Raw genomic sequence first — 72089 nt, forward strand, 5'->3', positions numbered from 1 at the left:
AATGACAGATTTCCACCGGTCTAATGTTCATTGCTTGTGTTTCTTGGCCCAAGCAAGTCTCTTCTTATTATTGGTGTCCTTTAGCAGTGGTTTCTTTGCAGCAATTTGACCATGAATGCCTGATTCACGCAGTCTCCTCTGAACAGTTGATGTTGAGATGTGTCTGTTACTTGAACTCCATGAAGCATTTATTTGGCCTGCAATCTGAGGTGCAGTTAACTCTAATGAACTCATCCTCTGCAGCAGAGGTAACTCTGGGTCTTCCTTTCCTGTGGCGGAACTCATGAGAGCCAGTTTCATCATAGTGCTTGATGGTTTTTGCGACTGCACTTAAAGAAAGTTCTTGAAATTTTCCGGGTTTGACTGACCATTTCCTGTATACCACCGCTAACTTATCACAACACAACTGATTGGCATTAAGAAGGAAAGAAAACCCACAAATGTACTTTTCACAAGGCACACCTGTTAATTGAAATGCATTCCAGGTGACTACATGATCAAGTTGATTGAGAGAATGCCAAGAGTGTGCAAAACTGTCATCAAGGCAAAGAGTGGCTACTTTGAAAAATCTCAAATATAAAACACTTTTTTGGTTACTACATGATTCCATGTAGTAGTGATTCCATGTAGTAGTTTTTTCATAGTTTTGATGTCTTCACTATTATTCTACAATGTAAAAAAATTAAGAAAAACCCTGGAATGAGTAGGTGTGTKCAAACATTTGACTGATACTGTATATAGCAATAGAGTATTAGATCACATTATGATTAGTATTAGATCACATTAGATCACATTATGATGTGATAATGTGGACACATGTGGAAGTTGGTCACCGGATATTCATTGGAAAATGTGCCTTTTCATACAGCACCTTGTCCCGACATGTCTAACAGCACAGATGTAATTTGTTCCCTACTTGGAGAAAGAAGTGAAGGTCTTGAGATGTATTGGAAGTCCCTAACAGGCATAATTACCGGTCCTTAAGAGCAAAASTGCACCGAATTACAGCTCCACTCTGAGGGGACTTAAATACCCTGATTCAATTATTTACAACTGAAGAATGCTGGTGTGTTATCACACTCTGCACACACACACACAGCATATAGATACACACACACGGGGGCCCAGGCTGGTGAATAGAAGACGCGTGACAGGAATGGCTGAGGGTTTACTGACCATCTCCCCCTCGTCATGTGTGTCCAATTACCATGGTAAGAAGTCACCATAACAACGCAGTGTCAGTCCACACACACACACTGCACAGCGATATAGGTAGCCTAATAACTGACCTTTGATAGTAACTGACATTGGGATTGATGAATCAATGTGGGATGAAGTGACTGTTGGAAGGCGAAAAGAGATAAAACAATCAAAGGCTCAACTCCGCAATTTGTCAACCTCAGATGTTGATTATATTGATAAAGAGAGATTTGCAGGCTTTCGCTATATTCTGCTGACTAAAGTCCATAATCGTGCCTAAGGTTCAGGAGGGCAGGAGGGGATTTCCTTCTCTGATGACCATGCAGAGTCCTCTCCTAAAAGACTGGACCCACTCCTTCACATAGTTGTGCATGAGAGCCTTTGGCTGTCCTGATGGTGTGTTGATGAGGATGGTGTGTTTATCTCGGGATTTTGGCAATGAAGCTCTTTATCTACAGTACCAGTCAAAAGTTTGGACACACCTACTCATTACAGGGTTTTTCTTACTTTTTTACTATTTTCTACATTGTGGAATAATAGTGAAAACATAAAAAATATGAAATAACACATGGAATCATGTAGTAACTAGAAAAATGTTCAAAATATATTTTATATTTGAGATTCTTCAAAGTAACCACCCTTTGCCTTGATGACAGCTCTGCACACTCTTGGTCTTCTTTCAACCAGCTTCATGAGGTAGTTACCTGGAATGCATTTCAATTAACAGGTGTGCCTTGTTAAAAGTTCATTTGTGGAATTTCTTTCCTTCTCTATGCGTTTGAGCCAATCGGTTGGGTTGTGACAAGGTAGGGGTGGAATACAGAAGATAGCCCTATTTGGTAAAAGACCAAGTCCATATTATGGCAAGAACAGCTCAAATAAGTAAATAGAAACGACAGTCCATCATTATTTCAAGACATGGAGGTCAGTCAATCCGGAAAATTTCTAGAGTTTCTTCAAGTGCAGTCGTAAAAACCATCAAACGCCATGACGATCGCCACAGGAAAGGAAGACCCAGAGTTACCTCTGCTGCAGACGATAAGTTCATTAGAGTTACCAGCCTCGGAAATTGCAGCCCAAATAAATGCTTCACAGAGTTCAAGTAACAGACACATCTCAAGAACCACTGTTCAGAGGAGACTGCATGAATCAGGCCTTCATGGTCAAATTGCTGCAAGAAACCACTACTAAAGGACACCACTAAGAAGAAGAGACTTGCTTGGGCCAAGAAACACGAAATCTGTACTTTGGTCTGATGAATTCAAATTTGAGATTTTTGGTTCCAACTGCTGTGTCTTTGTGAGACGCAGAGTAGGTGAACGGATGATCTCCACATGTGTGGTTCCCCCCCGTGAAGTATGGAGGAGGAGGAGGTGTGATGGTGTGTGGGTGCTTTGCCGGTGACACTGTTGGTAATTTATTTTGAATTCAAGGCACACTTAACCAGCATGGCTACCACAGCATTCTGTAGCAATACACCATCCAACCAGGTTGCGCTTAGTGGGACTATCATTTGTTTTTCAACAGGACAATGACCTAACACACCTCCAGGCTGTGTAAGGGCTGTTTGACAAAGATGGAAAATGATGGAATGTTGCATCAGATGACCTGGCGTCCACAATCACCCGACCTCAACCGAATTGAGATTGTTTGGGATGAGTTGGACCGCAGAGTGAAGGAAAAGCAGCCAACAAGTGCTCAGTATATGTGGGAACTCCTTCAAGACTGTTGGAAAAGCATTCCAGGTWAAGATGGTTGAGAGAATGCCAAGAGTGTGCAAAGCTGTCAAAGGCAAAGGGTGGCTACTAATGATTCCATATGTGTTATTTCATAGTTTTGATGTCTTCACTATTTTTCTACAATGTAAAAAATTGTAACTTGAATGAATAGGTGTGTCCAAACTTTTGACTGGTACTGTACTTCCCCAGATTCAGATGAACTTGTGGATACCAATTTTAGGTGTCTGTCCCGTATGAAGAAAGGTATAGGTAGAGCCAATGCCAACTAGCCTTAGTGCAATGACTGGAAGTCCATGGTATCTACTCGCATGCTAGCAGTTAGACTTCCAGTCATTGCTTTAACTTCCAGTCATTGCGTTTATGTCAGAGACATAAAAAGGGTTTCTACGAGTTCATCTGAATCTGGGGAAGTAGATAAATGGCTTCATTGCCAAAATCCTGAAGTATCCCTTTAATACAGGGTGACAGTAAYCCCTCTGTTTGGTATTAACGCCATCTGTTACACCTCCATGCACACTGGGCATCCCCCCACCACCAGCCCTCACTGCTTTAACTCTCACCCAGTTTCAGATTAGAACCTGGGACAAACAGTACTGGACCCACGTCTCATTCCAGCTACTTACCTACATACCAACGTGAGCAATTATGAGGTGTTGCAGTCAAGATCATAGCAGGTAAGACTTGGACCTCACCTCAGCTCAACCCCAAACATCAGCCTAAGGTTAGTGCCAACCCAGGCCTCATCCTCAACCCTGGCCCTTGCCCTGTCTTCCATCCACAGCCTTGCTTTAACTCTCACTTTAATCCAGGCTTTAACCTGCATCTCAGTAGGTATTAGTCTACTAGGTTGGACAATAATAAAAGGGGTTATCAGCCATCATGTCATGTATAATATATACTGAGTGTACAAAACATTAAGAACACCTGCTCTTTCCATGACATAGACTGACCAGGTGAAAGCTATGATCCCTTACTGATGTCACTTGTTAAAACTACTTCAATCAGTGTAGATGAAGGGGAGGAAACAGGTTAAATAATGATTTTTTAACCTTGAGACAATTGAGATATGGATTGTGTATGTGTACCATTCAGATGGTGAATGGACAAGACAAAAAAWTGTAAGTGCCTTTGAACAGGGTATGGTAGTAGGAGCCAGGCGCACCGGTTTGTCTCAAGAACTGCAATGCTGCTGGGTTCCACCACCAGAAGGACATCCAATGAACTTGACACAACAGTGGGAAGCATTGGAGTCAACACGGACCAGCATCCCTGTGGAACGCTTTCAACACCGTTGTCCATGCCCTGACAAACTGACACTGTTCTGAGGGAAGGTGTTCCTAATGTTTGGTATACTCAGTGTATATTTACAGCTCTACATCAGTAATATAATCATTCTGCGATCCTGGTTAAATTTGCATGCAGCATATATGGGGCTCATAATTGGACCAGCGTCGTCCGGGTTAGGGTTTGGCATGGGTAGGCCGTCATTGTAAATAAGAATTTGTTCTTTACTGACTTGCCTAGTTAAATAAATATTTAACAATGTCTTGTTTCCTGATCTGCCACATCCACAGTGAAACTGTGCCAGCTTGGGGGTGGGTAGTAATCCACAGATCAAACGACTGGGAAGCATCTCATGGTAATGTGGAGTGGCACACCGGGTACCTTTATCCAGCAGTGCCAGAGGGTTCCGTCTGGTTCATGATGTCACGTCACCAGGCCCTCTGGCAGTGACTCATTAACGGATCCAGGTCCCATCTGTGTGCCACCTGTACTAAATCACCACAACTACATCATATTATTCTCCATCGCTCACACACTCCTCGCTTTCTCTCTACCCCCCTCTCTCTCTTTCTATCTCTCGTTCTCCCTCTATCCCTCCCCCTCTCTATTGATGGGTGGACCACTTTAGTCCTCAGATGTAAATGAGGCAGAGAGTGTCTGTGATGTTCTTCCAGGACATAATTTTCTTTATTCACCACCAGGCTGGCACTCATTACTCAGAGTGGTTCGTACAGGGTTGCCATTACGTTGTTTGGTCCCATCCTAGTTTGTGCTTTTAAATAGTCTTTAAACTGTCACTGAACAATTCAAACAAGTTTGAGGTACTATATATCAGTGTGGCCAGGAATCTATATGAAAGGTTGCAGTCACGTACATCTAAACTAGGTCATTTTACGGAACTACCATGAATATGCCTTGCAGGTTTTGTTTGCAATATTGTTCCTGAGCGCTCAACATGGTGGAGTAGGGATAAGAGTAAAGAGTAAATACATTCTCAGAGACATACAGTATTGTTGTATTGTGACGCATTGAGAAGCAGTATCAGTCAACCAAACCTATTTTTATCACTAATGCCATCAGAGAAGATGTTAATATGTTAGTATGAATGTATTACAGTGCCACGGCATGGTTCAGTAATGTCCTCCTTACCTACTGTAGAAGATTCAACTCTGTGCTATCATGCCTTGAATCAAGTTGTTTTCACAATGCAGAGAAACTCTGCCATCTGTCGAGAATATGATGTCACTACAGCACTAGAAAGTTGTTATATCTTTTTATATTTTACTACAGCACTAGAGATAATAAACCAATATTGTCTATCCCTCACACTTACATATGCCAAAATTGAGCGTTCATCTTCCCAAGATCAATCTACTATTATTGACAGTTTAGTTTACAGTTTAGATATAGCACATTGCATGTGTCATGGAAACTGTTTGGTCTAAGTCTAACCCTTTATTTGGCACAAATGCTCAGACTGAAATACCTGCTATATGTGTCCATGATATTTACCCCAGTGTCAGCATTTTCCATTAAACAGTAAAAGCAGCCCATATGCCAGGCAGTGACCAGGCAGGCAGGTCTATGGGGAAAGACGGTTAGGCGTCACTATGGTAGCTCTAATTAATCCTCTAGTTAATCCCCTCTAGAGACAATGCAAACAGAGGGACGCCGATACACCATCTCACCCCAGCCAAGATAATGTCAATCATTTCCCATCCCCGAACGGGAGCTGTGCACCCAGCACGTTTAACTGCTAATGAAGACCCTGTGCCCAGCAGCAGCTGGCAGCCAGTGATAAGGGGAGCCCCTCAAAGAGCCAACAGCTCAAGGACCGTACTGGAAAAGCCAACCCTCAAAGACCCAGCCACATCATTATGGACAAAGAGCCAGCTAAGAGGCTGAGGGAGTCCCTCGCGTTGGCCATGGGTATCGGTTAAGTCTACAGGGTTCTTACTAATGAGTCTGCAAGAAATCAGACTTGGGGTGGATTTTATGTGGTGCATGTGTGTGTGTATATGATAAATTGAGAGAGAAAGACAGTGCATATTTGTCTTAGAAATGTCCTACTATGAACCTCAGGAAAACAGAAGAACATTAGACCATATGGCTTTCTGTGACGTCATATAACAAAAGTTGGAAATAACAAGTAATTGAACCACTATTTGAAAAGGGATTTTGAAAGAAATCAGAATAAACAGCATTTTATTATATTCAATCGGTCCATAAAACTCATTCAGGTATATAACACTTTTACATATTATTATTGAATATGGTATATGGCTTATGAATGCAAAGTGTATAAATATATAGGATGGACAATACTAAAATACAAACTAAACAACTCAGACAGAGTATAATACATCTCAGTTCTTTTGCTTCCAACAGTTTTCCTAACTTTGTCTCCAGGGTCTTGTCATGTGAGAGGGGTTTTACACACAGCGTGGTGTTTATAAACTCCCTGAGATCTCCAGGAGGGTTTTCCCCTTGGTCTCCAGTTGGTAGAAGAAGACATAGAGTGACGCCAACAGACACATGCAGGTGAACAGCACGAAGCTGAACGACTTGAGCAGCTCCTGTGGTTAAGAGAAGAGGCAGGTGAGTTCCTAGCGCTACAATAGCCAGGGGAACAACTTGGAGGGTTGGCTGAGAGCCTGTGATTAAATAGTCCTGGCCTATTGTTCTACTCGTGGCTATGTGAAGCCTTTCAATTTTTATATAATTCCACTGGTACCTAAATTAGAGCTCAGCTTTTTACACAGACTGTCTGAACAAAAGTAATACTGAGATGATAGAAAAGGGTTTTAATATGATGTTCAAAGTATGGAATTACTGTATGCCTGGTATCTCTGGGGTATCAAACTTTCATAGTGCAGAACAATGTGAACTGTGTTCAGGAAATCTTATTGTATCTCAATTGGTAACTTTGAAAGCATTATAAAAAAGTGTTATATAACAATACTTCATTCCAAAGTGTTCCGCTGTCCTACATGTATTGAATACATATAGAGGTGCAGTATATTGATGATGGGCTATAGACTTACAATAAGAAAGGGGAAGACTAGTCCCAGCACAGGATTCCAGTGAAGACAAACGCTGCAGGCTGGCATGATTGGATAAATATCTTGTGTGAGAGATGGCAACACTCGAGCTAGGAATACCACAGGCAACAGGGAAGGATGCATCTGACCAATCACCTATTGATGATCACAGCAATGTAATGTTGGTATTTCGAGCAAAACTATCTCTTCCACGTATCATCCCCTAGGTCCTCTTACTGTAAGTTTGTCACAGTGCAGGAGAGTTGAAAGGTCAAGACCTCACCTTCAGTTTGAGAGTGATGGTGATTAATATCATGATGGGAGACACGGCCCCAAAGCCCCCCAGAGTAGTGCTCTCCTCCCACATGCATTATCAGCAGGCCCTGGGGATGATTGCACACAACAGAACTTGTCCGGAACCTTCCCCATCCATCACTCCCTCCCTCCCTCCACCTAGGGGATGGCAAAGCCAGAGAAGCTCACACATGATTTATTGTTTAGGACTTCAGGAGTGGCATTCACATCTTAGTGACAAACATGTTCCACCTAGCGGAGCTCCTTTACGGTATGCACAGGGGCAGGATTCCTGCACTGGGACAGTGTTTCATTCCCTAGGGTCACTCTCCTGTACTGTTCACTGATTACTTTAACTTATTAGTCCTTATCATGGTTGTCTAATGACCACTTAACCAGTGACATTTTCAAGTTAATTAAGAAGTACACTACTTTGAACCTTTTTAGCCAGGGCACATGCTTTGTAGAAGTTACAGAGGGACCCTCTCAATATGTGATCTCGAGACTGGACTGATTACTACAACACTGCAGAGGGGTATCGTAGTATACCCCCTGTAGTGTAGGCCATGTTCCCCAGCGACACACCCAGATGATGGAGGTGGGGACCTCAGATAAAACACCTAAAATTACACAGCAGATCTTATTCAGGGGGATGCCTGCCTCCTTGAAGCTGTCAAAGGAGAACACACTGATCTGAGGGTAGAGGGTGGAAAGAAGAAGAGGATGTACTCTAGGTATAGCAGGGGTGGGGTGGGCAAACTACGGCCCGTGGGCAGCATCTGGCCTGACAGACGATTAAATGGAGTCCGTGAGGGATTTGTAAAGAATAATAATAATAATGTTTTTGTGGGAAATTATTATAAAAAACACTCCTGGCCACACTTGAACGTCTAAAACTAGATAGAAAGTATGCAGAAATAACAGACATTTTTCTGGCCCGCAAAAATCTGTGCGGAACTCAGTTGAATTTCGAAATCCCGATATGACCCTCAAGCCAAAAAGTTTGCCCACGCCTGAGATATGGGATAAAAGACAGAAGGTGGTGTTTGCTGTGCTTACTGCAGTGATGCCAGAGAACTGGATGCGGCTGTACACCACCACCATGGTGATGAGCTGCCATCGGAAGCTTCTGTCTCTCAGCAGCTCCAGTAGACTCTTAGAGGCCTAGCCCTTTATGGCAGCCTACTCCAACACCATCTCCTCCATCTCCAGCTTGTACTCACCCCTACCCCACAGACTCTGCAGAGCTGGGAAACCACACACATAACACAGGACAGAGGAACATATATTGTTTTTGAGTAAGATACAATAGGTGAGTAATGTCTCCTTAGCTGTACTTACTTTTCATTCAGCTATACACGCATGGTGCCATCTGTAAGCTATGTTTAATAATACCAATGTATGTATATAGATACAGTGCTGACAATGACTATTACATGAATTATACTTATTTTCCTTCATACATTTATATCTACATATAATACACCCAAAAGCAAGTTGAACAGGAATGACTGCAAATACTGTAATTCCAATTTGTACATTTGCACAGACATTACTCAATGTTCTGAGTATGAAGCCCTTTGGACAGCCTCAGTGACTATGAAGAAACAACCTAACTTCTTTGCAAGCCTCTGCATTGCCCTTTTCTATCAATGAGTATCTTGGGGCTTCTGGAAAGAAGGGCATTTGTCAGCAGCTGTACCACAGAGAAACATGTTGGAACACACAGTAGGATGTTCCAGCTATTTTCACAGCCAAGAATCTCTCTGAGAAAGTTGAGACAAAGCCTCAAGTCAGAGCATATTCAGGATATCCGATTTGGCACAAATTGATAGCTACACGTTTAGTGTGATGCTTGATGCTTATTTTTTTCAGTGAAATGTTGAAATTCAAAAATAGCACCTTACCTTAGTCCAACAAATTGTCATGACAGTTTACCAATGGAGTCAAAGGTAGCTGACGTTAGTGTTACAATGCCGTTATCTTTTAGGGTGAACTCTCACCCAGGTATAGTGCGTGGATATTTGCTCCTAAACCTGAGGTTCACAAACAAGACTAAAACATATATTGGTATTATCGCTGTAAAACACAAGGTCATTCTGGGATTCTATTTTACCATGGCATAATGATCCTTCGATTAAACTAATCTGCATGAAATTGAAGGTGCAATATCACATAGGCCTACCTGCAGTGAATCCATACAGAAACTGATCTATCAGGTACGGCAGGTAGCCTAGCGGTTAAGAGTGTTGGGACAGTAACCAAAAGGTTGCTTGTTCAAATCCCTGAGCTGACTAGGTGAAAAATCTGCCGATGTGCCCTTGAGCAAGGCACTCTGGATGTACTGCAAGCAGACAGACATGGTTAAGGCAACAGACACTTCACCAGTAGTATGTCTACACGCCTGGTGAAGTAGGTTAGGTGTTAATTTGAGCACAAGTGAATTTGCAGAAGGAGACTAGAGCATTACCATGGGTCTGACCTCTCTATTGCATTGTTATGACCCTTTCATACAGCAATTAATTAATATAGCTATAAATGTGTTTTGTAAATTTCTTAATATATATACAGTACCAGTCAAAGGTTTGGACACATCTACTCATTCAAGAGTTTTTCTTTATTTTGACTATTTTCTACATTGTAGAATAATAGTGAAGACATCAAAACTATGAAATAACACATATGGTATCATCTAGTAACCAAAAAAGTGTTAATAAAATCAAAATATATTTTAGATTTTATATTCTTCAAAATAGCCACCCTTAGCCGTGGTATATTGGCCATATACCACAAACCCCCGAGACGCCTTATTGCGATTATAAACTGGTTACCAACGTAATTAGAGTAGTAAAAATAACTGTTTTGTCATACCCGTGGTATTTATTTTTTATTTATTTTTTATTTCACCTTTATTTAACCAGGTAGGCTAGTTGAGAACAAGTTCTCATTTGCAACTGCGACCTGGCCAAGATAAAGCATAGCAGTGTGAACAGACAACACAGAGATATACCACGGCTGTCAGCCAATCAGCATTCAGGGCTCGAACCACCCAGTTTATAAATATGTTTAAATCATGGTTTCAACAGTTTAATTCTTTCTCATATTAACTAATAATTATATATAGTAATACAGATATGAAAAAGCATGTCCTTTTTTAAATAATCATAATTGTGCCTACCAGGTCTCAGCAAAGTCTCCATTCTGTGTATCTTGAGAGTTTCATGTAACACACTTATTTATGTCTGCATGTCCACCAGACAATTGCTTTGTTAGATATTTTTAGGAATAGATTKATATTTTACATCTCAGAGGGAGCTTACCTTTCAACCCCTGAGTCGCTATCTCTGACACAGTACTCATCGCTGTATATGTTTTAGAAAGTAAGAAAACTATCTGGCAAAATATATATATTTTTTGAGTGATAAATTGTTACAGACCTGCTTTATAATGAGATAATTTGCTATTCTTTGTGTGCTCGGTGGACATTCCTTTATTAGCCAGACGAGGGCAGAACGTTCTCACCGTGCCACCTCTGACGTTCTCTTCTCAACTCGTCGGCGGCGTACAGCGGAAGTGGCAGACCAGTGTTTTCCGTAGTCATTGTTAGCAAACTAGCAGAAGATACCTCTGACATTGTTGTCACAAACAGAAAATATCTGCGCTCATTACTTTTATACTAGACAAAATGCCGTTGGAAAACCTGGAAGAAGAGGGTCTGCCTAAAAACCCTGATCTTAGGATAGCACAGCTGAAATTTCTGCTCACGATGGACGGTCACCGACAAGATGATAAAGTGAAAACTGAGCTCATGGACTCGATCAAAGAGAACAGTGAGTTTTGGCTTCTGCCTCGTAAATAAACCAACAACAATAACGTCAGCTAGCTAGATAACAAGGTAGTTCTGGTCTACAAACTAYCATGGGTAACCAACGTCGCTAGCTTGCGTCACTGTCAGACATAAATCAAACTGCTAACATTACCTAGCTACGGGTCAGTTAGCTATTCAATACAAGATATTATAACTAGCTAAATTCGCTACTCAAACAGATAACGGTAATATACTGGTTAAATAAAAAATGTCTAACGTTAGAATGTTGCCAAAGACAGTTACAACCGTCAAGTTGTAGCTAGCTAGCCACTATAGCTGATGATGAATTGTCTCTTGTTACAGATATGGCACCTTACTATGAAAGCCTGTGTAAAGAGCTGAAGTGGCAGCTTGACACAGAACTGTTGAATAAGATGAAGAAGGCCAACGAGGACGAGCTGAAACGCCTGGACGACGTCCTGGAAGACGCAGAGAAGAACCTCGGGGAGAGTGAAATCCGAGATGCAATGATGGCTAGAGCTGAATATCTCATCCGAATCGGGAATAAGGTGTTTTGCATTAATCAGCTACTACATTCAGAGCAGATTGTATACTTATAAAGCAATAATTTGCCTCTGTAATCCCCTGGACTCTTCAGTCCAACCTAGCCATGCATGTACATCATTAGCTCAATCAAACAAGCTACTAACTTTAATTCCACAGGAGGATGCTTTGACTGCCTTCAGGAAGACCTTTGATAAGACTGTGGCCCTGGGACATCGACTAGACATTGTGTTCTACCTGCTAAGGATTGGACTGTTCTATATGGACAGTGACCTCATCACACGCAACACTGAGAAAGCTAAAAGGTAGTTTGCCTAAAAGCGGCTACTTCTCTCTGCATTCACTACTTTATGATGACATGCCATTAGGGGTCCTCACTCACTATCTATTCTAAGAATTATATTTGCAGTAACTGGCACTGTTTAGGCCTGTTTAGGTGTTTTTCATAGCATTTTGCCTGCCATTCCATTGTGTTGACTCTCATGTGTTGTAAGCCATTGTTTTCTATATCCTCGTATTTTGTAAGCATTGTCATTTCATTGTGTCTGCACAGCCTTATTGAGGAGGGGGGTGACTGGGACAGGAGGAACCGTCTCAAGGTGTACCAGGGCCTGTACTGTGTGGCCATCCGTGACTTTAAACAGGCTGCTGAGCTCTTCCTGGACACAGTGTCCACCTTCACCTCCTACGAGCTCATGGATTACAAGACCTTCGTCACGTACACCGTCTACGTCTGCATGATTGCCCTGAAGAGGCCCGACCTCAGAGAAAAGGTTGGTAGCAGGAGCCACGGTGGTGGTGTCATCAACAGTGCATCCATGTGCCTACGTCATTCAAGAGTTGGTCGTTTTAAGACGTGTGCTTGCAGAAAACAATACTTTCCACATGTCAGAACGTGAACATTCAAACTTGTTTTTAATAAGTGAAGACACTTATTTTTTTATATAGCTGGTAGATTTCCAGTTCTGGCATAAATATAGCATCTCCTGTGGACTAATGTGTTGTTCTCCCTCTCCCCCAGGTGATAAAGGGAGCAGAGATCCTGGAGGTGCTGCACAGTCTCCCTGCTGTCCGCCAGTACCTCTTCTCCCTCTACGAGTGTCGCTACTCTGTCTTCTTCCAGTCACTGGGTGAGACACCCATCGTTTAGGCTTACAAAAAGTAAAGCCGAAGCGCGCTGATGTCTGCAGACAGTGAGTGGACATGCATGTTTCACTTCGCCTCATTCCTTAGTTGTTAACCTGTTTGTCTCTGTCCCCTCTGCAGCCACGGTGGAGCAGGATATGAAGAAGGACTGGTTGTTTGCCCCTCACTACCGTTACTATGTGAGGGAGATGCGTATCCATGCTTACAGCCAGCTCCTGGAGTCCTACCGCTCACTCACCCTGGGCTACATGGCTGAGGCCTTTGGAGTCAGTACAGAGTTCATTGACCAGTGAGTCTCACATCTACCTCTTGTCCCATACCCACAATACCTATCCTCTGCAAAAAAAGAAACGTCCACTCACTGTCAACTGCGTTTATTTTCAGCAAACTTAACATGTGTAAATATTTGAATGAACATAACAAGATTCAACAACTGAGACATAAACTGAACAAGTTCCACAGACATGTGAGTAACAGAAATTGAATAATGTGTCCCTGAACAAAGGGGGGGGTCAAAATGAAAAGTAACAGTCAGTATCTGGTGTGGCCACCAGCTGCATTAAGTACTGCAGTGCATCTCCTCCTCATGGACTGCACCAGATTTGCCTGTTCTTGCTGTGAGATGTTACCCCACTCTTCCACCAAGGCACCTGCAAGTTCCCGGGACATTTCTGGGGGGAATGGCCCTAGCCCTCATCCTCCGATCCAACGTCCCAGATGTGCTCAATGGGATTGAGATATGGGATCTTCGCTGGCCATGGCAGAACACTGACATTCCTGTCTTATAGGAAATCACACACAGAACAAGCAGTATGGCTGGTGGCATTGTCATGCTGGAGGGTCTTGTCAGGATGAGGCTGCAGGAAGGGTACCACATGAGGGAGGAGGATGTCTTCCCTGTAACGCACAGCATTGAGATTACCTGCAATGACAACAAGCTCAGTCCGATGACGCTGTGACCCTCCACCTCCAAATCGATCCCGCTCCAGAGTACAGGCCTCGGTATAACGCTCATTCCTTTGATGATAAACGCGAATCCGACCATCACCTCCGGTGAGACAAAACCGCGACTTGTCAGTGAAGAGCACTTTTTGCCAGTCCTGTCTGGTCTAGCGACGGTGGATTTGTGCACATAGGCGATGTTGTTGCCAGTGATGTCTGGTGAGGACCTGCCTTACAACAGGCCTACAAGCCCAGCCTCTTGCTGACAGTCTGAGCACTGAGCACTCGGGCAGTTGTTGTTGCCATCCTGTACCTGTCCCGCAGGTGTGATGTTCGGATGTACCGATCCTGAGCAGGTGTTGTTACACGTGGTCTGCCACTGCGAGGACGATCAGCTGTCCGTCCTGTCTCCCTGTAGCGCTGTCTTAGGCGTCTCACAGTACGGACATTGCAATTTATTGCCCATGCCACATCTGCAGTCCTCATGCACGGACCCTGGGCATCTTTCTTTTGGTGTTTTTCAGTCAGTAGAAAGGCCTCTTTAGTGTCCTAAGTTTTCAAAKCTGTGACCTTAATTGACTACCGTCTGTAAGCTGTTAGTGTCTTAACGACCATTCCGCAGGTGCATGTTCATTGAACAAGCATGGGAAACAGTTTAAACCCTTTACAATGGAGGGTTTTTGATTTTTACAAATTCTTTGAAAGTCAGGGTCCTGAAAAAGTTACGTTTCTTCTTTTGCTGAGGTTATTAATGCTGATCCTGGAGGTTGTCTTAAATCAGCGACTACGCCGTTGGTTGATGACTTCGAGTCGCATAGGAATGATGCTGCCTGTCAGAAGACAATGATTATTGGTCTTGATTACACTGGTAGAGAAACTTAATTTGTTTTTCCTTCGCTCTCAGGGAACTATCCCGATTCATAGCTGCTGGTCGCCTCCATTGCAAAATCGACAAAGTAAACGAGATCGTGGAAACCAACAGGTAAGAATATCATTTTCACATGCATGTAAAACATTGGTTTCTATATTAAAAGTGGCAGAGCTCAGTGTTGTATTTTCTTTCCTTCAGACCTGATAGCAAGAATTGGCAGTACCAGGAGACAATCAAGAAAGGGGACCTACTGCTCAACCGTGTCCAGAAGCTGTCCCGAGTTATTAACATGTAACAGAGTGCAGTGTTACCTTTGGGAGGGAGATCTGGCTTTTCTCTGTTGTATCAGTATCCACACCAGTAGTTTATCTGAAGAAGTGACCCTTATTGTGTATATAAAAAATTCTTTTTGGTGACTTCTTTTCCTTTGATACAGACATGGATGAAAGTGATTTCTGAAATAAAACCATTTCAGTAAAGAAACAAAGACCTTTTTTTTCTGTATAAATAGCTGTATAAATTATTTATTTACAGAAACATGTTACAAAACAAAGACTATACAATCTTAAATATTAAGTAAATCTAACCTACCATGTTTGTTCATGAATTACATAGCAGCCAATACACAAGTCCAGCTGATCAAATGATTGATGTTCTAAAAAAAAATACTATACACGCTCTTACATAGGAGTTATCTACTGAAAATATGTTCCTCCCGCAAGCAGTGTTCTGTCTCACTTTCACATTCCAAGGCTGTGGTACTTGATAAAAACAGCTTTGCAAAGTTTCCATCATATGGAAACAAGGTCAGCGTTGTGAGGTTGAGGGTAAACAAAAACACTTTACTGAACCTGTTAAACAATTCATAACCGACCAGGGAGCTTCAACACCCCCTGGTCTGCACCAAGATCTCAGACGTCTCTTAACTGGAAAACGTTGATAAAAAAAAAAAGTTAACACTACGGGCTCTATTCAATGTGGATCGCTGAAGCGTTACTGATAGGCAATAGAAAGGTCATTTCCGATTGACGACTCAAACTGAATTATTTCATTCGCTACATACTTCAGTATGAGACTACCATCATTGAAGTCATTTGGTGGTGGTGTTGTACAAAAAGTCSTCAGCGATTGGATCATCTCTAGCCAATTAGAGTATCAAAGCCAATGCTGAATTTCCAAATGTTGCATTACCCACATGTTCTGGCTCTGGGCCAGAACGGTTAGAACAGCGTTTCCCATCCTCGGCACACCAAGGTGTGCAAGTTTCCTTTTTTGTTTACTTTCTAGAAATCGTCAGGGAGGTACTCTGATCCAGACTCACTGCGGAGAAGAAACAAACATCCGTGGGTGTGGCATAGCAGTTACCTGGAGCAAGGAGTTTGGGTAGCCAGGCAAACATCTGCAGCGTTTACCGTGAATGCAGTCTCCGCTAATGCGGGAACATTGCTTTTAAATTTCAATCACGATGTAACACTGAACTTCTGCGATACGGATTGAATAGAGCCCGAAGTACTTCATACCAGCTAGCTGACAAGCTATCAGGTTTTTACCACATTTAGGGTTCATAGGCATATTTTAAAAGCAAGCTCCTAAAACACTTTGAACATTCAAGTAAGGTAAAACTAAAATGAAAAAAGCTCTGTCCTCAAACAGTCAGTGTGAAACAAATGCAGGCACTTTCTTATTTCAGCATTTCTAAAAGCTGCAAACTAAGAATTTCCTTAAAACGCTGTGCTTCAAATTATGTTTGGCAACAATGATGCAAGCAGTTTCACTGTTTGAATGGTTCATCTTCCTTGCTTTAATGATTGCTTAAGTCCCTTCAGCTTTAAGGGAAAGTGTTTCAAATTATGAAATGTTACAAGGTCTTCGTCGATGAAGGTAAATTATTGAATCCATGGAAATCGCTTAGACAACGGGCACAGCTTTCAGCCTGCGGGACATTTCAGAATCACAGGCTATTTGGGTCAAATAAAATGATAATTTCTTTGTTGATTCAGAGGCAACTTGAAAATAGTAAAAAGCACAGGCGAGACCTTGGAGAGTTAAAAACAAAGTATTGTCTGTCACACAAACACATGCTAGTGGCAACACTACCTTTTAAAGCAGGGGTGTCAAACATATGGAGGGGGGTCCAATCCACCCTGTAGGTGATTTGAGTAAAACAAAAAATTAACTCAATATACTTTAAAACAAGGATCATTAACTAGATTCAGCCGTGGGACGATTTTTTCTTGAGCGGATGGTCAAGGGGCCGGAACATAATTACATAAAAATAATCATTTCTATATTGCTAATTGACCGCAAGAAGCCCAAACATATCATGTTTGACTAAAACATGATGCTTTCAAACCGTGCTTATATTTGTATAGGATCAGGTGTCTCTAAGTATGGGAATACTTGGGAGCAGATTTCCGAAATTAAAATCACTTGGAGCTGATTTCACTATCTTTTATGTCCAACAATGAAAATAGAATGTAAAAAGCTTGAGGGGCCAAATAAAACCACCCCCGGGCCGAATTTGGGTAACACTGGACTAAAACCAAATTGAAACTGTGTAGAAATGATAATAATTCACCTCGTTGAAGACCGAATGCGGTTTGACACCCCTGTTTTAAAAGGATCCCAGTACATGATTCATGAGATGCTTCAACCTCTAGTTATAGGCCTATTGCATTATAGACTTGGCAGTGAACCACTTCAAATAAGTTAAGTTCTTAAACTTGTTCTTTCATTTACTAAATAAATAATGATCTCAATTGTACCCCAAAAAATTGTATAAGAAAATGCCTGTGCAAAAATACATATTTCAATATGTACAATTCYTTAATAAAATATGTATTCTGAAATAGGGATACTTCGATATTTGTTCAATTCATACAAGAAAAAGCAAAAGTAAGATAGAAAATAGTTGGCTCCTCAGCTAAGCTCGCTGCCTGACATCAGTGGAGTTTACGAAATTTACAGGAGTTACAAAAAGTAGTAACCTACTCTGAAGCCATCTCCATGAATCTCGCACCCCCCAAAAAAAACATGATCCCAAGGAGCATCATCTCAGAGACAGATGGAGCATCATCTCATCTCAGAGACAGATGGAGCATCATCTCATCTCAGAGAGACAGATGGAGCATCATCTCATCTCAGAGAGACAGACGGGGAAGTATTGCCAGTTTAAGACTCAGTGCTTTGATGAAGGACAAGTGTGATGCGAGTCATGACAAACCCCTCTACTCACAATCTACAACACTGTATTGTGACATAACTGAAGGTACCGGAATGGAAATCCTAATAGCCAATAGCCAAAGCTGGCATAGTGGTTACAGATTAGGGTGGGAGAAACGGATGGCTGCCTTTGGCTAGCTTTTGGGGCAAATAAGCCCGACTTAAAATGTCCTAAAGCAAGTAGTGGGTCTGTGTTTGTTTAGTGCTGTTCACAGTTAGGGCTAGGTCTACTGTAGCTGTTCATTTGTAAGATAAAAATATTGTAGGAATTAACACTTGTCCTCAAGACAAGTAGTCCCTCTTTCACAACCGTTCAATCAAATTGTCYTATCAGGCATCCTTTTTTCACATATGCATGCACAATTTACTTTCTTCCCCATCTCCACACAGATATTTGTAGTTAAATTCAGTGAAAAACATAAGAAACATAAAAAAGTAACACTTGCATAATTGTTTGGGTCATGTATGGAACTCATATATAGAATTGACTGAATCTGCTCCTCATGTGGTTCATCTCTGGCTACTATACATAACCTGACGTTATGTACACGTCACACTGATTAAAACCAACCGACAAAATGTAGTGGAAGGATTAAAAAACAACAATGTGATTGTGTTCGAAGTGTTGCAATTGACAGTTTTTCCTTATCCTGCCCTCTCCTTCCAAGGCTTCTGAGTTCAGGCGTGGAGGTGTACATTTGAATTTCCAGTAGATCTAAAGTGACACACACACACAACCCCACACAACACACATCCACCACACACACACACACACACACACACACACACACACACGGAAGAGATCATCGGAAACCAACAGATTGCGGCTTGAGGGCTCTCCAGTCAATCCCTGTGGCTCTGCGTCATGACGGTTGGGTGGGCAGTGCCACGGCTGTTGTGCCAGCACTTTTCCCTTCCTCCATACCTCTGGAATTTCAACAATAGGTCAAAGGGCAGGCAGGCTCCTACTCCCTCCTTTTCTCTCCTGTCTTCCCCATAGGAAGATCTACCTCGGTACACTGACTGACAGGGGCCAAGTGTGACCCACCCCGGGTGTTAACGCCTGCCACCTCCACAAGGCGCTCCTACATGGCTTTGGGAGGAATAGTTACACTATAGACGATAACAGTGACGTCACTGGGCTGTCCAGACCATCTCCACCCTGAGGATCTTGGGAAGCTGAGAGTAACGTATTAGAAGGCCTTGTGCAGTCCAGAGCAGCGCACAGGTTGCCTCCTCTTTATCCGCCCCTCGGTTCCATACATAGAACCCAGCCATCGCTGTCAGGGGCGGGCCTTTGGCTGAGAGAGAGAGAGACAGAGAGAAAGGCAGGGAAGTTAGATGATAAATTACAACATTCATTCATTGGTGATTTTTTTGTTTAATGTTTTGTCTAAAGTCTATATGTGGTCACATGTACATATGTTGAAGATATACAAGTCCTGACTGCACAGTGAATTTCCCAACAGATAAAGAGATTGACTAGTTGATGACAGGCATTAGCAGCCAGTGTGTGAGGTGTCCAACCCACCTGATGGATGAGGGAGTTGTTGGGGAGCCCCGTGGCTCCTGGGATTGTGCGTCCATGTTTGCTGTGGATGTTGTTGATGGCTGGAGACTTGGCCACTTTGGGCCTGCCCGGCCCCCCGCCACCGCCCCCTCCACTGTTGATGGAGCTGACAGCGGGGGAGCCCTTGCGTTTCTTCCCCTCCAGGCGGCCGTCAGTGTGGGCATGGCTGAAGCTGCTGTGGTGCTCTGAGGCKTGGTGGACAAAGGGCCCCAGGGAGAGGGTGGAGTCACTGCTGTTCATCACTACACTCATCCTCTTGATAGACTCGGCCGGGCTGCCCGAGGGGGGGCCTCTGACCCCGGGCCCCGACAACCCCGCTGGCCCCGACGGCTCTGCCTTCAGACTGAGGGAGTTGGTCCGGGCGTTGGGGCCACAGTTGAGTCCCACACTGTGGACGCCGCTGTGAGAAGAGGAGGAGGAGGAGGGGACTAGCGAGGCATGGTGGTACGTGCTCCCTGAGCTGCCACTGTGAACTGTGCAGTTCTTTTTGAAGGAGGAAGAGGTGGTGTTGGAGGAGGAAGAGGACTCTGAGGTGTAGGTGGTAGCGTGAGACGATGTAGGGAGGGAGCTGTTCTTCCTCTTCTTACCCGAGCTGAGGCTGCTGCTGCTGCTTCCTCCACTGCTGCCCCCACTGGTGGAGTTGGTTATGGCAGCTGTGGAGGAGGACTCCCGGGGTCTGAAGGACTTGCCGCTGGATCTGGACTTYAGCGGTCGTCCTGAGGACAGGGAGGGGACCGAGGAGTGGGCTGAAGGCATCTGGGGCGACGAAGACACTTGTCTGGCCTGTGCTGCGCTGTAGGCAGGGTGGTCGGCCGTGCCCTGGGAGGCACGAGCGTTTAAGGTGGTCCCGTACGAGAGCACAGACTTGCTGTCGTAGGACTGAGTGTAGGGGGGTGGAAGGGGTGCAGAGGAGGGGCTGAGGAAGCCCGAAGCAGGGGCGCTACCGTGTGATGAGGACAAGGAGTTTGTGGTTATCCTGTGGGCCGGCGCAGAGGAAGAAGAAGAGGAGGAGTTCTCCAAGGCGAAAGGGATTTTTCTATAACACAAACAGACCACTGTGATCATCCCCATCAGTAACATTTACACATTTACACTGAGGGGTCAGCACAGCACAGTCCTGGACAGACATTGGAACCGTTAGCTTATAGTGTCCCATACAGCACTAGATCTCCCTTCACCACCCTGCAACACTTTGGCTCCCTGTCTAGGGCTGTGGCGGTCACGAAATTTCGCCAGCCGGTGATTGTCAAGCAGATAACTGGTCAGTCTCACGGTAATTGACCGTTAATTAACATAAAGACATTTAGCATCTCCTGGCTTCCACACATAGCCTGCAAGACCATTTAAAAAGTATAATAAATCCATGTAATATAGCCTGCACCTTCACAATAAATCCATTATTTATTTTAAAACAGGTCTATTTTCATTTTAAAACAGGTCTAAAGAAGCATGATATGAAGAAAATGTAGTCAGAAGAAAAGAATAGTATACTCTGAGTTGTCCTTATGTTAGATCCTGATGTGGCTATGCCAAATGCCTGTGGGATACACTAGTTTATTTAGCAGACAAGATGTGATTATAATTCCGTGGCATTATTTTATGAAGAATACAACTGAASAAAATATAAATATTTTCTAAAAACCTTTTGAGGGAGTACGCACACTATTCTGTGTTGAGCGGTTAACAAAGAAATAGGTACTCCTATATGCTTAATTTATAGTTATTAATGTAACTTTAGTCGTTCGAAAAACATTGGGCTATATGTTTTGATTTTTAATACATTGTAAGGCTGTTTTGAAAAAAGTCGCTTGAAAAGGCATGAGCTCTACTTTGTTTTTTGTGCAGGCTGCACACACTCRGATAGTCTCTCAATCACAATTTGACAAGCACTTGATAATGCCTCGAATTTCACAGCGGCATCCCCTTTGTGGCCGTAATGCACCCTAAAAAAATCCATGCCTTTTGCGGCCCGGAGTGCTGCGTTGTGCCCTTCTCRCTGAGTGTGCTGCGCAATCTGAAGCGTCTCTCACTCACACGGCTCTCCGTCACGTGACCGGGTCTTTCTCACAGGCTACAAGTGAAGACAGACACATCAGGGATGCAACTGTGCGCGTCCTTATCCAATTCCGAGGCGCATATTGAAGATATTAGAAGAACTGTCCACATTTACTTTTTGTCAGCCAACAAGATGCAAAAGCACAAGCCTATGTCAATATTCTATCCCCCATAGTACAAAAGTCGACCTATTCTATTCTGTGCAAAAAATAAATATTCCAAACATAGTCTGGGACAGTTGTGGGATGCGATAGAACCCTAATTAACACAACCTCTAGCATCAAAAAAATTATTTTATGCAATGTGGCTGACGCAACAGATCAGAACATTTAGCTTAAAATGTTMATAGGCTATTTCTTCAAATGATAAATGCCGCAATGCGCACATGGCAGTAGGCTATAAGTGTGAATGTTCCATTAGCGGGAAAACACCATTCTCAAAAGTGACCACAAATGTGATTATGCATGTTATGCTTTTATTATGAAGGTGRATTTTTATGCTGAAAATGATCTTCCCCAAACTTGAAACTCATGTATGCCAGTTACGCTCTACACACCTTGTAAAGCAGATTCYTGTGCTTCATTTTAAGAAGTTATTTGGCCACTTTAGATGTGATACAAACCTTATCAAAACATATGAGGTGGGCGACTATGATTAGAAAAAMTTGRYAAAAAAAGGCTTTGTATCTTATGCTGGGCATCATTCACAAGTGATAATATATAATTCACAAGTGATAGGCTAATATTGTCACCCATCATGCACCTGTCTCGAAACAGGGGCGTCTTCTATGCACTTAAATAGCGAATGGAGGACACGGTTCCAATGGTTCATTTTCATACCAGCCAGGTAGGCTATACTCCTGTAGTAAAGAAGCAATGTGCTTAATATTAGGAAAGTTGAGAAATAAATATAGCATGCCTAGCCTATAGAAAGCGAGGGGATCCTCCTTTTTMTAAGAGGCCATCACTCAGCAATTACATAGCAATTACATAGCCTATAGAAACGTRGCGTAACATGAGCTCATGGGCTCTCATGTTTGATTCGATTTTCAAATCCATTTGCATTGATGTCAGAGTGACTAGAGGGACAATAGAGTGCTGAGTACCAGGCAGTTAGCAAGTTTGGTAGGCTACTAATGACCATCAGCAGCATCAGAGCTTGGAGAAGCCTAATTACGTGACTAAACGGTCATGTGGAATTTGACTGCCTTCATGACCGCCAGTGTGGCGATAAAACGGTCACCGCAACAGCCCTATCCCTGCCTCTGTGATTTCGCAATAGGGTTGTGAATTAGGTAGGTATTATGGAAGGAATTCTGGTCTAATGAATGTACACAGACTTACTTCCACATCTGAGTGTTGACGTGCTTGTCCATCATGGCAGTAAGAGCACATCGCATTCGATCCCAGCGCCGGTCAAACGAGTAGCAGCTTCTCCCAAACAGTTGACTTCCAAAGGTACAAAACTGAGCAGCAGGGAGAGAAATAGTTAACACAAATACGCACTAACAAACCAATCACACACATACTGCTGCTTCCCATACACGGTGCAAGCTGCCACTCAATGGGAGGACTGATTTCACACACATCTGGCTATGTAGTTGTTTCATTGTTGCTGTGTTGTGAGCATATCCCTGTAATATAAAATTAATTTGTGGTGGACTTACAGCTGCCGGCCGTGGGTGGTAACCTGAATAGTGACAGTCCAGTTTGTCTGTGCCCTCCTCCCGCTCATCGTTCTCCCCCTCGTCACTGGACAGGCGGGAGCCCCCGTCAGGAGCGGACGTAGCGTGGTGGGGGTCTCCGGGGGTACCACCACCTCCATCAGAGATAATGCAGTTCAGTCTAAGAGCAGAGGAAACAGTGATTTAGGAACACACATCAGGGATGCAGGTACTGGCTGTACACACTGCAAAAAGTAGTTGTTGGATGGTGAGAACCCAGGAAGAGCACATGAAGTGACTCACCGTGGAAGACCAAGATTGTGAGGTTTGGGCTTGCCAAACGCCAAAGGCTTGGTGGCGTCGGTGGCTCCGTTGCCATGAGCGACCTGGTGGGCGTCGTGGTGGGGGGCGAGCCGTGAGGGGGAGGGGGGGGTTCCTGAGAGGGGTGTCTGCAGGGGTGGGGTGCTGCAGTTCCCGTTCCCGGGCTTTGCTTTTGTGCTCGGCCAACAGTGTGTCGAAGCGTTTCCTCCGGCCCAGCACTGCCTCCGCTGGCTTAGGGAATGTGTCTGAGGGAAGGAGAAGGCCAAAAGGTATGTTAGGTCAGGGTGCACTGCACTCTGAGAATCTGAAGGTGCCTAAATACCTAGGAATGTGACAAGGAATATTTCCTAACCACACAAAACAGAGAAGAGAGGGGCAGAAGAGAGGGCTTGGTACCTTGCATGTTAGGGATCGTGTGCATGGCTTCCAGCTGTCATATCCAGGACCCCACAGTGGATATCTGGATTAAACTCACGTTCTGATGGGAGAGAGAAAAACAGGAGAAGGAGTAAGGAAGAGAAGAAAACAGGAGAGAGAGAGAGAGAGGAGAGAAAGGAGAGAGAGAGAGAGAGAGAGAGAGAAAACAGGAGAGAGGAGAGAGAGAGAGAGAGAGAGAGGAGAGAGAGAGAGAGAGAGAGAGAGAGAGAGAAAAGGAGAGAGAGAGGAGAGAGAAGAAAAAGGAGAGAGAGGAGAGAGAGAGAGAGAGAGAGAGAGAAGGAGAGAGAGAAGAAGAGAGAGAGAGAGAGACAGAAGAAGGAGTAAGGAAGAGAGAGAGAGAAAGAGAGAACAGAAGAAGGAGTAAAGAAGAGGAGAGAGAAAGAGAGAACAGAAGAAGGAGTAAGGAACAGTAGTTTTCCCCTCCCCCCTCAGACCACTCCCAGACAGTCCTAGCTAAATTCTTGCATGAGAAATTGCTCTTTAATTGAAGATAACTACAGTGAGGCACTTAATTGTTACACAGAAATCATTTGATATTGAGATAAAAATGGCTGCATTGTACCTTTAAAACAAAACGTCCTACAGACATAAACCCCTATCATCTCCTCTCACCTGACAGTCTCTTGTAGAGGTGTTGTCTGCTACTGGTGCTGTTGTCCTGCTTCTTTTCCAAGGCAGAGAGGGAGAGGTGGCCCTTGCCGTTGGGGATCTGGCCGGGGGCAAGCAGGGGAGCCTTTGGTATGGAGGGACAGTTAAGGCCTGGCTTCAGGGGTGACGAGGAGCTCACAGTGCTGCTGGAGGAGGACGATAAGTGGACCGAGGGAACCTGCACCAGCTTGGCTGACGAATCCACCTTCAGACGCATCTTCTCCACTTTGACTGCAGGGGTCAGGCTGGAAGAGAGAGATGGACAGAGGAGGAGAAAGCGAGGGAGTTCATTTATCTATAGCAACATTAAATACTTCAGAAAAATAGTTTAATTTTAACAGAACAGAGTTTGAAATGTGTTCAAATCCCCAGGCAGAAAGCCAACATGTTTTGAGTGGTTGCAAATGGAGTTCGATAAAGGATCTCTTTTTAAAACMAACTCTTTAGGGGGCTTATTTAGACGGAGGGTAGCACAGGGAGACTTCAGACAGAGCTAGACTTCAGAGGAGCAGGGAGAGGACCTAAGATGAAGAGATAAGATATAACTCAGAGGATCAAATCAAACGTGAAGCAGGGCTTTAAGAGGCAGGGGACTGAACTAGGGCTGGCCAACATATCGAATTCAATTAAATTCCAAATGGCTTTATCGCAAGAATCAAGGTTTTTTGTTCTTATGAGCGTTTATGTCCGKRMGTTCTCATGTTGTCTTTTTGGTCTCGTCTCTTTCTGTCTTGAGTGCACCTTCTCACTCATAAACACACCAAGRCCCTCCCCTGCCACTCACAACTGAGTTTCCACTAGTTACTATAGAAACAAAGTCAAAATTGACTATATTGTGAAAAACTATGAAAACCAAAATGTGCTTTTTGGTCTTAATTTAAAGGTTAGGTTTAGGCATACGGTAGTAGTGTGGTTAAGGTTAAAGGTAGACTCAGCGAAATGACGTTGCCACAAGCAGCACTGCAGATAATGAGATGAGCGAGATGCAAGACTTCGCTCTCAACGGGTTCACGCTATGCTGTTTACTCTCCGTACCTACGTCATATCGCTGAGTTTACCTTTAAAGGTTAAGGTCAGGATTAAATAAACATTTTAAAGGTCGACTTTGGGCGCGAAAACTGTCCAACTCTGCCCCTTTCATTAGATGATTGCTGAAAACACTACTGTATCGTGAATTGCCCATACGTTTGAAAAAAATCTAGTGATTTTATAGGGTCCATATCGCCCAGCCCTAAGCTGAAGTTCAACATGACAATACGTTTTACTGAAGTTCAGCATGGTTCACCAGCATGGCTAGGCTAGGCATTACTTACATCTTGTCGTTGAGCACCCTGAAGGGAGGGAAGTGAGGTCTCTGCTGGATGCCTGGTAGCTTCTCTTTGGCTGGTTTGAGGATTTTGGAGTTGGACGAGGTGCTGGTCCCACTGGAAGAGCGGCCCATGGCCCCCCCACTGACACCCCCACCACCCGTCCCACTGCTCCTGCTCCGAGACAGAGCGGACAGGGAGGAGGCTGAGGAGGGGGCTAAGGTGGAGGTGGGCTTACTGGACGAGCTGTGTCTTCTCTCTAGATAGGGGTCAGGGGGAAAGCAGGTTAGGGGTAACCTYATGTACAGTCCACACAGACACATGACCTATAGTGCTTTCAGAAAGTATTCACACCCCTTTTTCCACATTGTTGTGTTACAGCCTGAATTTAAAATGGATTACATTGAGATTTAGATTTTTCACTGGCCTACACACACACAATACCCCATAATGTCAAAGTGGAATTATGATTTTAGAAATGTTTACAAAGCTGAAATGTCTCAAGTCAATAAGTATTCAACCCCTTTGTTATTGCAAGCCTACATAAGTTCAGGAGTAACAAGTCACATAAGTTGCATGGAGTAACTCTGTTCCCCACACATACAATTATCTGTAAGGACCCTCAGTCAAGCAGTGGATTTGAAACACAGACTCAACCACAAAGACCAGGGAGGTTTTCCAATGCCTCACAAAGAAGGGCACCTATTACTAGATGGATAAAAATGTAAAATGCAACGTTGAATATCCTTTTGAGCATGGTGAAGTTATTTATTACACTTGGTGATGGTGATGAATACACCCAGTCACTACAAAAATACAGGCCTCCTTCCTAACTCAGTTGCCAGACAGGAAGGAAACCGCTTCGGGATTTATCTATGGCATGACTTGAAAATGGCTGTCTAGCAATGATCAACAACCAACTTGACAGAGCTTGAAGAATGTTTAAATAATACAAATATTGTTCAATCTAGGTGTGCAAAGCTCAGAGACTTACCCAGAAACACTCACAGCTGTAATTCTCTGCCAAAGGTGATTCCAACATGTATTGACTCAGGGGTGTGAATACTTAAATGACATATTTCTGTATTTCATTTTCAATAAATTTGCTAACATTTCAAAAAACATGTTTTCACTTTGTCATTATGGGGTATTGTGCGTAGATGGGTGAGACAAACACATATATAGTCCATTTTGAAGTCAAAGGGTATGAATACTTTCTGAAGGCACTGTACAAGCAATCTGAGACGTGGACACACAACTCATAAGTTGGTAGTAGTGTTATTTTTTCCTGAAACAACCGGCCTTTGGACAGTAATAGTTTTGCGATAAATGTGCAGGGAATCATGGGTAAACATTTCCTAAACAAAGTCAAAAGCAGGCAGCTTCAAAAGCAAAGACTAGAAAGCCTTGCTGATCCAGGCCAATTCATCCTGAACTAGAAACACTATAACTGCTAAGACAATACTGACACRAGAGAATAAAATAATTAAACTAAGACAAAAAATCAGCAGCTGCTGAACAGGACAGGGGGCTCTGTGCAATCCAAACCGTACTGCAGTATTTAGCCTGGACAGTTATTTCTAATGTTACGCAGCTCACACACACACGAAGAGAACGTGAAAGTAAAACAGAAAGCGAGAAAACGAAAGTTATACAGTAAGAGAGGAAGAAAGAACGCATGTGAGAGAGACAGCTCTTTAGATAAGAGCAGAGTACTGCAATGAAAGTGAGCTGAAGACTAACTGAAAACTCCCATCTGGTGTTGAATTGTGGCCAGTCCTGAGAGGGTTAATCTGACTATTTTACAGCCAGATAACTACACTGACTACGCTACCTCCTCCCAACCAGCACAACAAAACCGGTTTCATCTTCTAGTCATGAAGAAAAGCATGTGTGTGTGTGAGAATGTGTGTGTGAGAGRGAGAGAGAAATATACATACAATCAGTGAATAAGAGGAAACTGTGAGAGAGTAGAGAAATAAGAGAATGGAGAGAAAGCACAAGAGAGAGATAGATAGATATAGACAGACATATATACAAAACTCCAACTAACCTTATGCTGACTCCATGCAGGTCTGGGCTGCATGCCAAGGCTGTCTCAGTGGGTGAGCAGCAACAGAGCAGGGCAGAATGCACAGCTGCCACTCCCAGCCCCACACCCACAATTTTACACTACAGCAGCTAACAGAGCAACAACCCCAGGGCTTCCCCCTCCCTCCTCACACACACACTAAACCAGCCCAGCCTATCTGCTGTGACAAAGCCCCTCCAGGAGTCAAGATGGAGTTTCACCCCAGGCCTCTCCCTCTTCTACCCTCCCGCCCATGACACACTGCCTTCCTGGTAACAGGCTAGCACTCGGCCTCTCCACCCCCTCAACCCTTCGCTGCTGCTCAATCCAGCTCAGACGTCGCTGAATAACCCACACGCAAGCGCGAGCAGGCTTCCCCAGCGTGACGTTCCCACAATGCCTGCCAAAAGCTGAGAGAGCCAGCCAGCCACAGAGGTCCTGGCAGACCAGTAGGACAGGAAAACAGTGATGAAGAGGTGCAGCGTTATGGTCTATTATCACACTATCTTCTCTCTAGAGGGCCGTGGAATCCCTGGCTACTGAGGAGACAGGTTGGCTGGCCGGGGAACATTTTGGATAGTGYGCCCCGGTGCACAGCATAGGCCTACACACTGTACACTCAGGGTAGACTACACATAAAACAGCAAGGCCCAATCAAAAGGAATAGGCCTTAAAATATACTCTTATGACCCGACAACACTATCGTAGAAGTCACTTAATAATGAAAATCAGATCTGCTTTAGAGCAACCAGTTGGTGGATTGCATTATCATAGGGTGTGGATGGTGTTTTTGAATAGTCCTGTCCACAGTGCAGGCCTGTTCTCCTCAGAGCGTATAGCTCTGCATGCAGCGCCACTGTCAAAACGCAACAGGCGGCCTGCTAAAACCTCCCCGCGAGATCCAACAATCTGAATCTAGTTGCCTACCCCTGCCATACAACATATGGATGGGCTTCAAGCAATAGAGGAGAATGAGGTGAAACAGTCTAGAATGGTGTTAAGCTCAGCGGACCTGCCCTCAGAGAGAAGAATCACAGCATATAGAATCACAGTGCACTGACCTTTAGCGGACTCTCTCAGCCTTTCCTACCAGCAGCAACACAACAAAGCAACACAGTGGCTTCATGGAATGAAAGTCATTTAAACAACACAGACTACAAACAGGCCAGAAAATGAAGGTTTGTCTTTGGTGCCTTGCAGAGATGAGCTCATTACTCTATAGAAGACAAGTCCACTAATGTTTCACTGGTCAGACAAGTCCAGTAGTCTTCAGAGAGGCACTGCCAAGTCCTGCGTTCACACGCTGTACACTGGAAGACTAATGAATGAACAGGCCTACTATGAAACTTCATAACGGCTGGTCAAGCTCTACAAGTCAATGAGACGATCACTATGCAGATGAGACAGACAGTCCCCCCCCTTGGGTTGTGCCGTGGCGGAGATCTTTGTGGGCTATACTCGACCTTGTCTCAGGATGGTAAGTTGGTGGTTGAAGATATCCCTCTAGTGGTGTGGAGGCTGTGCTTTGGCAAAGTGGGTGGGGTTATATCCTGCCTGMTTGGKCCTGTCCGGGGGTATCATCGGATGGGGCCACAGTGTCTCCTGACCCCTTCTGTCTCAGCCTCCAGTATTTATGCTGCAGTAGTTTATGTGTCGGGGGGCTAGGGTCAGTCTGTTATATCTGGAGTATTTCTCCTGTCTTATCTGTGTCTTGTGTGAATTTAAGTATGCTCTCTCTAATTCTCTCTCGGAGGAGGAGGACCTGAGCCCTAGGACCATGCCTCAGGACTACCTGGCCTGATGACTCCTTGCTGTCCCCAGTTCACCTGGCCGTGCTACTGCTCCAGTTTCAACTGTTCTGCCTGCGGCTATGGAACCCTGACCTGTTCACCGGACATGCTACCTGTCCCAGACCTGCTGTATTCAACTCTCTAGAGACAGCAGGAGCGTACAAATACTCTGAATGATCGGCTATGAAAAGCCAACTGACGTTTACTCCTGAGGTGCTGACCTGTTGCACCCTCGACAACTACTGTGATTATTATTATTTGACCCTGTTGGTCATCTATGAACATTTGAACATGTTCTGTTATAATCTCCACCCGGCACAGCCAAAAGAGGACTGGCCACCCCTCATAGCCTGGTTCCTCTCTAGGTTTCTTCCTAGGTTCTGGCCTTTCTAGGGAGTTTTTCCTAGCCACCGTGCTTCTACACCTGCATTGTTTGCTGTGTGGGGTTTTAGGCTGGGTTTCTGTACAGCACTTTGTGACATCAGCTGATGTAAGAAGGGCTTTATAAATAAATGTGATTGATTGTGGTACCAGTGGATGTGAGCTATCCAAGACCATTGTCTTACGTCAAATCGAGTCCCTCAACCGATGTCAAAGCGCCGTTCGTCCCTCAACCGATGTCTTGTTGGATGTGGAACTCATCCTAAAATGTTGMGATTGCCTACCATCCATCATTCAAACATAGTTCCTCTTTTTTTTTTGGTATCGTATAACTCTCCATGAAATAGGCAATGGTTGGTTAGCGGCATCATTTCAGTGACTGGCTCAGCTAGCAAGCTATGTTGGTCAAATCTATGCTAGCTTTCAACCCACTGCCAAACTTCAGAAATACTGCTCGGTGAGGGACAAATATCTTTAGTTAGATATAAAAAAAGATGTAAAACATTGACATATTTATGGTTTTAGCTTAGGTTAATTCAGACTGTTTTTCAGCAGCARGATGTCACCTAGGTGATATTTTATCACGTTAGATAGCACATTAAAGTCAAACTACTTTCGATCTATCCTTTTATGAGATACGAGACAGCGCGACTATTCCACCTGCACTGATCTATCTGACTTAAGACAATGATACAAGCCAGATTCATCCTATCTGATTGAATGTTATTGCACAACATCTAAGGTGGAAGTTGTGTTTGTGGACTACTAAGCTATAGTAGTCAGGTGCGACCACACCAGCACTAGGCTAACCTCAATTTGTGGAAAGTATGAACTTCTGTAATTGCTACTCTATTCACATGTGCCATTAGTCCATGATTGATCTGTCTTGACTCTTGACAAAGGACCAATGAGTGTTCCCAATGACACTTGAGTGCCATTGTGTCTCCCTCTTGTGGCCAATCCTGATAACTGTATAACCAGCAACAACCAGTGATGAAATATTATAGGCCTAGCTTTTCATTCAATCTTTCCACTGAGAAAGAAACAAACACACCATAGTAAAAGGACACTAGTGATTCATTTGAAGCCCTGTGGCCTTGACAATTTTTAAATGGTATGGATCTCAATGTCCACACCAGCATAAAGTGCAGTGTAGTAATGTATGCATATTGGGACACAGATGGACTTAAGTAACCAGCCCAGAGTAGAAATGGAAGGATGTGCCATTGAGGCTTTGGTTTTGACAACCACAGGAAGATAATACAGACTCACCAGGTTTACACTAGAAAATGAATATTCCAATTTAGTTTAAAAAGCAAACTGCTTGCATGCCATTTTATAAACTAATTTGTTTATAAGGATGGAAAGATCCATACTAAAGCCGAAAACATTAYAACGCCCTCCCAATGTTGTGAGGAGTCGGAACACTGACCTATCCAATACACACCATGTGTTAGAAAACATGATAGTTTTATCAAATATTCAAGAATTACCAATAACATAAGGTTATCTGCCAGTTCAGACTAAGCTATTTCAATGACAACAATCCTTCATTGAAATGGCTCAAGGAACAACAGATAGTTCCTTGCTCTTCTTTACTAGAGGTATCAACGATAATGGTAAGTGGAGGAAGGCCTAAAAAGTGTACGCACTGAAATCATTTTAAAAAAGGTCTCCAAACTTTTACATAAAGAACAGCTGGAATAAATACATTATACATGCCAATTGATGCTTAACAGCCCACCGTGGAGAGGAACTAACCAGAGAGAGAGAGAGAGAGAGAGTTTACATTTTACACCACCTCACTGGCACTCACTGGTGTCTGGTGTCTGTGGAGAGAGCAGTTCTCTTAACTGCACTGAAGCACAGGGGTGTGTGTTTGTGTGTGTGTGTGTGTGTCTGTGTGCGTTCCGCAAGTGCGTGCACAGAGGGTTCAACAGGCTAGTTTTAACGAGATACGCAGCAAAACGATCCCTTGATTCTGAAATCCATAATAAATTAAATTCTTTCCAGCATTCCGGCCAAAGAGCCAGTTTAAGAACACACACCGTGGAGAAGGAAACTAGTAGGTTTTAGACATCTTCAGACGTCTCAGGGACAGTTTAACATGCTAAAACAATCAATTAGGCTGCACTCACACAGAGGAACGGACTCGGAGGAGCACATCAAATATTAACAGGAGAATTGTAAACAAGTCTCAGGCGGTGGAAATCAAAGGCCAGAGTGCTCCTTTCTCATGTTAGAGGTGGAGAACGGGAGGTGTGCTTTTCATCCTCCTGACGTTGATGTGTTTGAACATGCGCACACACAGAGTAGTTGTGCCATTCTGACAGAGATTAGTGCCAAGCAGATTTCCCCAAAGCACAAGTCTAGAATGTTCTCTTTAGTGATGGGGGAAAGAAATCAATACAGTTACATATTGGGATATTTCTGACGATATATCGTATTGTTCTGACAATATAGTCATATTTTTTATTACACTAGTTGGCTGTACCTGCACCAAAACTATTTTTCCTTCATAGCTTATACTCRATCTTTTTAAATAGGTAGCCAATTGGACTGATGACAACATGTTGTTTTCGCATGACTATCTTGTCCCTCTGCAGCAGACATATATTTCGCAATAAATGACAATACATAAAGAAAATGTGAGAATCTCAATGCATATCTTAAATCGGCACCTAAGAATTGTGATAATATCGTATTGTGAGGTCCCTGGCAATTCCCAACTGTAGCTCTCTCCCTGCCCAAACCTTTCCCGCCAGGAGAGCTATATAACAAAAAAATATAAAAACCCAATACTGGATCAGCGCTTGGGGACAATGTGTGCATGAGTGATGGTGGTCTGTGTGTGTGTGTGTGTGTGTGTGTGTGTGTGAGAGAGAGAGAGACTTACCGTAGTGCGCTTGGAAGGCCTGGGGCTTCACCACCTGACTGCAGTGGCTGCACATCACCAGGTAGAAGTCGTCCTGTGCTGGACACTGGCCAAATATGGGCATGTCTGTGGTTCCATGGGGGAGGGAAAAACACAGATGAACAGGATGAAGGTAACCAGCATCTAGCCTCAACTGTAAGAGGTAGACACAGGCAGTTGCTGAATGAAACAAATGATGCTGTGTTATGGAGGGAGAAAGAGTATTGAACGCTATGCTCTAAGATGGTTAAGGTTCATTAAAAAAGGTGAGTGTGGTAACAATCATTCCAGAGAAAAAACGATTATACAGGTGCAGAGATTACACACGCAGAGGGTACTCCTCGGTACTAGCCCCATTTCACAGTAGAGGAAACTACCCAGCGATAAGGAGAGGACCGAGCCATCACGCCAAAGGTTACCTGCTGCAGAAACAGACAGACTCGCTACAGAACAAAGAGGTGAAGCAGGCAGGAGAAATACAGCCAGTGGCAGAGTCTGATTGATCTGTCTTCCAATAAACAAGAGAGAAGGGAGAGCGGCTGAGGGAGAGCGGCTGAGGGAGAGCGGCTGAGGGAGAGCGGCTGAGGGAGAGCGGCTACCACTTGGGCTTTAATGTACCGTACCTGCAAATACTCAAATAGACAAATTCATCCAGGCAAAAAAAAGGACACCATCATTCACAGCAATGCATGTTACCTTATGTGACAAGAAAACGACATTCAACAGTTAACCGGTTAACAATTACAAAATGTTTATCCTTTGTCAGTCGTTGCGTTAGTTAAATGCRGGCTAAACAGATCCGATTGACTGTTTGGTGGATTCAAGACCCCCACTCACAAACGACTCCCTCCTTTTTTGATGAAAGCCTCATGATCATGGAAAACAGAGGGGCACATTGGGAGACGAGACCTTCACAAGGAGAATCGCAAAGAGCTAATGAAGGGGCTAATTAAGAAATCACCCAGAGAGCCCGCCATGGCAGACGAGGCCCTCCAACACATACACACACACACACGGCTAAGGACACTTGAAACGTCACCGACGTCTCCAAGGCGATGGCTATTCAAGTCCACACAAAAGCCTACCTGTGCTCTTAGGGAAGTCATTTGCTGCTGTGGAGCGGGAATTAACAAGCCGACCCATACTTAACACAGGGTTAATGTCTGGGCCCACTTCACTAAGTGTCAGCTCCTACCACTGAGGTGGAAGTATGGACTACTGGCTCAGATGAAAACCTCTGCTTAATTGACATATAAAAAGAGTTCATAGGCCTACCAAACAGAGCTACGGTCTACTACTGAATGATTTTAGTGCAACCCTACCTTCTTAGGAACAAACCCTTCACATCTAAATGAGTGGAAAACAAAGTTGGAGTGTAGGCCTAATTGTCAAGGGGAAATTGTTTTCATAGGAGTTGCATTAAATAAGGAGTTGCATTAAATTCCTATGCAAAAGCTCACACTGGCCATCATGGGTGTCCACTGGTCTCTTACATGAGCTGAATCGCCAGTCCACTCTGCATTCAGGACATGGCAGTGGCACGCCTGACTTTAAAAGTGGTGAAGCTCCACTGTGCCTTTTCATTCTCCGGTAAGGAGATGAGAGGGAGAGCGGGTGAAGGTGTGTGTGTGAGTGAGAGAAGAGAGGGAGCGGGTGAAGGTGTTGTGTGTGAGAGAGGGAGAGCGGGTGAAGGTGTGTGTGTGAGAGAGGGAGAGCGGGTGAAGGTGTGTGTGTGAGAGAGGAGAGCGGGTGAAGGTGTGTGTGTGAAGAGAGGGAGAGCGGGTGAAGGTGTGTGTGTGAGAGAGGGAGAGCGGGTGAAAGGTGTGTGTGTGAGAGAGGGAGAGCGGGTGAAGGTGTGTGTGTGAGAGAGGGAGAGCGGGTGAAGGTGTGTGTGTGAGAGAGGAGAGCGGGTGAAGGTGTGTGTGTGAGAGAGGAGAGCGGTGTGAAGGTGTGTGTGTGAGAGAGGGAGAGCGGGTGAGAGGTGTGTGTGTGAGAAGCGGGAGAGCGGGTGAAGGTTGTGTGTGTGAAGAGGGAGAGCGGGTGAAGGTGTGTGTGAGAGAGAGAGAGAAGCGGGTGAAGGTGTGTGTGAGAGAGAGAGAGAAAGCGGGTGAAGGTGTGTGTGAGAGAGAGAGAGAAAGCGGGTGAAGGTGTGTGTGATAGAGAGAAAGCGAGAGAGAAAGTAGAGTGCAGTTCATTTCACCACCCTTTTCCATGGCAGTGACGAATGATCTAGATAGAGTAGTAGCAGCTATTGGAGGCACACAGCACAGAGGCTGACTGCACACATGGACACAGGGCAGCAACCTCTGACCTGCTGCCACTACGTTTATCAGCCTCCCCCTCTCAGTCTGCTATCAGGCCAATTGGTGAAGGCGAGTCAGAGATATGAGAGAGTGTGAGTGTGTGAGTGTGTGAGTGTGTGAGTGTGTGAGTGTGTGTGTGTGTGTGTGTGTGTGTGTACCTCGGGTTGTTGGGAAAGGCAGAAGACAAATTTCTGTTGTAACCGATGGACACAAAGTTGTATTCTATTCTAATAAAGTCGTATTCTAGTCTATTGGATGTTTTTAGGACACGATCAGCACTCCCCTGTTTTCCTACAGACTGCAGCTTATTGCACTAATATCATCACATTGGATCCTGCAGGTCACACAAACAATTAGGGACAAACAAAGTGCAGAACGTCTCACTCTACTAACATTAGCAAATATTTCCATTSATTTTCAAAGACAAGTGATATTTCACTTCATCTGTTCAGGTCATTTCTAACAGTTCCGGAAACCTCAGCTTCAGTCTGGCCACTGTTCGTCAGGCATTCAGGCATGTAGACGGTGCCGTGTCACCGTAGCAACACCTTACAGCGAGACATCACTGCCACATTTCACCTCTGCACAATCAGCGGGAGGAACCATACATTCTCAGTCCCCATCGGGTGTGTAGATATATGGTTTGACAAAACTATCAAAACAATACCAATTTCATTTGCATTCTCACTCAAATGGAATGGTCTTCGAAATGTTGGAGCGAACATAATCCTTATTTCAATTCCACATTTTACACAAACCGCGCTCTGGTCCATACTCGTCTTAGTGATTCAACAAGCACTAAATGACACAACGAAAACGTTTCCTGAATCARCGAAATAGTCGGCTACTGTAGCTAGACTAATGCAGTTGCACAACAGCGACTTTCCTGATCACATTCTGTCAACATGCTTCTTGGTCTTCCTGAGAAAAAGTGAAGATGTAAATTAAGGTCATGTCAAAATTGGCTGGATCCAGGTGCTTTGCTGAACAGTTTTGTCTCCTTTTACGCCAGGAAATAAGTGTGTAAATCAGACAAGTCTAGTTTTCTGTTGTGGCTTCTGTGAGACCTGTAGGAAACAAGTGATTTGTTCTTAATTGTGCAATGTCACTGCGGTGTGCACACTGGCCCCATTGTTTGCCAATGCAAATGCACCGTTAGCTAAGTGCCCTGACAAGTAGGCTACAGTGTGTAAGCCCTTCCTTTTCATCAGGAAAAAAAGCTTTTTGGAAAAGTCTGAAATGAGTTGCCTACGTATTGCTGACATCACAAGTGTAGGCCTATGACACATAACAGCTACAGAGGACTTCAGAGGTGAGTGTCGCCTCGATCACACGTCATCTGGATACATGTGCAACAAAAGTTCAACATTCACCTTCTGCTACCATTTCTGTCAAGCCGTCTATGCATACAGTTTGTTGCATATGTTCTATAAATCCAACACATGCAACACACAGAACGCACTGCCTCTGCAACGCAATGCTGAAAGGCAAACAAAGTGTTCCATTGGAAATTAATGTACTTCTGGAGTATCAAAATGCAACGACGCTGCCGGTGTGATCGAGGAGTTTTCCCTGCTCTCTTGACTATAAGTGGGGTACCTTATCACCTTATAGATATGTAATGAATATAACAAACTATTTCCTCATCTCCGTTCTTACTTCCCAAACAGTGAGTAAAGACTGTAGACTGACTATGTGCAGTACATGATGTACTTACATGTATAGTGCTTATTTTTACAAGCTGCTTTTTGGGAATCAAGTTGTAGCGTGACTTTACCCTGAGGATAGTGTATCTTGTTACCATACTAAAGGTTAGGATTGGGCAGGCTGATCCTAGATTTGTGCTTACGGCAACTTCAACGTAGAGTGACTATTTACAGCACAGTTTCAAGTCACCATTACTAAAAAACATAATATTCTTCAGATTTGTTTTGTGCAAAAAGGACAACTATGGCTCCTGATGGCTATGTGGGAAAATATCATTCAATGGGTTTTTACTACATTAGATTTTGTTTTTTACGTCAGTGTTGCACATACAGCCTTGTGCTTCTCATTTTATAGCATGGGAATGAACATTTCAAGGCAGTCTTGATCAGATCACTGACACCAACCCATGTAATAAATCTATTATAGATCATAGCTGCCAAAACAAAGAGTAAGGCCATCCTTTGTTGTTAATATTGTAAATATAGAGTACTTTATTGAGTGTGCTAATATAAATGTGCTGAACAAAGATGTGAATGTGTAGTAGTTAGTAGCACTATAAATATTCAACTGACATAGGAAAGCCATCTGAGGTTTTAGACAGTTTCCAACAAGAATAGCAGTTATTCTTTAAGTTGCACTATGCAGAAATCGCTCCGCYATTTCCTGGTTGCCAAAACTCTTAATAGTTAGCCTAATTTCAGTTTGTGAGACAAAATAAGCTAGTGTACAATAGAGAATAATTTTACCATCTAAAATGCTGTGAAATATATTTTCCATAATCATATTCCATAAAATATTGTTGTTTCAGCTGGTGTACAAATCAAAAGTAATAAAACGCAAAAACTGCAAATATACAGATAGAACTGTCTAAGAAGATTCTGTTCTATCTGAATTTGGACAGGTTGCCCCAAAAAATTACATGTTGGCACTTTAAAGCTAGAATCCTTAGTTGCTACATGAATTCACACACACACACAAAAGTTTGACAAACCTACTCATTCTAGGGTTTTTATTTTTTACTATTTTCTACATAGTAGAATAATATTGAAGATATCAAAACTATGAAATAACTCAATAAAAGTGTTAAACAATACTAAATATATTTTACTCTCCTTATTGGTCAAATAGCCCTTACACAGCCTTGAGGTGTGTTGGGTCATTGTCCTGTTGAAAAACAAATGATAGTCCCACTAAACGCAAACCAGAAGGGATGGCGTATCACTGCAGAATGCTGTGGTAGCCATGTTGGTTAAGTGTGCCTTGAATTCTAAATAAAGTCACTGACAGTGTCACCAGCAAAGCACCCCACACGATCACACCGCCTCCTCCATGCTTCACAGTGGGAACCAGACATGCGAAGATCATCCGTTCACCTACTCTGCGTCTCACAAAGACACGGTGGTTGGAACCAAAAATCTCAAATTTGGACTCATCAGACCAAAAGGACAGATTTCCACCTGTCTAATGTCCATTGCTCATGTTTCTTGGCCCAAGCAAGTCTCTTCTTCTTAGTGGTGTCCTTAAGTAGTGGTTTCATTGCAACAATTCGACCATGAAGGACTGACTCACGCAGTCTCCTCTAAACAGTTGATGTCTTCCTTTCCTGTGGCGTCCTCTTGAGAGCCAGTTTAATCATAGCGCTTGATGGTTTTTGCGGCTGCACTTGAAGAAAAGCATGAATAATTRTTGAAATGTTCTGGATTGACTGACCTTCATGTCTTAAAGTAGTGATGGCCTGTCGTTTCTCTTTGCTTATTTGAGCTGTTCTTGCCATAATATGGACTTGGTCTTTTACCAAATAGGGCTATCTTCTGTATACCCCCCTACCTTGACACAACACTGATCGGCTCAAACGCATTAAGGAATTCCACMATTTAACTTTTAACAAGGCACACCTGTTAATTGAAATACATTCCAGGAGACTACCTCATGAAGCTGATTGAGAGAATGCCAATAGTGTGCAAAGCTGACATCAAGGCAAAGGGTGGCTACTTTGAAGAACCTCAAAAATAAAATAAATTATGATTTGTGTAACACTTTTTTGGTTACTACATGATTCCATATGTGTTATTTCATAGTTTTGATGTCTTCACTATTATTCTACAATGTAGAAAATAGCACAAATAAAGAAAAACCATGGAATGAGTAGTTGTGTTCAAACTTTTCACTGGTACTGTATATGCATTGATTCTTGAAGAATATAACTTACAAGCTTGTTTTATTCCAATGTTTGTAAACAATGTAAACAAACCCTGTATAGTCTCAAAACATGAATACGACTAATTGTCATGGATGGTTAGTCCTTGCATCRATGGCTTGCTCTATGAATTTGCGAACAGTTATTTCTCCAGGCCCTTCCCTCAGCTTTTTACCAAAACATAGGCGGGGGTCCGCTTTCTTATTGTTTCAATTAAGACTCTAGCTTCACTGACAACCTCGTTGCACCCATTTTAACTGTGAAAGTGCCATCACCACACTGACTGTGCCCATCCCCTAACTTCACACACACACACACACACACACACACACACTTTTTCAGGTGGGCACAATGATACTGAACAGTCAGACAGAAATGGTGTAAAACAGACAATAAATTCTCTGTTGTGTAAGATAAACATAAATTTCAGCTTTATCACATGACATGTATCTTTACCACTGAATAAGCGCTGGTTGTTACCTGCGGTGGTTACCTACTTAGGGTCAGAAGATAGGCGCCCCTCTTCAAGGTGTCAACTAGTGGCGATAGATTCCTGGGCTATATCACTGATTGATCAGACTTGTGTTGTCACCAGTCAGTGTGGTGGACTTGTTCAACAGAACAACCAGATTTCAGCCGGTGCAACCCAACAAAACCAAAACACACCTTGGCTTTGACAAAAGCGAGAACACTCACCATCTCTGCACAGTCGCATTGCTTCTCGATTTTTCCCGAACTCTTTCAAACTTTCCTCTGATTCAGCACCTAAAAGAGGCAATCAGATACACACGAAGATAAATAGTTGCACTTGCTTGCTTCTGCTGTTGTTAACAGTAGCGTTTCTTCGTATTCCAAAAACTGCACGCAATCAGCAAAAAAAGCTCACGATCATCGTTATGTCTCGATTCTACACACACATCCAGTACGCACGAGCACTCACCGTCGTTGCCGTGGAGTTTGGCAGCATCGACCCAGCTGCTCCAAGGCTGTCCCAACATTATTTCTGGACTAGGCATGGATCTGCGCTCCGCACCAGTCGCCATTGCTGTGGAGCCTTCTCCCCGCTGGATCTGCTGCTGTTGCTGCTTCAGCTGCCTGGCCACTCTGCGCTGCTCCCCCCTGACGTCATCATCGGCCCTTTCCGACATTCTTTCCGCTACAATGTAACAAAACAGCAGTCAGCGTTGTGATGTTCTCAGTGTTCTCAGGATTCCTTCATTGATTGACTCGGGCAAACGCATGTTTTGGTAACGCAAATCCCTTTGATTATGTGTTTAGAAGCTAGAGGGAGTGACACCACCGAAATCGCTCTTGTTTTGACGGATGCATGTGTGCGAGGCCGTAACCCGGCACATAGTCTGGGCAATCGCAGATATCACAGATAAAACTTTAAGGAGGAGCATCTAAATGCACCTCCCTGAGTGCATTAAACGTGATAAATCCAGGTCACTTACACGCGGTGTGACAACAATATGTTTTCAATTATCAAATAAATACTATATTCATCACCTTCGTATAGCCTATGCCTAATTGATACAGTTCACGTAGGAATTCGTTATTTTTCTTCGAAAAACGTATTTTATGAATGAAAACGAACCAAATGTTAGTAAAAAAATGTTTTTTTACAGTGCCCTAATATTGATCAAATTAACATGCTCCGAGGTATTATATCATGACAACCAGAATATCACTCTTGCTTCCAACTTCAAAAATGTTCAGATAGGATACACACTTTCGATAATGCACATCGATGACCGAACAGTACATTTATATAAAAAAGCTTATTAAAGTAAAATAATTAAGACAGGGACCTGTTTCTTGTCGCCGGATGGGGGAGTAGATATTCATTCACTTCCTTAAGGGCGACTGCCTTCCAGTTTACAGTAGTCAGATTCATATTTCTCACAACCTTTTGCGTCACATCAGTGCTATGTGGCGAATGGATGGAGTTCCTACTTCTATAATCTAGGAATTGGTAACACTATCCCGTTCACTGTTTCCTTTCTAAAACACTTCATTCAGGTTTACAGTTATATAAGAGTCTGTAGATTAGGTCTTACAAAAATATGAATGTCTGAGGTCTTTATAGAATTTAAATATTCCTAGGGAGTATACCTTCCACTTTCCAAATGGGATTCGGATTTAAATGGAGTGACCAGGATGTCTTCATATTATCTCATATTTGTAACTCTCAGCACAGGCCTCAACTACTCCTGCTACTGATGGGCAGAATCAATCTGTAACAGACAATGTACGCCGTAACCTCACCTACCATACAGGATTCCAGTTTGAAGTGAAGATTCTAACATGTTAATAAGTGTTGAAATCCTACACAACCATCTTCAGTTTTCAACTTGCTTAAAGCAGAAATGACTGAATGCATTTTCATTGCATGCGCAAAAATTCAAACACCATACCTCTACTGCCAATACAAAAGGCTAAAAGGCCAAAACAACAATTGGCCAGAAACTAGCCCTATAAATTACAACTAATTAGTGCAACAATTTATGACAGACAGCAAAATGTGTAGGCCTGATGCTGGAATGGAACTGGTTTTGGGGGATTGTATATGGTTCAACAGTGTCGCGTATTACAAATACTAAATCATTGTTGTGATTTTTTTTTTACATGATTGATTACAGGTCTGTATACTAATCAATAATAAKATATTAATTGGCAAATTGTCTGCATCTGACAGACTGACATACTAAGAATAAAGTTAGGCTATTTTTTTTTTTATATTATACTTCCATGTTGGTCTATGCAGTTGTTATACCATATGAATTTGGGCCTACAGCTTATGGGACCAACGGMTCTTCCATGCATCAGAAGGTATCAACGGGGGCCAATGCAGTTCTTCAGGTGTCAGGGATAACTGTGACACTCCATCCCACTTTGATCTCCTGACAGAGACTCATCTGGTTCATGGAACCAACATGACCCACGGGGTTCGAACCCAGGTTTATGGTGCAGCAGAAGACCGCACCAGTCTAATAAGTTAAGGCATTGGCTCTTCAAGTCTCAGCCTAAGTTAATCATATCCAAGCTTGGTCGTCGTACCACTTGCTACATTTACTAGTTTAGTATCAATATCTTATTGAGATTTTGTAATGAAATGGCCYCTGAAAAACTGCAGACCTGAGAGTAGAGTCTGATTGTAGCTATGTTGCAGGACTGTGGAGTGAGTCTCAAGATTGATGTGTAGAATTTGAGTAGAAATACAGGGTATTGTGCTTACTGAACACTTACCTTGTCAAATGTGGAAAAGGGAACACAATCTTAACTGGATCAGTAAAACCTCATCGGTTTGGGTGATCTCTGGTCGCTCCACACAAGTTGTGGAAGGAATCTGGTTGAGATAGAGAAAGAGACGGGTGGGAAAAGTTAGTATTAAGTTCATTGTTTTCCTTGTCTTGATGCCGTGATCACTGTTTAGGGAATTACGGGGTTGTCTGTCTGGAAGATAACGCTMCCTCCAATGCTCCTGGTGGATCTGGCTGTGGCTCTGTGCTCGGCAGCTTTCAAGCTAGCACATGAGCTACTTATGGAGCTCCTTGCKGCAGCAGAGTAATCCAATCCAATAAGCACTATCCCTGGTTAACCACTCCAGAGCCCTGCAGTTTGCAGCGCAATAATCCCTTTCAAAGATTAGGAAAAAAACAACACTAAAATCATTTTCCCATTAAAACATTTTTTTTGAGGGGGGTGGGAATTGGGGGGCTTGAGCCATCTAACTTAATTTAACTGGACACAGGAAACCAATTATTTCCACTAGAACAACTGTCACAAACTGTAGGCTATTACTGTACCACACATTAGCCTAATGAGACAGCAATAAAATTATTTGAAAAATTAAAAACAGAACAGTAATAACAATTAGGCCTACCATTTTAGTTTTGTACACAAAAGCATTGTAAACATCAGTATGCCCAGAACTAACTTTTTTTTTTAAATTACAKATTTTTCTTGACCATTGTAGGCTACTCATCAATTCAACACAATGTGAAAAATGAAAACAATATTAGAAAGATAAGACATAAAATAGGTGTCAGTGGTGAATGTGAAACCCTTTAGGGCTGACCCCAATTAGTTGACTAGTCAATTGTTTGGTCGTTAGGCTGTTGGTCGCCGAGATTGTGTATATATTGCTACTGCTTGACTAAAACACACTACCGTTCACTTAGAAATGTCCTTGTTTTTTAAAAGAAAATAAAAWAAATTGTGCATTAAAATAACATCAAATTGATCATACAGTGTAGACATTGTTAATGTTGTAAATGACTATTGTAGCTGGAAACGGCAGATTTTTTWATGGAATATCTACATAGGCGCACAGAGGCCCATTATCAGCAACCATCACTCCTGTGTTCCGATGGCACGTTGTGTTAGCTAATCCAAGTTTATCATTTAGAAAGGCTAATTGATCATTACAAAACCCTTTTGCAATTATGTTAGCACAGCTGAAAACTGTTGTGCTGATTAAAGAAGCAATAAAACTGGCCTTCTTTAGAGATGTTGAGGATCTGGAGCATCAGCATCTGTAGGTTCGATTACAGGCTCAAAATGGCCAGAAACAAAGACCTTTCTTCTGAAACTCGCCAGTCTATTCTTGTTCTGAGAAATGAAGGCTATTCCATGCGAGAAATTGCCAAGAAACTGAAGATCTTGTACAACGAAGTGTACTACTCCCTTCACAGAACAGCGCAAACTGTCTCTAACCAGAATAGAAAAAGGAGTGGGAGGCCCCGGTGCACAACTAAGCAAGAGGACAAGTACATTAGTGTCTAGTTTGAGAAACAGACGCCTCACAAGTCCTCAACTGGCAGCTTCATTAAATAGTACCCGCAAAAAACCAGTCTCAATGTCAACAGTGAAGAGGAAACTCTGGGATGCTGGCCTTCTAGGCAGAGAACATTATTTTATCTTTATCTTTTCTTTTTATTGGCCATTCTGAGATATGGCTTTTTCTTTGCAACTCTGCCTAGAAGGCCAGCATCCCGGAGTCGCCTCTTCACTGTTGATGTTGAGGCATGGTTTTTGCGGGTACTAAGAAAGTTTTGTTTCTTGCCATTTTGAGCCTGTAATCGAACCCACAAATTCTGATGCTCCAGATACTCAACGAGTCTAAAGAAAGACAGTTTTATTGCTTCTTTAAATCAGAACAACAGTTTTCAGCTGTGCTAACATAATTGCAAACAGGTTTTCTAATGATCAATTAGCCTTTCTAAATGATAAACTTAGATTAGCTAACACAACTTGCCATTGGAACACAGGAGTGATGGTTGCTGATAATGGGCCTCTGTACGCCTATATAGATATTCCTTCTTTTTTTTTTTTTATCTGCCGTTTCCTGCTACAATAGTTATTTACAACATTAACAATGTATACACTGTATTTAAGATCAATTTGATGTTATTTGAATGTGCTTTTCTTTCAAAAACAAGCACATTTCTAAGTGACCCCAAACTTTTGAACGGTAGTGTATATATACACTGCTCAAAAAAATAAAGGGAACACTTAAACATCACAATGTAACTCCAAGTCAATCACACTCTGTGAAATCAAACTGTCCACTTAGGAAGCAACACTGATTGACAATACATACATGCTGTTGTGCAAATGGAATAGACAACAGGTGGAAATTATAGGCAATTAGCAAGACACCCCCAGTAAAGGAGTGGTTCTGCAGGTGGTGACCACAGACCACTTCAGTTCCTATGCTTCCTGGCTGATGTTTTGGTCACTTTTGAATGCTGGCGGTGCTTTCACAAGAAGGTTTGCGTGTTCTGTCAGCGTAGTGTCCAGAGCATGGAGGCGCTACCAGGAGACAGGCCAGTACATCAGGAGACGTGGAGGAGGCCGTAGGAGGGCAACAACCACAGCAGGGACCGCTACCTCCGCCTTTGTGCAAGGAGGAGCAGGAGGAGCACTGCCAGAGCCCTGCAAAATGACCTCCAGTAGGCCACAAATGTGCATGTGTCTGCTCAAACGGTCAGAAACAGACTCCATGAGGGTGGTATGAGGCCCGACGTCCACAGGTGGGGGTTGTGCTTACAGCCCAACACCGTGCAGGACGTTTGGCATTTGCCAGAGAACACCAAGATTAGCAAATTCGCCACTGGCGCCCTGTGCTCTTCACAGATGAAAGCAGGTTCACACTGAGCACATGTGACAGACGTGACACAGTCTGGAGACACCGTGGAGAACTTTCTGCTGCCTGCAACATCCTCCAGCATGACCGGTTTGGCGGTGGGTCAGTCATGGTGTGGGGTGGCATTCTTTTGGGGGGCCGCACAGCCCTCCATGTGCTCGCCAGAGGTAGCCTGACTGCCATTAGGTACCGAGATGAGATCCTCAGACCCCTTGTGAGACCATATGCTGGTGCGGTTGGCCCTGGGTTCCTCGCAATGCCAAGACAATGCTAGATCTCATGTGGCTGGAGTGTGTCAGCAGTTCCTGCAAGAGGAAGGCATTGATGCTATGGACTGGCCCGCCCATTCCCCAGACCTGAATCCAATTGAGCACATCATGTCTCGCTCCATCCACCAACGCCACGTTGCACCACAGACTGTCCAGGAGTTGGCGGATGCTTTAGTCCAGGTCTGGGAGGAGATCCCTCAGGAGACCATCCGCCACCTCATCAGGAGCATGCCCAGGCATCGTAGGGAGGTCATACAGGCACGTGGAGGCCACACACACTACTGAGCCTCATTTTGACTTGTTTTAAGGACATTACATCAAAGTTGGATCAGCCTATAGTGTGGTTTTCCACTTTAATTTTGAGCGTGACTCCAAATCCAGACCTCCATGGGTTGATACATTTGATTTCCATTGATAATTTTTGTGTGATTTTGTTGTCAGCACATTCAACTATGTAAAGAAAAAAGTATTTAATAAGAATATTTCATTCATTCAGATCTAGGATGTGTTATTTTAATTGTTCCCTTTATTTTTTTGAGCAGTGTATATATATATATATATATATATTTATTTATATACACTATGAACTATGAAATAACACATATGGAATCATGTAGTAAGCAAGTGTTAAACAAAGACCAAGTCCATATTATGGCAAGAACAGCTCAAAAAAGCAAAAAGAAACGATCAGACATTTGACCYGTGGAAATCTGTCCTTTGGTCTGATTTTAGATTTTAGGATCCAACAGCCGTGTCTTTGTGAGACTCAGAGAAGGTGAACGGTTGATCTCTGCATATGTGGTTCCCACAGTGAAGCATAGAGGTGGTGGTGTGGGGTGCTTTGCTGGTGATACTGTCTGATTTATTTAGAATTCAAGGCACACTTAACCAGCATGGCTACCACAGCATTCTGCAGCGATACGCCATCCCAGCTGGTTTGCGCTTAGTGGGCCTATCATTTGCTTTTCAACAGGACAATGACCCAACACATCTCCAGGCTGTGTAAGTGCTATTTGACCAAGGAGAGTGATGGAGTGCTGCATCAGATGACCTGGCCTCCACAATCACCCTTGCTCAGCATATGTGGGAACTTCTTCAAGACTGTTGGAAAAGTATTCCAGGTGAAGCTGGTTGAGAGAATGCCAAGAGTGTGCAAAGCTGTCATCAAGGCAAAGGGTGGCTACTTTGAAGAATCTCAAATATAAAATATATTTAGATGTGTTTACACTTTTTTGGTAACTACATGATTCCATTATTGTTATTTTATAGTTTTGATGTCTTCACTATTATTCTTCAACATAGAAAATAATACAAATAAAAYGAAAACCCTTGAATGAGTAGGTGTCCAAATTTTTGTCTGGTACTAATATACAGTTGAAGTCGGAAGTTTACATACACCTTAGCCAAATACATTTCAACTCAGTTTTTCACAATTCCTGACATGTAATCCTAGTACAAATTCTCTGTCTTAGGTCAGTTAGGATCACCACTTTATTTGAAGAATGTGAAATGTCAGAATAATAGTAGAGAGAAGTATTTATTTCAGCTTTTATTTKTTTCATCACATTCCCAGTGGGMCAGAAGTTTACATACACTCAATTAGTATTTGGTAGCATTGCCTTTAAATTGTTTAACTTGGGTCAAACGTTTCAGGTAGCCTTCCACAATAAGTTGGGTGAATGTTGGCCKATTCCTCCTGACAGAGCTGGTGTAACTGAGTTAGGTTTGTAGGCCTCCTTGCTCGCACATGCTTTTTCAGTTCTACCCACAAACTTTCTATCGGATTGAGGTCAGGGCTTTGTGATGGCCACTCCAATACTTTGACTTTGTTGTCCTGAAGCCATTTTGCCACAACTTTGGAAGCATGCTTGGGGTCATTGTCCATTTGGAAGACCCATTTGCGACCAAGCTTTAACTTCCTGACTGATGTCTTGAGATGTTTCTTCAATATATCAGCATAATTTTCCATCCTTATGATGCCATTTATTTTGGTAAGTACCCCAGTCCCTCCTGCATTAAAGCACCGCCACAACATGATGCTGCCACCCCAGTGCAGCATCAGGACAACAAAATCAACAAAGTRGAGGTATTGGAGTAGCCATCACAAAGCCCTGACCTCAATCCTATAGAAAATTTGTGGGGGCAGAAATGAAAAAGCGTGTGCGAGCAAGGAGGCCTACAAACCTGACTCCGTTACACCAGCTCTGTCAGGAGGAATGGGCCAAAATTCACCCAACTTATTGTGGGAAGCTTGTGGAAGGCTACCCAAAACGTTTGACCCAAGTTAAACTATTTAAAGGCAATGCTACCAAATACTAATTGAGTYTATGTAAACTTCTGACCCACTGGGAATGTGATGAAAGATATAAAAGCTGAAATAAAAATCAGTCTCTACTATTATTTCACATTCTTAAAATAAAGTGGTGATCCTAACTAACCTAAAACAGGGACTTTTTACTAGGATTACATGTCAGGAATTGTGAAAAACTGAGTTGAAATGTATTTGGCTAAGGTGTATGTAAACGCCCGACTTCAACTGTATATATCTTAGAGGCACCATATGGAGTGTGTGACYCAATGCGGAGCGTCCAGAGGCCAAATCGAACTCTGTACCGCATCGCCATGCACTTCCCAAATTTTGTAACATTGCGCAGGGTTCTGTATAACTCCGCATTGATATGATTGGTTGACTATAGGTGGGGGCGGTACATCCTGTAGAAAACAAACTCACTTCATGGACAACAGCTCTGCACTGCTCCACGAAGCGCAAGTATGAATGCCCTGACTTCTGCTGAGGCCGTATCACCGTAAATGCTGCATGGCCAATACACTTCTCTCTTCAGAATGCGCTCTCTCCCGCCAATTTGTGGACATTCATTGTTTCATAACTTCATTGTGTAAATTGTTTGTTAGTGTATATCAATTCCCCATTACATATTTCACCAGTAGTACATTTACCGTTAATTCCTATAAATGRCTAATCTAAAATGTTTTACTTTGGTTACGGTCATTTATGTTAATGCCTTCAATATTATTATTTGTCAACCCCTTATCATTGTCGGAGTGGACACATTGTTTGCAGAGTGCACAATCTATGCTACACTTGTGAGAAACAAGTTTTGGTTTATTTTATTCCATTTGTGAGTTTGAGCACTCCTGTCAAATGTTGAGTTAAGACGCACATGCATAGAAGTAGACCTATAGAAGTATATAGCCTCGTTATTGATATTTTATTACTTTTAATTAATTTTTTTACTTTAGTTTATTTAGTAAATATTTTCTTAACTATTTCTTGAACTGCATTGTTGGTTAAGGGCTTGTAAGTAAGCATTTCACGAGTATTCGGCTCATGTGACAAATCAACATTTATTTGATTATAGGCTACCTGGCCTGCACGTAAATGTAGACATATAAATGTACCCATTTGGGGATCTGATAGTATTTCTGATTGGCTTAACACACCATCACTAATGATCTGGGGAGCTCCTCAAAGGAATTTTCTTCACCTCAAACTGCAYGCAAACAAAGTCTGTTTTTACATCCATTGAAAATTATTTGAAAAATCTTCCCAGTTCTCTCCCTTTCMATAACCACTCAGCGTGAAAGGGAAACATGTCATGCTCTGATCCAGTGGAAATGTCATAAAAGTGGCCTACCTGATTACTTCTTATCAGTGCTTGACTTGGACTTAAATAGGTTCCGGTACTCATTTTGGGTGCTGGTACTGTTTATATTTAGGTGCAGGAGCTCCACAATATTTTGGAGCTAATATTTTATAAGAGGAACAGGAGCTCAAGCAGTAGAACATTTGAGGTGCCAGTACACAGCTCCGGTGAGCTCTTGCCCAAGTCAAGCACGGCTTCTTATCCCTTGTGCAAATAGCCAAGCTTTGGGCTGGACCCAAAGTTAATAGTTGATAGAATGTTTAAAGTTTGTTGCAAACAGCCCATGTGTAGCCAATGTGATTTACAGGATATTTATTTTTTATCAGGTTATTTTCTACATGCAGGTTGCAATGTTTTTATTTGTTGGCTTTATGTAGACTACTTTGACATAGTTGGCAATAGAAGTTACTTTTTAGGTTTATCATTTTCATTTGGATATAATTTTGAATAACCACATGACAATTATTTTGAGATATGAASACTTAATTATAAATTKAATTGTTTCACGAACATGTGCATATGAAAACCATAACTGGCATGTCGATCGGTAGAAATGGTAAGATAAATTTGCATTTCACATGAGAAAGGTTGACGACTCCTCGTGTAGCCAATTACCGGCAACTTCAGTAATGTAATGGCAYAATCTGCAAAAGCGAGGAGAATAGTTGGGTCAGGCTAGATTTTTTRCTCTCCTGGTTATCTAGATCTCTGGCGCCCTCGAGGCATTASTCTTATTTCATCAAACCGTAAACTCAATGCATATACTTGATTTTATGAAAACACATAGGGTGTGTCTATATTTGGAAAAATACACATTTAAAATGTTTGACCAATCGATTGGTCAAAAGAACAGACGACTTTCAGTCAACCAAGTTTTGTGTWGTTATTGGGGATTGCCCTAAAACACTGAGATTTAGAGCCCTGTTTGTTACAGTGACAATAATCTGGATTCATTTCCACTATAGCTGGGGGTGGGAGGGCCAAGAGACCTGAGGTGGCAGAATGAGTGCTCGGGATGGGGTGTAGGGTTTGAGCTGAATGTAGGGAGGGGCAGTTCCCCTTGCTGCTCCGTAGGCAAGCACCAGGTCTTGAAGTGGATCCGTGCTTCGACTGGAAGCCAGTGGAGTGGGCGGAGGAGTGGGGTGAGATGGGACAACTTGGGAATGTTGAATAGCAGGCGTGCTGCGGCATTCTGGATAAGTTGCAAGGGTTTGATGGCACAAGCGGGGAGCCCAGCCAACAAAGAGTTGCAGTAGTCCAGACGGTAGATGACAAGTGTCTGGATAAGGACCTGCAATGCTTCCTGTGTGAGGAAAGTTCATACTCTATGGATGTTGTAGCATGAACCTACAGGAGCGAGTCACTACTTTGATGTTTGCAGAGAATGATCAGGTGTTTTCTAGGGTCACGCCAAGGATCTTGGCACACTGGGAGGGGGACACCGTGGAGTTGTCAACCGTGATGGAGAGGTCTTGGAGCGGGAAGACCTTCCCGGGAGGAAGAGCAGCTCCGTCTTGTTGAGGTTGAGCTTGAGGTGGTGGGCCGACATCCAAACTGAGATGTCTGCCAGGCACGTAGAGATTTGTGTTGCCACCTGGGTGTCAGAAGGGGGTAAGAAGACAATAAGTTGAGTGTCATCTGCATAGCAGTGATAGGAGAGATATCATTTGTGAGGATATGAAGGAGCCGAGTGACTTGGTGGATAGAGAAAAGAGGAACGGGCCTAAAACCGAGCCCTGGTATGAGAGGACCTGGTGCAGACACAAATCCTCTCCACGTCACCTGGTAGGTGCGACCTGCCAATATGAGACGCCCAGCCCTGAGAAGGTGGAGAGGAGGATCTGATGGTTCACGGTGTCGAAGGCAGCGGATAGATCTAGGAAGACGAGAACAGAGAGTCAGCTATGTCAGAGTGTAGAGCCTCCATGACACAGAGGAGAGCGGTCTCCGTTGAGTGAGCCGTCTTGAAGTCTGACTGGTTAGCGTCAAGAAGATCGAGAGTGGTAGTCATAGACAGCACACTCAAGTGTTTTGGAAAGAAAAGAAGAGATACCGGTCTGTAGTTTGGTGTCAGAGGGGTCGAGTGTTGGTTTCTTGAGGAGGGGAGCGACTCTGACCATCTTCAAATCAGAGGGCACGCAGTCAGTGGTCAGGGATGAGTTGTTGAAGTGAGGAATAATATAAATTATTCTAATAATAAATGCTATTTAGCAGACGCTTTTATTCAAAGCGGCTTACAGTCGGGCGTGCATACATTTTACGTATGGGTTGTCCCGGGAATCAAACCCACTACCTGGCGTTACAAGCGCCATGCTCTACCAATTCAGCTACAAAGGACCATGGGAGGTCTCCAGAGATGATCTAGAGAAGGGAGGAGAGAAAACTATCAATGCGTTGGGTAGTTCTTTGTGAGTGGGACCAGTGGACTCAATAGGAGTCAATGAGAAGCGGATGTCTTCAACCTTCTTTTCAAAGTGGCTGACAAAGTCGTCCGCAGAGAGGGAGGAGGGACGGGAAGGAGGATTAGGAAGGAGGAGAAGTTGGAAAAGAGTTTCCTAGGGATAGAGGCAGAAGTGATAGAAAGTGGCTTTAGCAGCAGATACAGAGGAAGAGAAGGTAGATTAGAGGGAGTGGAAGAATGTTGTTTTCTTCCATTTTCGTTCAGCTGCACATACTAGTGAGGCCTGTACACATCCTTKAAATCACAAACACAATATAGACCTAGGCTACATAATGACTTCAACTAGCCTAGGCCTACTAGGCTAAGCGTAGTAGAAGGGCTGGGCGATATATGAAATGTATATTTTAGCACAATGTTCCAAATGCCTGTATCACAAGAATATAGTTTCTCTTCATTTTTTAAATGAGCATTCTGTCTTTTTGGTCTCGTCTCCTTTGCTCCTTCTGTGCTGTGTGCACTTTCTCAGTTGCACACAGACACCAAGCCTCTCCCCCTGCCACTCACAACAACGAAAGAGAACTTCTTCCTCTCTGACAGCAAGCGGTTTAAACTCGGTATTTGCATTTGAGGGTTTGGTCCAACAGAATGGGTCATATYGACACCGAAACACATTGAGACATTATTTACTGTAATAGAGGAGAAGTTACCCTTTTTATGTCTCAACTCCCAAAAAGTAGGACAGAGAAGTCCCTACAAAAAACAAGCGTATCAATTKACATGATTGTGTAAAATGAATGCTCAGTTTCTGTCGCTGCTACCTGTACCGCTCAGCATTTTAGCCACAGACTGTCAAGTGCTAGCTGTCTAGTCTGTTTTTTATAAATGTGCAATGAGCATAACATTGGAAACTTGTTCTCATTCTGACAAATATCCATCTTCTTAACCAGGTAGGCCACTTGACTTCAATATCTAAACAAAGGGAATAGGCTGTTGTTCAAACAGTTGGAGACAGACAGGAGGGTGTATTCATAACAGTTCAACCGTTCCACCTTGTTAGCWAGCAAATAGATCCAAGTTGGCTAGACATTAAATATAAAGATTAACTGGTTACTCACTAGCACGTGGGCTTGTTCTTGAGAGATTGTTTATGGGAGCTGTGTTCATTTTTTCTATAATGCCTGCTACAAGAAGTTGGTCATTACTAGTGGATGTGCATTATGCATGGTTCTGGTTACATTTGTTAAAAAAACTTTCATTTTCTTTGACAGATCAGTGATTATTGGAAYAAAGCAGGTTAGTGAGTCTTATGGATGTGGGAGGCTTATATTTAGTATAGGTATAATTTTAGATGCAGTGTATTGACCTTTAATCATGCAACAAAGCTTATTTCGAGAAACCAAACGTAAATTTTTTTTTTTTTAAGATATACATCATGAATTGTCCATATGTCTATAAAAAAAGTTTTTTTAATTATTTATAAAAAAATTGATACAATTTTTAGGGCGTATCGCTAAGCCCTACATAGTAAGGAGCATAGTGTAGGCTCCATTAGCAATGATAGGAGATACCTTACCTCATGGTCCTGTATGGCTCAGTTGGTAGAGCATTGCGCTTGCACCACCAGGGTTGTGTGATCAATTCCCGGGGCCACCCACATTTAAAATGTATGCACGCATAACTAAGACTCTTGATAAAAGCGTCCGCTAAATGGCATATATTATTATTAGAGGAGTTAAGCATAGTTCATTCAAAAGCCACATTTTCCAAATTGTACAACTAGCAAGTAGGCCTAATCACTTTGAAATCCGGAGCCAAAAAATGCCTAAGTTAGTTTGTGTATTTACTGGTTAGCTAGCATTAGCTGCATTAAGTCTACACGCAAATTAATAGTGAGTCACTTGGGTCGTTCCACCTCTAAAAGCACAAGAAAGAGGATTTGACACACACCATCTCAGATTGTTCTGAAATCATTTTGGTTATGAGAAACATAAGATGAGCATTCATTCGATATTGTTTCGATTCAAATATAATTTGATCTCTAAGAAATTAACCTAATAGATTGCACCCAAATTGGCAATTTTAATTKATATGATTCATGTCATATTGAATAAATATCCAATTTGGACCAAACTTTCAAAACAATGAGTTAGACATGAGGAATCCAAAGACATGTCAAAAGCCACCCAGGGACTCCCACACCCACAACGAGTATGTAGTATCACTTCTCTATGTCTGACAAGTAGTTGCGGCTCAGAGTACTGTTTCTTCATTCTATGTAATGTATTCTCAGTGAATTTGGTGATGTTTTCTCCCCCATAGTCATTTAAGTTGTTCGTTTTATGTCCCATCCTACCTCCTGATGTTACTATGTCCTAACCACTAGATGGTGCTGCTTCCTCTATTAGGTGAAAAAGGTTTTAAGAAATACCCCCCTTCAAATGTTAAAGGGATATTTTTACCCTGTAAGCAGGCTATGGACAAGTTATGACAGCAACCCATGCTTTGGTTTCGTTGGCCACTGTGTCAAATTCTAACTTTTTAGCATTTGTTYCAGAAATCCAATGCAAGTCAATGGTACCTATATTAGTATTTTCACACTTTTTTTCTCACCTTTATTTAACCAGGTAGGCTAGTTGACAACAAGTTCTCATTTACAACTGCGACCTGGCCAAGAATAAAGCAAAGCAGTTCGACACATACAACAACACAGAGTTACACATGGAATAAACAAACATACAGTCAATAATACAGTAGAAAAAAAGTCTATATACAGTGTGCGCAAATGAGGTAAGATAAGGGAGGTAAGGCAATAAATAGGTTATGGTGGCGAAGTAATTACAATATACCAATTAAACACTGGAGTGATTGATGTGCAGAAGATGAATGTGCAAGTGGAGATACTGGGGTGCAAAGGAGCAAGATAAATAAATACAGTATGGGGATGAGGTAGTTGGATGGGTTATTTACAGATGGGCTATGTACAGGTGCAGTGATCTGTGAGCTGCTCTGACAGCAGGTGCTTAAAGCAAGTGAGAGAGATATGAGTCTCCAGCTTCAGTGATTTTTGCAGTTTGTTCCAGTCATTGGCAGCAGAGAACTGGAAGGAAAGGTGGCCAAAGGAGGAATTGGCTTTGGGGATGACTAGTGAGATATACCTGCTGGAGTGCGTGCTACGGGTGGGTGCTGCTATGGTGACCAGTGAGCTGAGATAAGGCGGGGCTTTACCTAGCAGAGACTTGTAGATGACCTGGAGCTAGTGGGTTTGGCAACGAGTATGAAGCGAGGGCCAGCCAACGAGAGCATACAGGTCGCAATGGTGGGTAGTATATGGGGCTTTGGTGACAAAACGGATGAAAACGGATGGCACTGTGATGGACTGCATCCAATTTGTTGAGTAGAGTGTTGGAGGCTATTTTGTAAATGACATCGCCAAAGCCGAGGATCGGTAGGATGGTCAGTTTCACGAGGGTATGTTTGGCAGCATGAGTGAAGGATGCTTTGTTGCGAAATAGGAAGCCAATTCTAGATTTAATTTTGGATGATTGGAGATGCTTAATATGAGTCTGGAAGGAGAGTTTACAGTCTAACCAGACACCTAGGTATTTGTAGTTGTCCACATATTCTAAGTCAGAACCGTCCAGAGTAGTGATGCTGGATGGGCGGGCAGGTGCGGGCAGCAATCGGTTGAAGAGCATGCATTTAGTTTTACTTGCATTTAAGAGCAGTTGGAGGCAACAGAAGGAGATTTGTATGGCATTGAAGCTCGTCTGGAGGTTAGTTAACACAATGTCCAAAGAAGGGCCAGAAGTATACAGAATGGTGTCGTCTGCGTAGAYGTGGATCAGAGAATCACCAGCAGCAAGAGTGACATCATTGATGTATACAGAGAAGTCGGCCCGAGAATTGAACACTGTGGCACCCCCATAGAGACTGCCAGAGGTCCAGACAACAGGCCCTCCGATTTGACACACTAAACTCTATCAGAGAAGTAGTTGGTGAACCAGGCGAGGCAGTCATTTGAGAAACCAATTGCTGTTTAGTCTGCTGATAAGAATGTGGCCAGGTCGATGAATACGGCTGCACAGTAATGCAGATCATATCTGCATTCATATCCAAATCATCCTAAAGTATCGAAAAAATGTATGTGGAACTTACTTATAGATGGATATGAAGCCTGAAAATGCTAATATAGGTACCATTGACTTGCATTGGATTTAGGCCACAAATGCTAAAAAGTTAGCATTTGAAACAGTGGCCAGGTAAACAAATCCAAAGCATGGGTTGCTGTCATACCTTGTCCATAGACTGCATACAGAGTACGGAAACAAATATGTCATTTTGTAATTGGGGTCAACTATCCCTTTAACATTGAGGGGAAGGATTCTTTTAAAAAAGGAACAGCATCCTCTCGTGGTTCAGAACCTGGTAATATCAGGAGGTAGGATGGGACATAAGCCTAACAACTTCAATGACTAATTTCTCTGAACAGGGGGGAAAAAACAATCTTCAAATTCACAGAGAATACATTACATAGAATGAAGAAACAATACTCTGAGCCGCAAATCTACACTACTTGTCAGCCAACTGACACTACATACTGGTTGTTAGGGTGGGGTTGGTGTGGGGTGTGGCAGTCCATGAGTGGCTTTTGACCATTTATTTGGATTCCTCATGTCTTACTCATTGATAGAAAAAYGTTTGGCCCTAATAGGATGATAGGTACTATATTTATTCAATATTATATTCATCCTATAAAATTGCCAATTTGGGTGCAATCAATTAGCTTAATTTCTCAGATATCAAATAATATTTCAAGGGTCTCCCGAGTGRCACAGTGGTCTAAGGCACTGCATCACAATGCTAGCTGTGCCACTAGAGATCCTGGTTCGAGTCCAGGCTCTGTTGCAGCCAGCTGCAACCGGAACACCCATGGGGCGCCGCACAATTGGCCCAGCGTCGTCCAGGTTAGGGGAGGGTTTGGCCGGCCGGGATGTCTTTGTCCCATTGCACTCTAGCGACTCCTGTGGCAGGCTGGGCGCATGCACGCTGACAAGGTCACTAGTTGTATAGTGTTTCCGCCGACACATTGGTGCGGCTGGCTTCTGGGTTAAGCAGGTATTGTGTCAAGAAGCAGTGCAGCTTGGCTGGGTAGTGTTTCGGAGGACGCACGGCTCTCGACCTTCGCTTCTCCCGAGTCTGTACGGGACAAGACTGTAACTACCAATTGGATACCACGAAATTAGGGACAAAAAGGGATTAAAATATATATATATCAACAAAATAACATTGCAGGAATGCTAATCTTATCTGTTTCTAACTACAGAAACGATTTCAGAACAATCTGAGATGGTGGGTGACATGGAGCGAAAACAATTACTAATCAAGAACATTAGCTATCTAGTAGGTCAAATGTATTATTTGAGTAAATTACATGTTTGTGTCAAAAGAATGAAAAAGATTTACAGCAACAGGAACAAAAAATATTAAGCCTGTTTTACACAATGTCTTTAGGCTACTTTTGGTTTGGTTTGTCAGTTACACTAATCAAAAACCAACGCACACTAGAATCATGCAAATAACTGTCCATATGAACCACACAACATTGTGGCACATAGCATAATTTACGCATAATTTACACTCCATTGAGACAAGCTTAAAAGTAACATCATACTTACTCATGTTTAATAGTGGCTCATCGAGGGGAAAAAAGAAAAAATGACACTTGTCATCTGACAGCTGATGGTGGCATTGACATTGTACTGTGAAGTGCACATCCCTCAACGATTATGTTCACAAGTTCAACAATTTGTCTAATTACCCTACATTTGCACAAATTAATTAAAGTTAGCTGCTAAAATAAGGCACAAAAAAACGAGTTGGCCAAGTAGCCAATAGCTTGCCAGAAACAGAAGTTAAACACGTTAACGTTATGTCTATGTGAAGTTAACTAGTTAGCTAAACAACATAGTTAAATGGTAACTAGGTATTAGTTGAACCAGTATCTGGGCAGAGGAGACGATGAACTCGTCATATTCATCGTCTCCTCTGCCCAGATACTGGTTCTGGTATTAGTATATTAGATACTAGTATTATATTAGTTAGGGACTGTACTTGCATCTCAGACTGACACCATGGGCAAATTGACAGTTGGCTAGCTAACGTTAGCTCTGGGAATGTTGGATTCCAGATTGCATCACTTAAAACCAAGTGAATAACATGACATAACTCATGACATAACTACAGATTCAAACACAAAATATATAATCTGACTGTGAAATTAGCTGTAAAAGATGCCCATCTCACCAAAATGTAGCTATATTTGCAATCAATCGAAGAGTGTCTAACATTAGCGCTAGCCCAAGTAAGCTTGCTAGCTAGCTAGCTGGCCATGTCTTCCAATGAAGCTGGCAAAAGCACAGCATAAGTAATTAACAGCCTTAATAGGAACATTATGTATTTGCACTTACAAGGGTCCTGGACGTTGGGGGTGCAAATATGATGGCAGATAGGTGAAAATCTGTTGAATGTGGCAGATATTAAAGTAAGAAGATCGTGAAAAAAAGAACGAATGCAATGCTCACTGACTGTGGAYGTCTTTACCAGGTGCTTCCATGTCTGTTTACCAGAATGCATTCTGGGACGCAGACGTCACTTCACCAGCACGCACGCACGTCGCTGACCTGCCAGCACGCGGTTTCAAAGATCTGAAACTGGTGCCATTTTGTGTCTTGTCAAAGGGGCCAAGTAACAATTTTCAGCAAAATAAATGCACCGTAATGGTGAACGAAGAGGGCAGTTTCATGTGAGTCGCATGCTGTCACAATTAACACGAGGCCTTTTGACCAATCCGTGTCTTTTTTTWTTTTTATAAAGGTGGGGCATTTCCAGTAGCCATGTTTATTGGTGCCACAGAGTTTCCAATCTTGTCTTTGTTGGATCTGTCAAGACAACTGGGAACTCGAGGAAAAAACGAGGTCAAATCATGGCGCCAGTGATCTTCAGCTCTGAGCTCTAAGAAGATTTTCTGACTGGAATTCCGAGTTGGATGAACGTTKACATCTATTTTTCGCAGTCGGAGTTCTTTTTTTAACGAGTTCCCAGTTGTCTTGAACGCACTGAAGTCGAAGATTTCCGAGTTCTCACGTCCGAGTTGTTTTAGCGCAGCATATTTCCTTGAACAAATAKAGTTTTATTCAAAGAAGAAACTGTTCGTGCTGGGCAAATGGGTGCTGTAACTGATGGTAATATTGTTTGATATTTCCCAATGTTTTGAAATTGGTTTCTTAATCATGAAGCAGCTACCTGTCTTAAATAGTTCTGCATCTTTGAAATTGACATTTTAATATTTTATTGAAGGCCTCAACTACATTGTTTGGCTGGCTAACGTTCGCTAGCTACCGTTACATMTATTTGTTAGCTATGCAAGCTAATGAATCATTATGTTCAGTATTTCATGAGTACGTGGTGATAGCGAAACACACGAGATATGTAGCGCCTAACCACATCATTTTGCATAAGTGTGCATGGCGGACRTTTGAGTTTGTCATGAGCAACCAGTGTGAATGTAGTTTTTAGCAGCCATGAAGCTAAAGTTAGCTTGCAAAGGTTGTTGGTCTGGAGGTGGTCAATGTGCTCATTGCTAACTTCTCCATTACAGACGAAGTTATTCGAAAACGTCTTCTCATTGATGGAGACGGAGCTGGAGACGACAGACGTATCAATGTTCTGTTGAAGAGCTTTACCAAATGGTGCAATTCAACTGGGTCTCCTGAAGAAGGGTAAATGTGACTGCTTTGCCCTGCCCTGTGTGATAAGCCTACTAGCTAACGTTAGCTACCACCAATCATTGCTTTCAAGGAGAGGTTGATTTGACTGACAATGTATTTGTGTTTTATTTAACCTTTTGTTCTAACAGATAAGACACATTGAGACCTAGGTCTCTTTTTCAAATGCACCCAGTATAATACAACACAAATATACACATGATATGGATGGGTGGATAGATGTAAAGCACAAATAGAACATCACAGATCACCAAGAAAAACAGATCCCTCCACAAAAATAAGTCCCCAATCAGTACTTTAAATTGCCCTAACAGCACTAGAACATCAAGATGAAATGTCTTTTAGAATTTTGTTCCAGCAGTATGGGGCATTAACTTAAAGCAGATTTACCTAGCTCGGTGGAGAACCTAGGAACCTCGAGTTAACCAATCTTGTGAAGCGGTTCGGCAATTCTGTCCACACTTCAACAGCAAAGTTCGATAAGACGGATGTTTTTGAAGAAGGTCCTTGTAAACAAAAAGGAGTAATGTAGAGATCTACGGGTCTTTAGTGAAGTCCAGCCAACCGTTTGATGAATATTAAAACTGTCACCTGTAACCAAATAAAGGGCTCTATGCTTCCATTCAGCCGCAAGAGCATAAGTGAGGTCGGCAACTGATGTTTGGCGATTAGGCCTGGCACGCAGTCAGCTTTCAAATTCATCCAAAATGTGTTTGAAGGGTTTTATGTCATGTTTCTGTGCAGGCCAGTCAAGTTCTTCCACACCAATCTTGACAACCCATTTCGGTATGGACTTCCCTTTGTGCACGGGGGCGTTGTCATGCTGAAACAGGAGAGTGTCATCCCCAAACTGTTACCACAAAGTTGGAAGCACAGAATCGTCTAGAATGTCATTGTATGCTCTAGCGTTAAGATATTCCCTTCACTGGAACTAAGGGGCCTAGCCCAAACCATGAAAAACAGCTCCTGGCCATTATTGCGCCTCCACCTAACTTTTACAGGTGGCACTATGCATTGGGGCAGGKATCGTTCTCCTGGTATCCGCCTAACCCAGATTTGTCCGTCACACTGCCAGATTGTGAAGCATGATATATCACTCCAAAGAAAGCGWTTTTCGGAGTCCCATGGCGGCGAACTTTACACCACTCAAGCTTGTGTGCGGCTGCTCGGCCATGGAAACCCATTTCATGAAGCTGCCGACCAACAGTTATTTTGCTGTCGTTTCTTCCAGAGGCAGTTTGGAACGTGGTAGTGAGTCTTTGCAACCGAGGACAGACTATTTTTACGCACTTCAGCACTCGGCGGTCCTGTTCTGTGAACTTGTGTGGCCTACCACTTCGCGGCTGCGCTGTTGTTGYTCCCAGAGCAACACTTCCACTTCACAGTAAAATCACTTACCGGGGTAGCTGTAGCACGGCAGAAATTTGACGAACTGACTTGTTGGGATGGTGGCATCCTATGACAGTGCCACGTTGAAAGTCACTGAGCACTTCAGTAAGGCTGTTCTACTGCCAATGTTTGCCTATGGAGATTGTGTGCTCAATATTATACACCTGTAATCAATGAATGTGACCCAAATAGCCAAATCCATTAATTTGAAGGGGTGTCCACATAGTTTTGTATATATATATATATATATATATAGTATAGATTCATTTTTAACAGATTGACCAATGGTGTTTGACTTTCATTGACGTTTACATACATTTTTATGTAAACTATCTCAAAGTGAAATTGTAATGTATTCTTCTTTGCAGATTCACACAGTACCAGAGGATGTTGGGTACATTGGCACAATGTGAATTCTCAATGGGGAAGACCTTGCTGGTGTATGACATGAACCTCCGGGAAATGGAAAACTATGAGAAAATATACACAGACATTGGTGAGAGAAATGACACTGGCATCTCAGTCCTTTACACAAGGATTCTGAACTTGTTCCTGGACCGAGTTTAGGCATCCCTGCATTAAACTGTTCTACTGTCAGAACTTATAATCATGCCATATTTGATTCTCTTTCTCTTCAGAACAAAACATCACGTCAGCACATGATAAAATATCAGAATGCAAAAAGGAGATCCAGAGGGCAAAGAGAATACGAAAGAATCGTCAAGGTGAGGTTAACCCGGGTTCACTTAAATATGTATTAAAGTGCAAGATGGCTATATACTTTTTGGGGGAATTATCTATTGTTTTTTAACTTGCGCAATTTGATTAGTCTTGTGTCAGTACTTTAATACAGGAATCTTACTGGAGTAGACTTAAATGTTGCTGGTGTCCTTTAATTTTGCAGAGTATGATGCACTGGCAAAGGTCATCCAGCAACATCCAGATCGCCATGAAACACTGAAGTGAGTGTACTGCCTCTTTTTTCTACACGTTTTAATGGAGGCAGCCAACATGTACAGGTATACATGTACATGCCGATATTCATTTAGATTTTAAATGTGATCTTTTTTTATTTTATTTCTCACCACAGGCAGTTGGAGGCACTTGACAAAGAGCTCCAGCAGTTGTCTCACATCAAAGAGAATGTGGAAGATAAGGTAGGCCTGTTTCCTGTGTGTTTTATTTGACTATCTTATCGACTAATCTGTGCCCCGCACATTGATTTTGTACCGGTACACCCTGTATATAGCCTTGTTAATGTTATTTTGTTGTTGCTCTTTAAGAAATAAATATTTGTTTTTTTACTTCAGTTTATTTTAGTAAATACTTAAAAATGTATTTTTCTTTTAAACTGCATTGTTGGTTAAGAGCTTGTAAGTAAGCATTTCACTGTAAGGTCTACACCTACTATTCGGCGCATTTGACAAATAACATTTTATTTAATTATAGATTTGTATGGTGTCTTCTTAATACATTGTCTGTTTGTCCCTCAGCTGGAGTTGAGGAAGAAACAGTTCCATGTGCTCCTCAGTACCATCCAGGAACTACAGCAGACACTGGAGAGTAAGTATGACTGTTGGCGTTGTGCTCTCCTATGGCAAGATGGGCTATGGGTATGCTGGACTGTGTGTCGGTCATTATACAAGGGGTGGGTCTGGTCCTGAATGTTCATTTGTTAACTGCATTCCAGCCGGTTTCTATTCCAAAAGTTACCACCAGCTAAATCGATGATGTCAAAATGCTATTTACTCTGTTCCATCTGACTGCGCGATCCACTGTCTCGACAGTCCAGCCATTCACTTTATAAACTCACCACTTTAAATAGCATCTAGACATTCTCACATTTTAGACTAACATTTAGTTTTCAACAGCGGATATTTCTATAAACCTTGCTGTCTGTCTCTGACATTTGCAACATTGTTTCAATATTCAAATTCGATCTCCAGATATCCCATAGTAATGAATGTGTCGGGATGAGGCAGGCAGCTTTTGTCAGCCAGTCGAAATCACGAAGCATCATAATTTTTATGGCTGTTCGCTACCGGTCAAAAGTTTTTGAACACCTACTCATTCAAGGGCTTTTCTTTATTTTTACTATTGTATACATTGTAGAGTAATAGTGAAAACAAACTATGAAATAACACATATGGAATCATGTAGTAACCAAAAAAGTGGTAAATAGTTCAAAATATATTTTGAGATTCTTTAAATAGCCACCCTTTGCCTTGATGACAGCTTCACACACTCTTGGCATTCTCTCAACCAGCTTCACCTGGAATGCTTTTCCAACAGTCTTGAAGGAGTTCTCTCATGCTGAGCTCTTGTTGGCTGCTTTTCCTTCACTCTGCGGTCTGACTCATCCCAAACCATCTCAATTTGGTTGAGGTCGGGGGATTGTGGAGGCCAGGTCATCTGATGCAGCACTCRATCACTCTCCTTGGTAAAATAGCCCTAGCCCTAGGTGTTGTGGTGTGTTGGGTCATTGTCCTGTTGAAAAACAAATGATAGTCCCACTAATCACACACCAGATGGGATGGCATATCGCTGTGGTAATCATTCTGGTTAAGTGTGCCTTGAATTCTAAATAAATCAGTGTCACCAGCAGAGCACCCCCACACCATAACACCWCCTCCATGCTTTACGGTGGGAAATACACCGGTCTAATGTCCAATGCTCGTGTTTCTTGGCCCAAGCAAGTCTCTTCTTATTGGTGTCCTTTAGTAGTGGTTTCTTTGTAGCAATTTGACCATGAAGGCCTGATTCTCCTCTGAACAGTTGATGTTGAGATGCGTCTGTTACTTGAACTCTGAAGCATTTATTTGGGCTGCAATTTCTGAGGCTGGTATCTCTAATGAACTTATCTGCAGCAGAGGTAACTGGGACTTCCATTCCTGTGGTGGGCCTCATGAGAGCTAGTTTCATCATAGCGCTTTATGGTTTTTGRGACTGCACTTTAAGAAAATTTTCCGGATTGACTGACCTTAACAAGGCACACCTGTTAATTGATATACATTCCAGGTGACTACCTCATGAAGCTGGTTTAAAGAATGCCAAGAGTGTGCAAAGCTGTCATCAAGGCAAAGGGTGGCTATTGGAAGAATCTCAAATATATAATATATTTTGATTTGTTTAACTTTTCTTGGTTACTAGTTGATTCCATATGTGTTATTTCATAATTTTGATGTCTTCACTATTATTCTACAATGTAGAAAATAGTAAAAATAAAAAACCTTGAATGAGTAGGTGATTTAACTTTTGATCGGTAGTTTTGTATGTATACACTATCAATAGAAAACAGGTCAAACGAAACGAAGTGCAGTTAGTTTGCGGTCTTTCCAGCTTCAGTTTGAAGATATTGTGTCAGCGGTGTTGTAGGCTAGCTCCTCTAAAGAAGTGTCTTGATGATTGAGAATATTTTCTATGCCAGGTGAAATCATGCCACCATTAGCTCATTGTTATGGACATTTCCAAATAAATGTCACCTAGAAAACAGCTTTAACAAATTAAAATACCGCTACTTTGCTCTTCTGGCTGCACTTTTTGCCGTGACTTCGTCTCGGGCCTAACACCAGTACCAATATATCCTCCAAACACCGGCTTCTCAGGCATTATTACTTAAGTGATTGAGATCACTACCCTTCTGTAATTCTGTTTATGGATTCTGTTTTCTCAGATGATGAAAAGTCAGAGAATGATGACACTCAGGAAAGCTCCATGGAGAATGGAGAATGAATTCATCTCGGCTGTCAATGTAATTTAGTTAGGTACAATGTTTGATAATACTTTTCATTTGAACAATGAAGTTTCACTTGTGTTGACATTTTGTTTTTATAATACCTGTATGTATTTTTGCTGAATAAAGTTGACAATTGCTCTTCCACATTCTCTCTCATTCGAATGTCAGTGGGGTTAGGGATGTTTTATGAACAAGCTGTCACTGTGTGGGAGTGTAGCCAGGGGTTATTGTTTTCCTATATTCACCTTGGCACTAACATGACTTTGGTTTGAGGATCCTCTCACAAAATGTGTGTGTGTATATACACTGGCTCAAAAAAAATAAGGAACACTTAAACAACACAATGTAACTCCAAGTCAATCACACTTCTGTGAAATCAAACTGTCCACTTAGGAAGCAACACTGATTGACAATAAATTTCACATGCTGTTGTGCAAATGGAATAGACAAGGTGGAAATTATAGGCAATTAGCAAGACCCCCCCCCAATAAAGGAGTGGTTCTGCAGGTGGTGATCACAGACCACTTCTCAGTTCCTATGCTTCCTGGCTGATGTTTTGGTCACTTTTGAATGCTGGCGGTGCTTTCACTCTAGTGGTAGCATGAGACGGAGTCTACAACCCACACAAGTGGCTCAGGTAGTGCAGCTCATCCAGGATGGCACATCAATGCGAGCTGTGGCAAGAAGGTTTGCTGTGTCTGTCAGCGTAGTGTCCAGAGCATGGAGGCGTCTACAGGGTCTACCAGGAGACAGGCCAGTACATCAGGAGACGTGGAGGAGGTCAACAACCCAGCAGCAGGACCGCTACCTCGCCCTTGTGCAAGAGAGGAGCAGGAGGAGCACTGCCAGAGCCCTGCAAAATGACCTCCAGCAGGCCACAAATGTGCATGTGTCTGCTCAAACGGTCAGAAACAGACTCCATGAGGGCCCGACGTCCACAGGTGGGGGTTGTGCTTACAGCCAACACCGTGCAGGACGTTTGGCATTTGCCAGAGAACACCAAGATTAGCAAATTCGCCACTGGCTCCCTGTGCTCTTCACAGATGAAAGCAGGTTCACACGCACATGTGACAGAGTCTGGAGACGCCGTGGAGAACGTTCTGCTGCCTGCAACATCCTCCAGCATGACCGGTTTGGCGGTGGGTCAGTCATGGTGTGGAGTGGCATTTCTTTGGGGCCGCACAGCCCTCCATGTGCTCGCCAGGGTAGCCTGACTGCCATTAGGTACCGAGATGAGATCCTCAGACCCCTTGTGAGACCATATGCTGGTGCGGTTGGCCCTGGGTTCCTCCTAATGCAAGACAATGCTAGACCTCATGTGGCTGGAGTGTGTCAGCAGTTCCTGCAAGAGGAAGGCATTGATGCTATTGACTGGCCCGCCCGTTCCCCAGACCTGAATCCAATTGAGACATCATGTCTCGCTCCATCACCAACGCCACGTTGCACCACAGACTGTCCAGGAGTTGGCGATGCTTTAGTCCAGGTCTGGGAGGAGATCCCTCAGGAGACCATCCGCCACCTCATCAGGAGCATGCCCAGGCGTTGTAGGGAGGTCATACAGGCACGTGGAGCCACACACACTACTGAGCCTCATTTTGACTTGTTTTAAGGACATTACATCAAAAGTTGGATCAGCCTGTAGTGTGGTTTTCCACTTTAATTTTGAGTGTGACTCCAAATCCAGACCTCCATGGGTTGATAAATTTGATTTCCATTGATCATTTTTGTGTGATTTTGTTGTCAGCACATTCAACTATGTAAAGAAAAAGTATTTAAAAGGAATATTTCATTCATTCAGATCTAGGATGTGTTATTTTAGTGTTCCCTTTATTTTTTTGAGCAGTGTATATATACACCAGGGTTTGGAACTGGTTCAGGGAACAGAACCAAAAACCGGATAAGAATGTAATTTCTCAAGAAATGCAACCTGGAACAGAAGTTCTGAAASAGAACCGTTATTTTAAAAGTATGGGAACCGTTTAACGTTAATTTACGTTCCAGTCATTTTTTCCCTAGTCCCACAACAAAAATGCAACAAAGTGCCTATGACACGAACTTATTCCGGTGTCTGCCTGCAAGCTGAAAATCTTTGCCTATGTGTGTTTAGGCTACCTGCTCCTCAGAAGCATAGGTGAACTGTACTGACGTTACAAGCTTAAATAGGAAGATGGGGAGAGACCTTTTTATTATATAGAGAATGGATTAACCTTTTTCAATGCAATTGTTTTATTATAAATTGATTGAGAACACATTCTCATTTACAGCAATGACCTGGGGAATAGTTAAAGGGGGGATGAATGAGCCAATTGTAAGCTGGGGATGATTAGGTGGTATGAGGGACCAATTAGGAATTTAGCCAGGACACCAGGGTTACCACCCCTACTCTTATGAWAAGTYCCATGGGATCTTTAGTGACCACAGAGAGTCAGGACAACTGTATAACATCCCATCTGAAAGACTGCACCCAACACAGGGAAATGTCCCCAGTCACTGCCCTGGGGCATTTTATTTTAGACCAGAGGAAAGAGTGCCTTCTACTGGCCCTCCAACACCACTTCCAGCAGCAACTGGTCTCCCATCCAGGACCGACCCTGCTTAGCTTCAGAAGCAAGCCAGCAGTGGGATGTAGTAACTGTAGATTGGCCAATAAGCCTAGTTAGCACATTTCACGCTAGATTTATTGACTACAAAAAGGTCAAAAGTGTTTTTAATTCTGGTGCCTCTCTTCACACACACTTGTTAGTTAGCTAGCTCAAAGGACATTCAAATTTCCTCCTTAGAAGCTGCTCCTAGGTATAAATCTGTGGACCTAATTCAGATAATGCATGTCATAAGATGCCCAAGCCTCAGTCCTCTCACCCCATCCCCAAAATTGCAGTTGCATCTTGTGCCATAGGCTACACTTGCCTGTCCATCACGCATGTAAACAACTAGTTTGCCTGCTCTATATTCACTGATTGGAGAAGTAATTTAATGAGCCGAATGTAAAAAAAWATATATATATATATGATTTCGCAGGTTAAAAAGGAGCGGTATAAACCTGTAGGCTACTTTTTTATTTTGCTGGTTGGAACACTGAACAAAACAATTGAAAAATATTTTTGGTTCCAACCCCTTGTATACACCAGCTCTCACCACATATTTTTGTTTTTCATGATCTTTAATTTTACATTAGCATTTGAACACCGAAACATTGAACATGAGCACTTTTGCCACACCCTATAAAATGTAACCGTAAAACAACTCTTTAGGACTTTGATTTAAGAGAGATTCTATGGTGCCAAAAACAATGAATACAGTAACAATACAACAATTTTGTTTACAGAATGCATCTTCATATAAACCAAAAAAGGTTAAAAAAATTWAAAACATGATGGCAAAGTATTCTAATAGAGCTTGAATTACAGTATCAACCCATTGTTTCTGACAGGTGTCATTCCTGTAATACACCTGTAGTACATGTAATACACCTGTAGTTCAATTGACCAAGAAAAGACCATCCCCCCTAAATGTTAACAAGTAGCTGTCCATACTAGAACTTCACTAGGTAGGTGCGTGCCTTCATCAGGCATTTGAGCTTACTCTTGTGCAGCCCTCTTGCTGCCGATGTCAAAGTCCTCCTTCAGCAGCTGCCCAATGTGGTCTTCCTCCTGCAGCATCTGAAGCATCTGCAGCTGGGAAGCAGACTCCTGCAGCGGAACAACAGGGGAATCTGAAACAGCCAGACGCTGACTAGCAATCTAGTGAAGACAAAACCCGCCCATGATTYAATGTCAGAGACGGATAGTGATCTACCATCACTTTTGTCTCATTCAAGCTTTAGCCTTCTAGCAACGTTATATCACATTCACATGTCATGACACAAACTAGCTCAGGAAATGTACGAATTAGTTTAGGAGTTCCATTCCACCTCTGAAACTCAGCCAGTCCTATTTATAGTCAGAAGAGATAGTGGAAATGTACAGTCCCTTCGGAAAGTATTCAGACCACTTGACTTCTTCCATATTTTATTACTTTACASCCTTATTCCAAAATGGACTAAATAAAATAAAAAATCCTCAGCAATCTACACACAATACCCAATAATGGCAAAGCTAAAACAGGTTGTTTGAAATGTTTGTACATATATTAAAAATAATAAACAGATACCTTATCTACATACTTATTCAGACCCTTTGCTATGAGTCTCGAAGTTGAGATCAGGTGCATCCTGTTTCCATTGATCATCCTTAAGATGTTTCTACAATTTTATTGGAGTCCACCTGTGGTAAATTCAATTGATTGGACATGATTTGGAAAGGCACACACCTGTCTATATAAGGTCCCACAGTTGACAGTTCATGTCAAAGAAAAAAAACAAGCCATGAGGTTGAAGGAATTGTCTGTAGAACTCAGAGACAGGATTGTTTCGAGGCACAGATCTGGGGAAAGGAACCAAAAAATGTCTGCAGCATTGAAGGTCTCCAAGAACACAGTGGCCTTCATCATTCTTAAATGGAAGAAGTTTGTATGAAAATATATTTGAGAGGCTTCCAATAATGAACACCATCTGTGTTCTGTTAGACAAGTAACTCTTTATCCACATTATAGCAGGGGGTGACATARGTTTTTCCAGAAGCAGACTGTGATCAGTCATGTCAAAAGCTGCACTGAAGTCTAACAAGACAGGCCCCACAATCATTTTAGCATCAATTTCTCTCAGCCAATCATCAGTCATTTGTGTAAGTGCTGTGCTTGTTGAATGTCCTTCACTATAAGTATGCTGAAAGTTTGTTGTCAATTTGTTTACTGTGAAATTGCACTGTATCTGGTCAAACACAATTTTTTCCAGAAGTTTACTAAGGGTTGGTAACAGGCTGATTGGTCGGCTATTTGAGCCAATAAAGGGGACTTTACTATTCCTGGGTAGRGGAATGACTTTAGCTTTCCTCCAGGCCTGAGTGTCTGTGACAGCATGGGTAGCCCATTGAGGCTACAACTCATAGAAATTCCCACCCAGTTGACTACTTTAAAATAGCGGAAGCATGGTGGATGCCATCAATGGCCACTAGAAGTCTCTAAAATMTTCAATGGGTCTATGGAAAGCCATTTTAACATACGTTGACTGTACAAACATTATGAACACCTGCTCTTTCAATGACATAGATGACCATGTAAAAATGGCCGTCCTTCTCTTCTCCTCTCTACCTAACTTTACCTCACAGTCCCTTCAGTTTCCCTTAAGTCCTGTTAGTTTGGCTGTTCAGCCTACCTTAGTTATCCCTCACCCATCATAGCCCTGCCATTCCCAACCAATCAGAGCGCTTGGAAATGCACATCTGGACACTGCCCCTGCCCATTCAAGTCAGAGTGTTATCGTCGTCCGAAGAGAGAAGGACTTTTTATTGTCGACAGTAACTCAAGTGTYTGTTTGTGTGTGTTTTGACAGTTAKGAGAGTAATGGGCCTCAACATCGTGTTCTAACTGGACAGCACTGTGTTGAGCAGAACCTAAGCAATCAGCACAAGTTAGGCCTTTCACAGCCAACCACTCAGACGAGCTCCAGTTAGCCGTTTTTATAGACCAGGTGAAAGCTATGATTTCTTATTGATGTCACTTGTTAAATCCACTTCAAGCAATGTAGTTGAAGGGGAGGAAACAGGTTAAATAAGGATATTTAAGACTTGAGACAATTGAGACATGGAATGTGTATGTGTGCCATTCAGAGGGTGAATGGGCAAAACAAATTATTTAAGTGCCTTTGAACTGGGTATGGTAGTAGGTGCCAGCCGCACCGGTTTGTATCAAGAACAGTTATTTTTACACTCAACAGTTTCCCGTGTGTATCAAGAGTGGTCCACCACCAAAAGGACATCCAGCCAACTTGACAAAACTGTGGGAAGCATTGTCAACATGGGCCAGCATCCCTGTGAAATGCTTTTGACACCTTGTAGAGTCTGTGCCCTGACGAATTGAGGCTGTTATGAGGTTAAAATTCGGAATATATTAGCATATATTTATTAAAACTTAAACCAATCAGTTTCTGGTGCCTTGAATGTCAATTAACAGGAGGGTGGAGAGAGCACCGAGAGACAGTCTTCATGTTTTGTTTCCTTATTAGATGTTAGATGTTTTTCCTACTAATGTATACAACCTACTCCACATTTCGAAATTGAAAGAAAAATGATAGAAAATGTGAATTATTGATAAAAAAATGTTTTTATTTAGATTTGATAAATATATATATATATTTTTTTATGTAATTATTGATATAAAGAAATACAATTATTGATATGACAAATGTAAGGAATATATGTTCTAATGGCTTTCCACACTTGAACAGACTAAATAAACATTGAGCATCTGACCAATAGAGTACAACAGTTTGAGTCATAATACCCATAAAACCTAGCGGTCAAAGATGGAAATGGTTCCAATTGTTTTTCTACCATTAATTTTTCCCATTTTCAAATCAATTATCAAAACATCACGCCAGGCTAAACCTACGTGAAACACAGCCCTTATTTTAAGTGTTTCTAAAATCTCCTATGAGAAAATTGAATYGTTAAAAAACTATTAGAACCATTTCCCTGTTTGACCCCTAGGTTTTTATGGCTATTATGACACCTCCACTGTYGGGTTCTATTACATGAGACTTCAGTTCTGGGTTAACTGAGATTACAACATCCCCAATGACAGACAGGTTTGGTAGGATGTTCTCTATGGSCTGTCCTCTTTTTACACCACTAGATGTCCCTATCCCACCAGATAAGTGATAAGTTTCCCAATGGACCGGTGGTGTGGCCTGGACTGGATTGAAACAGATACATACAGTACATTCGGAAAGTATTCAGACCCGTTGACATTTTTTGTTAAGTTACAGCCTTATTCTAAAATAGAGTGTGCAAAGCTGTCATCAAGGCAAAGGGTGGCTATTTGAAGAATCTCAAATATAAAATATATTTTGAATTATTTTACACTTTTTTGGTTACTAAATGATTCCATATGTGTTGTTTCATAGTTTTGATGTCTTCACTATTATTCTACAATGTAGAAAATTGTAAAAAAAAATAAAGAAAAACCCTGGAATAATATAAAACTTTGGATCAGTATATATATATATATATAAATCTATATATTTTTTGTATATATATATATATACATTTTTGTTTCTCAATTTAGTTTTAGACTTGTAATTTTGTGATCTCATCAATGGTTATGTCCATTGCTTTTCATGGT

At 42.6% G+C, this 72089-nt stretch overlaps 3 protein-coding genes and 1 long non-coding RNA gene across 9 annotated transcripts; 3 read left to right on the forward strand and 1 right to left on the reverse strand.

The window, feature by feature from the left end:
- Positions 1 to 11100: 11100 nt before the first annotated feature.
- Positions 11101 to 15376, forward strand: LOC111969946 (26S proteasome non-ATPase regulatory subunit 6). Its single transcript, XM_023996345.2, has 8 exons — positions 11101 to 11388; positions 11730 to 11935; positions 12090 to 12235; positions 12484 to 12703; positions 12952 to 13060; positions 13197 to 13365; positions 14923 to 15000; positions 15088 to 15376. The coding sequence occupies exons 1-8, from the start codon at positions 11244 to 11246 to the stop codon at positions 15182 to 15184; spliced, it is 1170 nt and encodes a 389-aa protein (XP_023852113.1). The 5' UTR covers positions 11101 to 11243; the 3' UTR covers positions 15185 to 15376.
- A 64-nt stretch (positions 15377 to 15440) lies between these two features.
- On the reverse strand, positions 15441 to 52455 carry LOC111969947 (ataxin-7-like). Its single transcript, XM_070445573.1, is given in 16 exon segments — positions 15441 to 19412; positions 19643 to 20717; positions 23080 to 23201; positions 23403 to 23580; positions 23703 to 23828; positions 23830 to 23941; positions 23944 to 23965; positions 24117 to 24148; positions 24151 to 24198; positions 24771 to 25051; positions 26120 to 26372; positions 33252 to 33356; positions 40173 to 40241; positions 40417 to 40632; positions 42726 to 42825; positions 49553 to 52455. Coding segments are annotated over 14 exon segments (2649 nt in total). The 5' UTR covers positions 40625 to 40632; positions 42726 to 42825; positions 49553 to 52455; the 3' UTR covers positions 15441 to 19394.
- LOC139028367 (uncharacterized) lies at positions 34870 to 35337 on the forward strand. 6 transcript variants are annotated; one of them, XR_011480565.1, is made up of 5 exons: positions 34870 to 34897; positions 34962 to 34999; positions 35091 to 35154; positions 35208 to 35250; positions 35307 to 35337. It is a non-coding gene; the product is annotated as an uncharacterized lncRNA (long non-coding RNA). The 6 variants fall into 6 exon arrangements; XR_011480562.1 differs by lacking the exon at positions 34870 to 34897 and having other exon boundaries at positions 34936 to 34999; positions 35058 to 35160; positions 35218 to 35250; XR_011480561.1 differs by lacking the exon at positions 34870 to 34897 and having other exon boundaries at positions 34936 to 34999; positions 35058 to 35154.
- A 6214-nt stretch (positions 52456 to 58669) lies between the features above and the next one.
- LOC111969948 (THO complex subunit 7 homolog) lies at positions 58670 to 65013 on the forward strand. The gene is made up of 8 exons (XM_023996347.2): positions 58670 to 59203; positions 59620 to 59740; positions 61504 to 61631; positions 61774 to 61860; positions 62040 to 62097; positions 62226 to 62292; positions 62629 to 62698; positions 64809 to 65013. The coding sequence occupies exons 1-8, from the start codon at positions 59185 to 59187 to the stop codon at positions 64865 to 64867; spliced, it is 609 nt and encodes a 202-aa protein (XP_023852115.1). The 5' UTR covers positions 58670 to 59184; the 3' UTR covers positions 64868 to 65013.
- The last annotated feature ends 7076 nt before the right edge of the window (positions 65014 to 72089 follow it).

The sequence above is a fragment of the Salvelinus sp. IW2-2015 genome, linkage group LG11 (genome assembly GCF_002910315.2).
Source record: "Salvelinus sp. IW2-2015 linkage group LG11, ASM291031v2, whole genome shotgun sequence".
NCBI lineage: Eukaryota > Metazoa > Chordata > Actinopteri > Salmoniformes > Salmonidae > Salvelinus > Salvelinus sp. IW2-2015.

Excerpts from the sequence above, each read along its gene's own strand:
- LOC111969946 (XM_023996345.2), top strand. The coding sequence starts at position 11,244 with ATGCCGTTGGAAAACCTGGAAGAAGAGGGTCTGCCTAAAAACCCTGAT. Across the intron at positions 12,236-12,483 it reads AACACTGAGAAAGCTAAAAG|CCTTATTGAGGAGGGGGGTG; the intron begins GTAGTTTGCCTA and ends GTGTCTGCACAG. Across the intron at positions 13,061-13,196 it reads TGTCTTCTTCCAGTCACTGG|CCACGGTGGAGCAGGATATG; the intron begins GTGAGACACCCA and ends TCCCCTCTGCAG.
- LOC111969948 (XM_023996347.2), top strand. Across the intron at positions 59,741-61,503 it reads ACTGGGTCTCCTGAAGAAGG|ATTCACACAGTACCAGAGGA; the intron begins GTAAATGTGACT and ends TCTTCTTTGCAG. Across the intron at positions 62,699-64,808 it reads ACTACAGCAGACACTGGAGA|ATGATGAAAAGTCAGAGAAT; the intron begins GTAAGTATGACT and ends CTGTTTTCTCAG.